Source organism: Sceloporus occidentalis, unplaced genomic scaffold (genome assembly GCF_023333645.1).
Source record: "Sceloporus occidentalis isolate IW3139 unplaced genomic scaffold, rSceOcc1.0.p SCAF_13, whole genome shotgun sequence".
Taxonomy (NCBI): domain Eukaryota; kingdom Metazoa; phylum Chordata; class Lepidosauria; order Squamata; family Phrynosomatidae; genus Sceloporus; species Sceloporus occidentalis.
The window spans coordinates 12,026,453-12,087,854 of NW_028316993.1; the positions used below are offsets into that span (position 1 = coordinate 12,026,453).

Here is a 61,402-nt window from a genome sequence, read left to right on the forward strand (position 1 = left end):
CCGGTGCATGGCCAGATGCTCAGTCCCTTCCAATGCAACCCCTTGAATGGTACACAGTGGCAGACTCCTTCCTTGCCAAAACGTACGCCTGCGTGCCAAAGCATGAAGGCTTATTTTTATTTTCCACCTGTGGCGGATTGACTCTTCCAGCTGGAAGCCGTTTCCTTGGCTCATGTACCCCGAGAAAGGCCATATTTTCCTTGGCGCAGAACCTAACACATAATCCATCCCGTTGAAAAACACAACCACCGCCCGCACAAAGGTGTAAGGATGGATGGAGGGCTGCATTTTTGGGGTGCATGTTTAGGAACGCAGTCCCTGTTTCCCTCAAGAATTTCATCTGGTTGCCAGAAGTGGACCCCTGTCCGCCATCCTTTCCTGTTTCCCAAAAGGCCCATCTTTTGTGAAGGTGCTGCTGCAGATCTGGACCCGGTCCAGCAGCCTCTGGGGACATTGGCTTTGCACGTCCGAAGGCTTTGCTTTGTTCTCTTTCTTTACAGAACGGGAGGCCTAGACCCAAATTGCTGACTGGGCAGAGAAAGAAATTCACGGATCTGAATTTCCTCTGGATCTGCAAGCAGAATGAATGGCTCAAACCAGAGCTTGAAAGAAGCGATCCCTTTTGGACTGAAAGTCCCAGAATAGCGGTGGAGTCTTCCCCTTCCCAGTAGATTCATGCAAAAGCAAACTGCTGCAGTCTCTGCTAACCAGTTTGTTCTTCCCTATTGATAACGTTTATCATCTTGACCATGCTCTATTATTGCTTGGCTGCACAACTTCCTTGCTGCTAGGTCCCATCACACACTGCAGAAACAATCCATCTTGAGACCATTTTAACTGCCCTGGCTCAATGCTAAGGAATTCTGGGGACTGTAGTTTCGTGATACATTTGGTGCCACAATAAACTACCAATTCCTAGACCTCCCCAACACTGAGCCAGGGGAGTTAAAGCAGGCTCAAACCGGGTTATATCTGCAGTGTGTTTTGGACCAAAGGTTTTGCCAATTTTGAACCTCAATTCTGCCTTGACCCACCCCGAAATAGCCCCAAAGATTAATATTAGGGCGGTTGGTACATCCCTATGGACCACACTTCCCCCAAACTGGTGACCTCCAAATGTTTTGGACTGCAACTCCCATCAGCTTTAGGTAACATGGTCAGTGATGAAGGGCCATGAGATATGAGGTGAGACTCATGCAGCCGTCCAGATGTTGCTGGTCTCCCAGCAACATCTGGAGGTGAAATTGCTGTTCACCAACATCTGTATGACTGTTAGACGCCATGCCTTTCCAGCGACTTCCATATAGAAACTGCATTTTTTTAGGAACGGGAAAGGATGCTAAAAGCCAGTTTGGACCCTTGGGATTAGGGAAGAAGATGCAACTCTAGAACTCGTGACCCACGTTGCAAAAGAGCCGTCATTGTACATTCTGACTTTCAGTTGTCAAAGAACAATGACTGCCACCTCCTTTCTTCTGTTCCCCTGTGACCATACACAAACACACGCACAATTTTTTTATTATCATAATTTCATTTTTTGGCTGACTTTGGAGCGCAGATCTCACTGTTTCCCATAGCAACACAAAAGGCCTGGTGGCTGCGCCTTCCTTCGCGCAAAACGCCAAGAGCTTGATAAGAGCAAACGTTTCTTAATCAAGCAGGAAATAACTTTGGCGTCTTGTGCCAAAGACACAACTAGAGCTTAAAAGTTAAATTTCTAGATGGAGATGGGCAGCTGTACTATATACTAATACTAATACTAATACTATATACTAGGCTAGTGGACCAAGGTCTAACAGGGACTGCATCTACCCTGCAGAATTAATGCATCTTGACACTGCTTTAACTGCCCTGGCTCAATGCTATGGAAATTTGGGATCTGTAGTTTTGGGAGACATTTAGCCTTCTCTGTCAGAGAGCTCTGGTGCCACAAGAAACTACAGTTCCCAGAATGCCGTAGCATTGAGCCATGGCAGTTAAAGTGGTGCCAAACTGGGAAACTGCCTTTCCTAGAAACCAAGGGAGGTACTTCACCTCTGAAAAGAGGTTCACTCAGTCTCCTCAATTTTTTTTGGCTGTAATTTGTCATCAAGTTCACTTGGATTTGTAGCAACCCTATGGATGAGGGACCAATGGTCAACGGTCAGGGATGCTGAGAGTTGAAACTACAAATCCCAGGATTCCATAGCCTGGAGCCACAGCACTTAAAGAAGTGTAGATGCATTCGTAGTCTCATGTCTGCTTCAGAGTATTTATTTCGTTTATCATTTAAGGTGTTTTGCATTGATTCTGCATATTCTCTATGTGTGCTTTTTTAACTGATAGGACTCAAGGCAGAAAGTCAAAATCCATATACTTTTAACTTTTACTGTTTCGGGGGATTGCAATTTGGGATCAGACCCAAAACTTCCAAAAGGTTAATAATGGCGGCTTCGGAGGAAGCCCTGGAGGATGCCCAGAAATAGTTCATATTTCTCCGAAAAGCAATAGGATGTTTTCGAAAGCCATGCAGTGACCTTCCACCAAAGAGAGGAAAAACCTTGCAACAGACTTGTTTCCTGATGGAAAATCCCCCGCTGCCATGCCTTGTTTCTCTTTCTGTACGCCTGCGTCACCTCATTGCCTCCAGCAAGGCCAGCCAGTTTCAATCTGTAACCCAATTAACGGGGATCTTTGTGGGGCTAATAAGGCTGCGATTCAGTCGGTAACCCAATTAAAACGTCCCCGGTTCATGCACGTCAGCCCAGGCATGCAAGGCCCCATTTCTGCATACTCTTCCATCTCCAAAGGAGATTTCTGTCTGACCCCAAAAGCTTGCATGCTTTTGAGCGTTCGGGGATGAAAATGGTTGCATTTCTAACCCCCAAAATAAGAGTCATATTTCTAGGTACCATAATTGGAGAAAGACATTTACAAGCTGAAGTGTGACCAAAATGGTGGAAGGTCTAAAAGCCATGCCCAAGGAAGAATTGGACTTGATGGCCCTTGAGGTCTCTTCCAACTTATTTATTATTATTAAATTAAAATTATTTATTTATTTTACCATTTATTTTTAATTTATTATTATTATTTAATTCAGGTAACTAATTAATTTATAATACATATTATTTAATTTCAATAATTTATTTTATTTGTATTAACTTAATTTATTATTATTTAATTTAAATAATTATTTTATTATTTTATTTAATTCTATATATTTGATTAATTATTAAATTTAAATTATTTATTTTGTTATTTATTTTATCAATTTAATTTATTATTATTTAATTGAAATAATTATTTTATTTTATTTAATTATATATATATATTATTTACTTATTTGCTTATTATTATTTTATTTAAATACTTTATTTTATTAATTTAATTTATTGTTATTATTTAATTGAAATAATTATTTTATTATTTTATTTAATTATATATATATAATTGCTTATTATTATTATTTAAATACTTTATTTTGTTATTTATTTTATCAATTTAATTTATTATTATCATTTAATTGAAATAATTATTTTATTATTTTATTTAATTATATATATATATTTACTTATTTGCTTATTATTTAATTTAAATACTTTATTTTATTATTCATTTTATTAATTTAATTTATTATTATTATTTAACTTAAATACTTTATTATTCATTTCATTAATTTAATTTATTATTATCATTTAATTGAACTAATTATTTTATTATTTTATTTAATTAATTATATATATATATATATATAATTTACTTATTTGCTTATTATTATTTTATTTAAATACTTTATTTTATTATTCATTTTATTAATTTAATTTATTATTATTATTTAACTTAAATACTTTATTATTCATTTCATTAATTTAAATTTATTATTATCATTTAATTGAACTAATTATTTTATTATTTTATTTACATATATATATATATATATATATATAATTTACTTATTTGTTTATTATTATTATTATTATTATTTAAATACTTTATTTTATTATTCATTTTATTCATTTAATTTATTATTTAAGTTAAACAATTTAACTATTTAATGCCATAATATATATTTTTTCTTTTTTTGGCAATTAAAAAAAAGTGCAAGAAAAAAAATCTCTTGCACGATGCGGGGAAAGTGCGAGTGAGTGTGAAACCAAAAAAACTACACGTGTCTTGTAGGTTGCAAGAAACTAACACAAGTGCAACAAAAAAAAGCCTTGTTTGACTGTTGCCCCGCGCATGCGCAGAGAGCAAGGCGTGGACAGCAGCGGAGTGGGCGGGAGAAAGGGAGGGGGAAAGAGTGGGCGTGGCTATTCCCCTCCGCGCACGCGCAGACGTCATCCGTTGGTTTCCCTCTGCAGCCAACCAGGAAGTCGGTTGGTCACGTGGCGTCGTCGGCGCATGTGCGGTGCCTTCTTTCCCCTGCTCAGATTCCTTTTCTCCCTCAGAAGCGGCGCAGCGCTGAGCGGAGACGGAGGTGTTTCTCCTTTCCTCCCGTCCTTAAGCGGCCTTCCTTTTTCCCTTTCCCCGGCGATGGGTTCGGAGAAGGAGTCCGAGTCTCCGCGGTCCTCTTCGGTCCCATCGGCCGCGCCTCCTCCGGCGGCAGCAGCGAAGTGCCCCAAAAGCCGGCGTCGGAGGCGCCTCCTCAGCTTCCAGAGCGTCTTCTCTGCCGCGGCTGCGTCGTCGGGGGTCCGTCGTCGGAGGAAGAAGGCCAAGGCGGAGGAGAAGGAGCCGGAGGAGGAGGAGGAGGCGGCGGCGGCGGAGGAGAAGGGCCCCGAGGAGCCCCCTCCGCTTCCTCCGCCCCCGCCGCCGCCTCCTCCTCCTCCTCCGCCCCCGGAGGCCTCCGACGCGGCCTCGTCGTCTTCCTCCTCCTCTTCGTCGTCGGAGGAGGACGGGGGCTCCTCGGCCTCGGAGCTGGAGTGCCCCTTGTGCCTGGTCCGGCAGCCGGCCTCCAACGCCCCGCGGCTGCTGCTCTCCTGCCCGCACCGCTCCTGCCGCGCCTGCCTCCGCCAGTACCTCCGCATCGAGATCACCGAGTCCCGCGTCAACATCTCCTGCCCCGAGTGCAGCGAGAGGCTGCACCCGGCAGACATCCGCAGGCTCCTCAGGGACTCCCCGCAGCTGGTCGCCAAGTACGAGGAGTTCATGCTCCGCAGGTGCCTGGCCGCAGACCCGGACTGCAGGTGGTGCCCCGCGCCCGACTGCGGGTAAGGAAGGCCTTGGAAGAAACCCGAGACCCTTCTGCCAGGCAGGAAGACATGGGGCCCCAGGGCTGGAAGGGGCCCCTCCAAGGGCCATGCGGAACAGCCCTCTGCTTCTGCCAGGCAGGAAGACATGGGGCCCCAGGGCTCCAAGGAAGACATAGGGTTGGAAGAGAGACCCCCCTCCAAGAGTCGCTGTATTCCTGGGGGGGGGGCTTCCAGGGCCGTCCAGACCAACCCCCTTCTTCTGCCATCCAGGGATACATACGATCTGAGAGTCAAGGGGCCCCTGAGGCTCATCCAGGACAAATGCCTTCTTCTGTCATGCAGGAAGAACCTTAGAGTTGGAGGAGACCCCAATTAGGGCCCTGATCCAGTCCAACCCCTTTATTCTGCCATGCAGGAACTCTCAATCAAAGCATCCCCATTGACGGATGGCCATCCAGCCTCTGCTTAAAGACCTCCAAGGAAGGAGACTCCACTATAATCTCAGAGGAAGAAGTGTGTTCCACTGTCAAACAGCCCATGAAGTCCCTCCTCATGTTGAGCTGGAATCTCTTTTCCTGGAGCTTGTATCCATTCTTTCAGCTCCTATTCTCTGGAGCAGCAGAAAACAAGCTTGCTCCATCCTCAACATGACATCCCTCCAAATACTTAAACAGGGCTATCATATCACCTCTTAACCTTCTCTTCTCCAGGCTAAACACCCCCAGCAATTCCCTAAGTGTCTCCTCATAGGGCTTCATGGTTTCCAGACCCTTCACCATTTTGAGTGCCCTCCTTTGGAGACGTTTGTTTTGTTTACATTTAGATGCCACCTTTTCTCCCTCCAAGGATGGAGCAGGGGAAAGGGGGCATAGGAAAGCCAGCAGCCCTAAAAGGTAGAGAGTGCTATGTTTTCAATAGTAAGATGGTTGGGATCTTTACGGTGGCTCTTGGAGGCAGGCCTCTGTGTGTGTGTTATGTGTGTGCAGTGACCTGAAAAGGTAGGCTGGGATCTTCTCTGTGACCCATAGCAACCAGTACATCTGTGGCTACTATGAAAGAGAGGCAGGTATCGTCTCTGTGACTCTAGAAGGTACAGCAGTACGACTCTGGTGGTCTTAAAGGCTAGGCTGGTATCTTCGCAGGGGCCCTAAAAGGCAGGCCAGTATGTTTCCTGCAGCTCTGAAAGGTAGGCTGGCATCGTCTCACTCAACTTGGAAGGAAGGAGAGTATCTTCACAGTGGTGCTTTAAGGCCAGCCAGTGTGTCGGTGGTGCCTCCATAAGCTAGGCTCCCAAGTTGATCCTAGAAGCTTGGTTGGTGTCTTCACAGCAGTGCTGCAAAGTAGCTCTGGGCTTCTCTTGGTCCTGGAAGGTAGGTTGGTGTCTTTATGACAGCCTTAGAAAGTAGGCTGATGCCTTCGTGGCAACACCAGAAGGCAGGTTGCGATCTTTATGGGGGGCCAGAAAGTAGGCTGGTACTTTTGTGACAACCTTAGAAGGTAAGCCGGCTTGTTCACTGCGACCGTAGAGGGAAGGTTGGCACTTTGCGGCCCCCCTAAAAGGTAGGCCAGTACCTTAGTGGCAGCCATGCAAGATGGGCTGCTATGTTTAGGGTCTCCCCAGAAGGGAGGGGGGCATTTTTGCACTGATCCTGAAAGCTAGGTAGGGAGGCCAGTGTCTTCGTGGTGACTTGGGCCCGTTACAGACCGCCCAAAAGGGGCGGTCTTGGGCCGCTGCCAGTTGCAGCGCAGGGCAGCCGCTGCAGCCAAACCGTGTGGCTCCCCCGCGCTGCAAAAAAGGCGTGCAGAAATCGCACTCCTTCCAGCAACCCGGAAGAGCCGCTGCAAGTGCGAAAGTGCGCACTCGCGACGGCTCTTCCGGGTTTAGATGTCCGGACGCTGTGCGTCCGTTATGTCAAGATGGCGGCGCTCGTCTGTATAGGGCGCCGCCATCTTGCCATACAGAATACGCAAGAGGGGCAAGGCGCGTCCGGAAGTGCCGCCCCTCGTGCGTATTCCTGGTGCAATGACGGTGCCGCTTAGGCCCGTCTGTAAGGCACCTTAGAGAGTATTATAGGGTGGCATAAGAGAGATGCCTTCGAGGACCAGGCTGTCTGCTTTCACAGGCTTTGAGGCTGCATGGTACCTATATTCAAGGAGATTTATATTCCAAGTAAGATGCAGTGAGATTGAAACCCTTGCGAGAAACCTCATGACGATATGGAAACAGGATATGGAAATGCCTGGGGGTGACCTTGGAAAGGGGTGTAGGGTGACCCATCGAGAAGGAAATCCCATAGGTGGGTGTGCCAAGTATCTGCTGATAGTCATCTAGTGGTTAGCTGAAATCCTTCCTTGACTGAGTTGGCTGGCACTGCTGGGCTTGTTCAGTTCACTGGGCCCAGCAGGGAGGCATGTACGCTACTTGGTAAGTAATACTGTCCGCTTAGTTACACGTAACCATTCCTACTCAGTTACTTACAGGTAGGCTGTACCTTGAATTCAGCTTTGTTAATAATAATAATAAAAATGATTGCCTTGAGACTCCTGTTTAAGCACCAATGGGTATTTCACAGTGTTGAGATGAGATTAGTAGACGTGGGAAGGAGGTCATCTTTGGAAGTTGACCACATATTTCAGGTGTAAAAGTGCGCCATCATTCCCCCCCCCCTTTTTTTTTTTTTAAAAAGGAGATCTTTGCACAGCTATTGCTGGCAACTCAAGCTATGGCAGTTTTTCTTTTTCTGAGAAGCTTAATTCTAAAAAGCAAAGGGATTGTTGTTTTTTCCCCAGCGTCTGCATCATGCTGAGAAGTTCAAAAGTTGCCCAATCATCTTTCACTTCTGCAGGAAAAGCTGTAAGTGTCGACTTCTTGGTAAGAGTCCGAAGCTTCACGAAATCCCTGGCAGACCACTTCTGTGTACCGAAACGAGGGGAAATGTTGAGTCACTGTGGTTCAGCCACTCATTTGGATAAATGGAGAAGGGCCTAGTTAGTTCTTGGCAGATGTTAAAAATACGTTTCTAGTTTAACGATTCTCTTTTCCTTTCATTTTTGTTTTCTTTTAAATAGTACTCCTTAAGGTTTATCCGAAACAGCCTACAGAACACAAGGGAAGGCCTCTGTAAGCTGTCCTAGGAGCCTTCAGCATTTCTATCCACAGTTTCCAATTTAAAACAAGGGCTATGGAAGTTGTGAAATAAGAATATTTAGGGTTATTCATCTGTTGTGACTGCTTCAGATTGTCTAGATTCTTAAGCATTCTTAAGGAGCATGGTTACTACTGAGCAGTCCAAAGTTTACACTGTGTTATGAAAAGCAATGTCTCTGGTTGTGGTGTTTACATGGCCCAAAGTGCTGGAGATTAGAACTCGAAAGCAGACAAGCATATGATGTCCTTGGAGCTAGGACCAGGTTACCACAAACTGTGCTTCCACTATTCGGCCGATACAAAATTTATCAGAACGAATGTGAAACAAAAGGGAAGCCAGTAGAACACCCTGCCCTTGGCACCTCCAGCTTGCCTTGCTTATGCTGCTGCTGCTGAGTTAACCTTCTGAAGGTTAGTGTGCAATTTAACTGTTTGTAGAACAAACACTATGGACCCATCTGGTTGCCCTGTGTTCTGGGCCAATAGCATGTACATTATGGTCCTGGAAGCCACCCAGACATGTCCAAAGGAAGCTAAAGTTTCATCAAGTTAAGACTTGTAGGTAGTGATGGGCTTTTTCTGTCAGCGAGAATTCTGGTGTTGCTTGTTATGTCATAATTACAGAAATTATCTTAGAACTGAAGTAGAGCACATAACCATATGATTTCATATACTTGCAGGTAGTGGATTCAGAATAGTATGGTACAGCAGGTTACACAAAATCAAGCTGTAGGTTTGCATATCTGGGTGTTCTTCATATCGAAAAAGAAACCCTGGAGGCATCCAAAGCATATTAGAGCGCCAGGGAATTCCAGCGCAGTCATGTTTGACTTTAGTAGAAAAAACTTGTCTAAAGTGAGGCATCACTGGTAAGAAGATGTTGGAAGGGCAAGTCATGTAGCACCTTCATAAAGGGAGGAACTACAGTCAAGCCCCCATGAGCCTGGCTAAAACTTGCTTCAGCTTGGCTGGTGTTCAGGCATGATGGGAATGGTAGTTCCTCAGAACCTGAAGGGCTATAGGTTGCCCAACCCTGTCCTAGATCTTACTGACAAGTTACAGACAAATAAATTGCTTGGTCCAGATGGTATCTCAAATTTGCTAACAAAAGTATACGTTTGGCCCTCCTTATCCGTGGATTTTTTAATCCATGGATTCCAGCATCCACAGCTTGAAATTATTTTTTTAAAAAGTATAAATTCTAAATAGCAAACCTTGATTTTCCATTTTATATAAGGGACACCATCTTCCTGTGCCATTGTATTTAATGGGGCTTGAGCATCCACAGATTTTGTTTTCCATGGAGGGTCCTGGAACCAAACCCCAGCGGATAGCAAGGGCCCTAAAGTATCCCTAAGGTCACTTTCTACCGTAGGATTGGGGAGTGGCTAGTATAATACCAATTTTCAAAAGGGGCGAGGCTAGGGAAGGATCCAGGAAATGGAAAGCCAGAAGGTTGAGGGTAAATAGGTAGAAGATCTTTATTAATAATGCAGTCTCTTGCACTCTTCCTCCAATAACATTGGCATCGTTCCTCTGTATATCAGTTACTGGGAATCCCAAGCGGGAGGACGCCTGCCTGCCTGCCTCTTGCCTGTGGACTTCCATAGGCGAGTGGTTGGACTCCTTGTGAACTGAACCTAGGCCTTGATGTGCCTGAGGTCTGGTCCAGCAGGGCTCTCCTCCTGTTCTTGTTAAACCCACTGTGGAATGGGGTAGGCCCCTCTGGCGAATAGCTGTCAGCTCTGTATGGAGGCTGGTTCAACCCATTGCCAAGAAAGGCATGTAGAATGGTATCTGAGGGGTTTGTAGATACCGAAAGACCATTTCATTCCCTGCCTCTTACATGTGTGGTGCAGAGGCTCTGGTCCGGTGGATTTAGTAGATTACTTTCTCCGCAGATTAGGGCAAAGGCGTGTTTCAGGAGACATAGCGTGTAGCATATTGATGGCTTCTGCGTCCCACCCGTGCTGTAAGCGGCTTCGTAAATTGGCAAGCTTAGCGATTCTGCCTGGAGAGGTGAACTGCAGACATAACACGAATGTGTGTTTCCATGGCAATGCTGCTCTTCTGGCGCACGGTTAGATCTGCATACAAATCTGGAACTACCTTTTTTCATTGTCAAAGCTCATGTTGCTGTCTGGCATTTGGATGGCTTTCTGTTTTTCTCAGGGGTGTTAGGGAAATTTCAGGGCATTAAAACAAAAGAGTCGCATTGTATTGGCAGAACCGAATGAGCAAAGCAGAGTATGCCTTAGGTGGGGGCCAGTGTTTTGTACAGCTGGCAGAAGTGGAAGGTAATAGGCAGCTTAGTAGCTGAAACCAGGGATAGGAGCAGCATCATATATACTCACAAGAAACTTGATTCTGACTCTGCATGCTGTTTAGCAAAGCAGCAGCGTCCACAAGAGAGGTACTGGCATGTTCAAGGGAGCCCCAGAGTTTGCAGGAGAACAAATATTTTGGAGAGCCTCCTCCCCCAAAGTGGATGTATGTGGGACTCAGAATAGCCAAGTAAGGACTGAACATGGTCAGTGGGTTTGGGATGTTGTGGAAGGAAAACTGAAAATGCTGGGAAATGGAGAATGGGATGGAGAGAAAGTCATGGCTGGCTGGGTGGAAGTTTAAATAAGTGTATTCCTGGATGCAAGATTTTGGGCCTTCTGATCTGAAGACAGACATCTGCAGCGGCAAAAAGACCAGAAGCTACTGTTCCAGTTGAACCTTTATCCAGAAGTGTCTTGAAACGTGGCGGGATTGGACAAATCTGTGCCAGCGTAGTCCAGCCAATGTAGGTATTTGGGTAGTGAAACCCTGTGGTGTAATGAGTAGTACGTTCAGAGGCAAGACGTGAAAGGATTAAAGCAGATTTGAGAATTCATTCTTGGTTTCAATTTCTAAAGACTAAAAGGTATGTTAATACTGGGTCAGTGGGCCTGCCGCTGCCAGCTGTCCTTTTAACTCAGGTTGTGAAACAGGACACTCGGGGAGCAGCAGTTGCCTTCCAGATATTAATGGGCCAAGATGGTTAGCAGAGCTTAATTCCCTGGAAGTGCTGCCTCTGTTTGTAAGAGTTGTGGTATCTGTGTACTGGATAGCTAAAGCCTGTCTCCCCACCTGTTAGGAGATTATCAGGCTTACAGAAGGGCAGCAGGCAATATGGGTTTTCCAGCAACTGCTGACAGAAGACTGAAAAGGGGGGGTTTCCCTTCTGAAAAAGGCATGGTTCATGGAGTAGCCCTGAAAAGAAAGGCATACTCTGCAATTTGAATAAGTTGTGCAACATAGGCAGGCTGTCATTAAGTTAAATGAACTTTGTTTTGGTGGCATTTCAAGGGTTCCTGTTTCTAGAGGACAAGAAATTACCTGAATGTTAACTTGTGTTGCAAGTGACAAGGAAGTATAACGAAAGGCAGCGAACTGTACTCCTTTGTCCTGGGGAGCCACTTCTGGCCATGATATTGAAAGAGAAAGAGGCCAAAATGCCATGAAAGAAAGATGTATAGTCTGGCATTTCTGTACCTATTGACAAATCAGGAAGGAGAGTGATGCCAGGAGTAGTCAGCATGGCGTCTGCAGTTAAAGTGAAGCCTAGGGGAAATGGGTGTGCTGCTGTGGAAGACATGGCAAGAGATTATAACTAGTGAATGTGTAAAAGAAATGTTAGACCTGTTTTATAAATCCTAATAACTATTTTTGTATTGCTTATATGATGACTGTGCATATGTAGAATTGGTCACACTGGCTAAGTTATTCCATACTGTTAGCACTGAAACCACGTTTTTAGATGTGGGCTGAGCTCTCTCCCCCATGGACCTGAGACAATAAATCAGAAAGATCTTTTTCTTGTCCCTTATAGCCAGTAAAAGTTTCCCTACAGGCATCATTTTGAAATATTTCTTCTGTTCTGTTCTGTTAGCCGCCTCAGTAACAGCATTTTAAAAGGATTTGAAAACTCGCCTGCTTTCAGTGACTTATTTGTTGTGTCCTAATGGACATGCTGCTTAGTGATGTTTGACTGCTGTTTGTCTCTGTGAATGTGTTCCATGTTGGTTGCATTACATTTTAATGTTAATTGGCTTTTAGTTGTTGTTTTTTGAATGCTCAGGATTTATACTTGAATATGGTTTGCTGCCTTGATTCAGTGGATTTCATTCGGAAAGCATTTGTACATATTTAAGTATTCTTAGATATCAGGGATTGCTCTGTAAAAATACAAGCTCTGGGAATAAAATACTTGTGGGAAGAGCTGTGGTGGTCAGTTTCTTGACTAGAAGTTGGGCTATTTATTTCTCCTCCTCCTATGCTCCTAGAAATGCTTTTGTCAAGTCCGTTTAGGTGATACATCTGTCTCCCAAGCTTGAAGTCCAAGCCATTAATGGAGGAGGGAAACCTGATTTACTCACAGGTCCTCTCACTTTCAGAGTACAAATGAATTTTCTTGCCAAGCCTTAACTATTACTGAAGCCTGGTTATGGAAAAATATGACAACAAAGAAGTTACCCACATTTCTGCTAAGATCTAGGTCAGAATGCAAATCTGGGAGAGAACTAGGCTAGTTCAATCTCAACTCAGATGAATGCGTCTTGTCAGGCTGCATGAGCTGTGCAGATATAATGTGTTTAAGAATGTCAGTGTGAGTCCAAAAGAAGAGTTTGTCTACCTCTTTGCTTTGCCTTGATAACTGTCATGCCATTTTCTCCTTCCCCCAGTTATGCTGTTATTGCCTATGGATGTGCCAGCTGCCCTAAATTGACGTGTGAGAGAGAAGGGTGTCAGACTGAGTTTTGCTATCACTGCAAACAAATATGGCACCCAAACCAAACGTGCGACATGGCCCGCCAACAAAGAGCACAAACGCTGCGGGTGCGGACAAAGCACACCTCAGGCCTCAGTTACGGACAAGAATCCGGCCCAGGTAAGCATTTGAAAGCTTATAAGATGGCTGCTACTGTACAGGCTGCTTGTACTTTTCTGGGCTCAGCTCTGTTGAGTCTAGTGAGCTTAGTTGCTGTCTTTTGAAAACCTGGGCCTAAGTACAGGCAGTGGGCAGGTGTATGGTCGAAATGGTCCAGATGCTTCCATATTGATGTAATTTTTGTCATGTTTTAAGATATTTTTTAATGGGCTGGATCTATTTAGGAGAGATGTGGGCTGCCAGATAATTATGATCCACAGCTCCCATCAGGGGTTGGTGAGGGATTATGGGAACTGCAGTCAAAAAAATCTGGAGGGCCGCACTTGTCCATGTAAATTTAAGATGCAAGAACAATACATGAAAAACCTGTGGAAATAGTGAACATTTTATATATTTAAAGCCCTTTATCCCAGATTAATCTGTGTCCACCTAGCCCACTAGCAGTGGCTTTTCTAGGTCTTAGGCAGATCTTTCCCCATCACTTTCTACCTGATCCTTTTATAAAGACGCCAGCCATCTGGCATGCAAAGCTTGTGCATAATTACTGAGTTCCATGTAGTACTTTCTCTTCTGCTTGCAAAGTGTGTAACTCTCAGAAATGAATGCTTTGTCAGGCACAGGATACCCATAACCTTTTTATGAGTAAGTGTATGATCCTAGACATACAGCCAGTTGGGTAGGAATTACTGGTATTTCCATGTCTTCAACTGCCAGATAATTTAAGCACTTTCTAAATTCAAAGGTTGATATAGGCTTGAGGGCAAAAACTTTCTGTTTTACAGTGAAAGGTCTTGATGAATTTCGGATCTTTCTTGGAAATTTATATGTGCAGAACCTGACCAGCTTCTCTACTTTACTCTTACAGCAGATGACATTAAGCCATGTCCACGTTGCAGTGCCTATATTATCAAAATGAATGACGGCAGCTGTAATCATATGACTTGTGCTGTGTGTGGCTGTGAGTTCTGCTGGCTGTGTATGAAGGAAATCTCCGATTTGCATTACCTCAGGTAATTTATGGGGAGCTGAATGCTCTAAGTTTCTTCTGCCTTGCTAGGCTGTATTTGTTCATGCATGCTTGATCACCAAACCCAAACAGACCACATACATGGTCTCCATTACGCTTTCTGTAAAAACAGAATAGCTAGAGTAATTTCTGTTCTCACACTGAGAAATTGAATCTTTGAGGGGTGGGTAACAAAATTGTAATAGGAAGCAACTCTTGCCTGCATGGTTTCCATAGATCAAGAATGGTTTATAACCTCTAGATGTTGTTGGATTAGCACTCCCAGCATTCCTCACCCTTGAATGTGCTGGCAACGGCTGCTGGAGCTTCCAGTCCAGAAACATCTGAGGACTGCATGGATTCTACCCAAGCTGCAGACATACTTAGCTATTTGTGAAAAGAGGTTTCCTAGGAGCTTTATAGGTTGACTTTCCAACTGTTTTGAATGCTGTCCTTCTAACGGCCAACTATAAAATCTCTTGCAGTCCTTCTGGTTGCACATTCTGGGGCAAGAAGCCATGGAGTCGTAAAAAGAAGATCCTCTGGCAGCTTGGAACATTGATTGGTGCCCCTGTGGGTATTTCCCTCATTGCTGGCATTGCTATTCCAGCCATGGTCATTGGCATTCCTGTTTATGTGGGTAGAAAGGTAAGTATAACAGCTGGGTATGCCAAAGATAACAAATTTGAAACTTTGAGGGGTGGGGGCTGCTGTACCATAACCTTGGTAGGTGAGAGGGAACTGGATGGTTATCTGTCATCATGGATATGATGACAACCTCTTGATAAAGAAAAGTATCAGATTACTGAATGTTAGTTATAGCTTGCCTATGTAATATCTGATGACTAGAAAAGGAACTTTGGATTTGTAGCATTAATCCTTGTTGTCCCAGCTCTGATTTTTGACACTTTCAGCAGTAGTGAGACCCCACTTTGTTAGCTCCCTTCTGTTTCCCCCTGCCCTTTTCTGGAGAAGGCATCTGTGCTGGGATCTGTTGAGAGATGCATAAGTAGACTTTCTGTAGGATGGTTTCCTTTCCTTTCCTAGTTGAATAGCCTGTTGTAGCCTTGATTCTTCTTCTGCCAGATTCACAGCAGATATGAGGGAAAGAAAACCTCCAAGCACAAGAGGAACCTGGCTATCACTGGAGGCGTAACCTTGTCTGTCATTGCATCGCCTGTTATTGCTGCGGTCAGTGTAGGTAAGCTGATGAGGCCTCTGTTAGGATGGTGTGCTTAAGTGGCATCACTGTGGACTTTGATTAGAGGGAACTGGTGTGGTGGGCTATAGCACCCCGTGCTCCTCAAAAACTGGCTCTGGAAAAGGCTTAGAGCACTTTTGGGGATCTGGAGCATAGATGGCTGGTGCAAGAAGGGACTGGGAAGAATTTCCTATTTTTCCTAATCCTAGACACCTTTACACTTTGAATGTAATGCCTAAAGTACCCCGTTAGTGACGTAACCCATAACGTTTGCAAATTTACCTTTGCCAGGTATTGGAGTCCCCATTATGTTGGCCTATGTCTATGGAGTTGTGCCAATTTCGTTATGCCGAGGTGGCGGTTGTGGAGTTAGCACAGCCAATGGGAAAGGAGTTAAAATTGAGTTTGATGAAGATGATGGGCCAATTACAGGTAAATAAGTAATGCCTCAGGAGCCTTCATTTTGGGAAGGAAAATGAGAAGGGTTGTGCTGGACAGCAGTCCCTAGGGTTATGCTAGGATGGGGCAGCTAATTTTGGAGTGAAGTTTTACTGCCAGGTTGAATAGTGTTCCCATTCAAACCACACATGAATCTCTAAACGTGCTTTGCAAGTAACATTTTTAATGTGCCTAGTTGCTCTACTCTGAAAAAAAGGAAATGCATTAAAGCCCCCCAGCTCCTTCCTGATTAACTGTTTTGCTTCAAAAGTAGCCTAAGTGGTTAGTTTAGTAGTGTGAGAATGTCCCTGTTAATCCCCTTTTGTCTTACATTCCGTAACTTGTTATTGGTCTAGTGGCAGATGCTTGGAGAGCACTGAAGAATCCCAGCATTGGTGAGAGCAGCATCGAAGGCCTTACTAGTGTCCTGAGCACCAGTGGGAGCCCTACGGACGGGCTCAGTGTCATGCAGGGCAACTACAGCGAGACAGCCAGCTTTGCAGCACTCTCAGGAGGCACTCTGAGCGGTGGAGTGCTTTTGGGTGGGAAAGGAAAGTACAGCAGGTAAAAGCACCCTCTGCCATAGAATCCATTCCAGGTGCATGGGTGCAGTACTGTGGGGTTTGGGATCTTGTCATAACCAAAACAAAGTTGCTTCTGTCCACAACTCCCAAGGGGTGTTTTGCTGTGTGCTAGAAGGGTTTCTGTTCAAGCATCGTGGTTACCTTACAGAAATCCAAATCAACCAAATGAACCTTTCTAAAGAGCCAAGTTATTTTCTTCATCCTCCTTCACATAGTGCTTTCTCATGTCCTGCTGGCACAATGATAAGAGAGCTTGCCATCTGAATCATAAAGTTTACACCACAATTGTTTGTTATGTAATCAGGCATCCCTCTCACAATGAATTTACAGCCCAGGAAGATACAACTCAGATAGGGGTTGCCGGCTTGATGGCACTTAGCAACAACTGCTCAGAAACATGTGCAACATGTTTGACTTATGGGTCTAGATGTGGCCCAAATGCTGTTCAAGAGAAAAAACAAGCAAAGCAAAAGTTCAGCCACAAGAAGACAGGAGTGGAGCAAAAAGTTGCTGTTTCAAACTAAGTCACTTGATACTTAACTCTTGTGGTACCTTAAATGAGTTTTTAATGCAGTAAGTGGGGTTGGGGAAAATGACATCAAGATAAACCTTTAAATTAAATCCTGTCTCCTGCCTAGATTGGAAGTGCAAGCTGATGTGCAGAAAGAAATCTTCCCAAAGGACTCTGTCAGCCTTGGAGCCATCAGTGACAATGCAAGCACACGAGCTATGGCAGGCTCCATCATTAGTTCCTACAACCCCCAGGACAGGTATGGCGGATCCAGCTAGTTGCGTAGTGGGTTAAAAGCAATGGTTTCTAGAGAAAGTCTGTCCCTTCAGCTTCTCTTCGTCTTAGCAGGTCTTATGCATAGGGACACATGACTTACTTTGAGCTGAGAACCCAAGTGCCCACATCGGCCAGTGCGCCCAAGAATAGGGCACTTGTGAATAGCACTTAAAACTGAACACGCATAGTGAACCCGTTCTTGTTACATTTATTTCCCACCCACCCACTCCCAACCCCCGTATTGAGGAGGAAGCTTACAGGATATTAAAATCAGACCAGCCTTGTTGAAGGTGGTTTCTAAGACATTGGGTTCAAACTTCCTGACAGTAAGCTGTTTGACATTGGAAGACACTGCCTTGGAGAGTGTGGAGTCTCTTTCATTGGAGGCTATTGTAAAACATTGGAGGTTGGATGTCCATATGTTAGGGGTGCTTTGATTCTGTGTTCTTGCATGGCAGGGGATTGGACTGGATGGGCCTTGAGGTCTCTTCCAACTTGATGATTCTGTGATCATTCTGTATTTCCAACTTGGTAGAATTTCATAAGTGAAGATTAGTTGCCTCTGTCTCAGTAGTTCTGGACCCTTTTGAGCATCATTAAAGCTCTGGGCCCACTCCCCAGAAAAATGCCTTGAGTGACATATGTATCCATTTCGCATCATTTATGAATGCTTGAAAAGACTGTATTTTACCTTGAAATGAACCATAGCATGAACAGAAGAGGAAGAAGAACCATTCTTTGAACCTATTTCACAGACTCCTTGAAGCACATCTATAAACCCCTGTTTAAGAACCTGTGTTCTATATCGATCTTTCCACTTCCAGGTGTCCAGTGGGTCATGACTCGGCGGTGGTCATGTCTTAATTGATCTTAGAAGTTTGCTTGTAGTGCTTGCCTCAGACATGGGCAAAGACAAACCTCCTCTGAACAAATCTTGCCAAGAAAACCCATGATAGGTTTGCCTTAGGGTCTCCGGGCACACAATTTTAACTTGCTAAAACCTTTAGGAGAGGAAGGCAAAAGTTGCAACCGAGAACTAATGTGGTGGTTTTCTCTTTGCAGAGAGTGTAACAATATGGAGATCCAAGTGGACATTGAGACCAAGCCAAGCCATTACCAGCTTGTGAGTGGAAGCAGCACGGAAGATTCGCTTCATGTTCATCCGCAGATGGCAGAGAATGAGGAAGAGGAAGAAGAGGAGGAGGAGGAGGAAGAGGATGCCGAGGAGGAGGAGCGAGAACCGCTGTGCCACCACCAAAGCTGTGAGCCGAAAGACTGTGTTGCCAGCAAAACCTGGGACATCACTCTGGCGCAGCCGGAGAGCATCCGGAGCGACCTGGAGAGCTCAGACAGCCAGTCGGACGATGTGCCCGACATTACCTCGGATGAATGTGACTCCCCCTGCCCCCAGGCTGCTTCCTGCCTGCATCCCCCCAACACCAGAGGTGCTGAGAGCCCAAGTGCCCACATTGGCCAGTGCGCCCAAACTGAGGGCCACCGGCCGGAGGAGATAGTCTCAAGGCTGGAATGCATTGAGGCCCGCGTATGAGGCTGCTGCCTCCTAAGAAGAAGAAGCACACTGATTGTTACTGCCTCCATGGTGGGGAGGACTGCCTGGGAAAGGGGTGAGATTGGCGGCAGCGGCGGCAGCTGTGTCCTTGTTGGCTTGTTGGCCTTGTTGGCTTTTGTTTCCAGTTCCCCCAAAATGCTGCTCTGACTGGACCGGGGGAGGGATACAACTTTTCTTACATGATGATAATGGGCCCTCTTACTTTTCTTTTTAATTTATTGGTTCAAGCGCTTGGTGATGCTCTGTGAGTTGTGTAAGAGTGTACATAAATGTGTGCGTGTACATCGTATGTCTGCCAAACATACGCCTAAGGAACGCCTTTAATAAAGATTTCCTGTTACCCTTCAAAATGGATCCTGTCCCCCTTTTCTCAGAACCAGTCAGTTTTTTTCTGCTGCGTTTTGCCTTGCAAAAGCCTGTCTCTTTTGTTACAACGGAAGGGGCGATGCCACGCGAGGAGGCGCCCACTGCGGTTCTGAGTCCTGGGTGTGGCGGCAGGGAGACCGTTTTAACGAGAGTTAGGTAAAAGCACATGCCTTTGCTGCCCTCCAGAGGCTCTTCTGCTCCCTGCAGTTGTAGTTTGGTTTTAGACAAAAGATGACTTGCTCATACTGTGCAGCCGGAGTTGGGTTTATGTGGCCCTCTCCCTGTTGTTGGGCTGCATTTCCCAGATGCTGAGAAGATTTGCAGTCCAACAGCATCCTGACAGCCGTGGTGCTACATTGTGTTAGGTATTCCAGGAGTTATGAAAGAACAAGAATCTTTGCAAAGTGAAGAAGACATGAAAAGCTTGTGCTGTTTAACTGCCCTTGGTAACTCCGAGCACCTTCCGAGTTCCACCCTCTTTGTTGCTTCTCATAGCTCAAGTCAGAAAAGCCTCAGGAAGTCATGAATTGCCCCTCTACTTCACTTCTACTGGGAGCCAAACATATTTCTGGCTATGTGCAAGGGCAGCATTTGTGTAGGAGGGCTGCCAGCAGCTGTCAGTTTGGCATTATTTACCCAAAATGGAGGGCCTTCTGTAATTTTGTGTTCCTGATTTCATACTTTGCAAGTTAGTTGGTTTGTGGAATTAATTCAGTGTGGCCTAGCCTCTTGTGTAAAAAGGGGTGGTGATAGAATCAAACATCACCTTTAAGCCTAAATGATGTTTTTAGCATGAGTTTTTGTGGGTTTCAATCCACTTCTTAATTAATATCAAACCACATCTGTCCAGCTGACCTGGAGTCCTGAATCATGAAAGCAATACATGTACTGAAATCCATGAATCTCATGCTAAAAGAAGCCTAAAGAAACCAATCTTAAAGATGCTGCTAGATCCTTCCTGTCCCTATTTCCCTTGTCTCTTTTTGTGCTGCAACAGACTAACATGGCTGTCAGCTTTGGAGATTTGCTTCTTGCGGCAATATAAGTCCTGGTACTATGCTGTATACTTTGAACTTGTTGTGAGCTGCTGATCAGTAGTAATTTAATGCTCACTAGCATAAGCCACACTCCGCTTCCCTCTTTCCAGCATCCTTACAATCTCTTGGCACCCAGTGTACAATTTTCCGTGTGTGTTGTGAGTCCTGGAAGCGCACCTGCAGTCCCTCCTCTTTGCTTTAGGGTTCAAGATCTGGCCATGTGGATACTGCCTTCATAATATAACATTCATGATCCAAGCCCTCTGCAGCGCAGTCCTCCTACGCATCTATTCTGGTAGCCTTACACAAGAAGCCCAACTGTTAAATTGCACTTTGAATGGTCTAAATATTTCAGCATTTTTCCCTTCGTAATGACTGTCAGAACAGAGCGGTTAGAACAAGTGCAATCAAGGAAAGGAAACAGCTGTCATTACTGTTTGGTGCTAAAATTGGAACGAGAAGAGAGGCAGCAGCGCCAAGCAGTGTACCCTTGATGCAGAATAGGGGCCGCCATTTATCTGACCGACCTCCCAGTTCAATGTTCTGCTGGTTGAAGCATCGTGGCAAAGTAAAATAGTTGGCGGTTCCTTTTCTTGACATAACAGTGAGGAAGATGTATGGAAGACGATGAAAATGCTGCAGGTATAAGAAGACATCAGTGTGCAGAGGTCATGTAGCACTTTTGAGACTAACTGTGAAAAGTTAGTCTCTAACTGTTAGAGCAAAAGCTTTCATAGACTTGGTCTTCTTCTTCAGATGCATGACGTGAAATGATGCCCAGGAAGGACCTAAGGCCCTTGCTGGGCACCAGTTCACTCCATGCATCTGAGGAAGTAGACCAAGTCTACCAAAGCTCATGCCCAGTTCACTCCATCTGTCTGAGGAAGTAGACCCTGGCCTCCAGGGTTACAGTCCAACACTCAAACCACGACACCATACTGGCTCATACCATAAATGTATATATGTGATTCAGAAGGCTATAACATAGGGCACACCTAAGACATTGTGCTGATTGAAGGAAGGTGTGAACCCCACGCTTCCTTTCAGAGTGTGCAAGCAAGCCTGTAGTCCGGAATCCGCAACTTGCGAGCTGTGTTGGCAACCCCTCCGAGTAGAAACGGTTGCTAGGGAGCCTGCAGGTTTCCAGGCAGAAATGCACATTCGCCTCCCCTTCTGTAAACATGCAGCTTGGCAAGGGCCTGTTTCTGCAGGATGGATGGCTTCCGTATGCTGTCTTTGAAACCTCTGGTCATGGGGATACAGACAACATGCCATAGTGACATCCTCCTTGAATTACCGTAATGCGGTCTGTGTGGGGTAGGTCTGGAAGAGTGTTCGGAAACCTTTCCTGGTGTGAAGAGAGCCACCACCCGATAGTTAGGTAGATCTGCTTAGAAAGAACACAAAACTCCCTTCTTGCAACAATAGGGAAGTGTTTCCTGCTGCAAATGCAAAGAGTTGGGTCTGATGTCCAAATGACCCTATCCTCCCATATGATCCTGTCTGATTTTTGAACCACAATAGTTAAAGTGGTCTCAAACTGGACTGTTTCTGCAGTGTGTTTTGGACCTTTGAGAAAGAAGTTGTAGCATAAGAAGTCTGTAGACATGCTTTAGTTACATCCTTTGTAGGCATGGCTTAGTTCCAAGGTGTGCCCCTGCCGGGGGTACCCATTTAATATAACCAGTAGCCAGGGGAAATGGGATTGCCAGTCAAGGATTAGGATCCCAATTCTGCCATTGAATGTAAGGAAATGCTGGAACCCAGCAGCGAAAGGGCTGGCACGTTCCTTCCCTGCTGCTTGATACCATCTGCAGTGTCATTTGCCATCAATAAAGCTTCCCTTATAGCACTGGTATGTGTCAGTGTTCAGTACTGAATGATGTCTTGGGGAGGATTGGAAGCACAGCCAGTTCCAGAACATTGCTCCCCGGCTGCCATGCTTCTCCCCTTCAACCCACCTCCTTCCTTGACTCTCTCTGGCAACAAGGGCTGCATCCACACTGGAGAGAGAACCTGGTTTGGCACCGCTTTAACTGCCCTGGCTCAAGGCTATGGAATTCTGGGAGTTGGGGTTTGTTGTGGGGCTCAGAGCTGAGCGGAGTCACAGATGACTCCTTGAAGGACCAGTTACAGGTAAGCAACTTGTTTTCACCATGGTTTCTGTGAATCACAGAAATAGGTGCAAATAACCATTTGTAAAGGACCACTGTTATAGATAAGCAACTTGTTTTTCATCATGGTTTCTGTGAATCACGCCGACAGGTGTTTGTGTGAATTTTGTAGACTGTGGTTTGAAGAACCACACTTCTAGTTAAGCAGCCTGCTGTTTCTGAGAATGAGATGGTTCCCTGTTCCATGCCTTGGATCTCCCTCTCAGAAAGGCCTTGCTGTTTCAAAGCAGCAGTTCTGGCTCTACAATTTTGTAACGGCCACAAAGCTTACACTATGCGCTCAGTGTGTTTCCAGTGCTTCACCTGGAAGAGATGCAAACAGGGAAGATGCCTCTTGCTGTGAATGCAACAAGCCTGAAAGCTTGAATGCAACAAGCTTGAATCCTGAAAACAGAGCTCCCCTGGGCATGTCAAGTCAAGCTGACATACCTGGGGAGCAAGCCGGGAAAGGCAGGAGCCAAGGGTGGGGCTTGGCAGGTGAATCAGTGGAGAAGAGAAGGTGGAGTTTGGCCCTTTTGTTCTCCAGAGCCTGGAGAGCTGGTCAGACAGGAAGAGCTCATTCCTAACAGCGGAGCAGGAGGAGGACGAAGAAGGAGCAGCGCAAAAGGGGTTGGATGGTTGTCAAAGTGTGCCCAGGCCACTGCTGGCTCCTGCATGCTCCCAGGCACCCAACAATGAGAGGGCCGCCAAGCGGGGAACATTGACCCCTACACTCTTGGAAGCTTGGATGGCCTGAACCCCAGATGCCTAGGATGTGTCGGTTGGGTGAGTTGCCACCTTTCCAAGGTCAGAGAGGAGGAATGGGGCAGGAAGGTTGCTGTGACACGAGCCAAGATGGCAACCCAGTAAGTCCTGCCCTGGTGGGAGGTTAGATCATTAGATGGACCCTGGAGGTGCTTTTCTTATTCTGGAAATTGGGAGGCTGTGAGCTGAGAGGATGCTGAAATAGTGCCTGCACAGTCAAGGGTTGGACTGGATCCTCTTTGGAGACCCTTCCAGTGCTTTGGTTCTAGCAGTCCCTGAAGCTTTGTGGAGGATAGTGCAACTGGGCACAACTGAAGCTATGTGCATCTCTGGCACCCAAAGGAATATGTCATTTCACTCTTGCCTGGCTTTGCTAGAGGCCCTAAACTCTGCATCTGTCCAGCAAAGCTGAAAGCAAAGCATGTTGTTGTTCTAGAACATGGCCACATAGCCCCAAAAATGCACAAAAAAACCATGAATGCTGTCCATGAAAGCCTTCGTCTTCACATGTTGTTGTTGTTGTTGTTGTTGTTGATACAGCGTCTTCCAGATGCATCATAGATAGCCTCTCCCTTTTCCCAGCAATTCAAACTTTCCAGTTAATAATTAAAACATATCTGTCCCAGCCAATATCAAAGGCTCTCTGTTGAAATTGGTTGGAGTACTGGAGTGTTGGAGTTTGTCTCTGGAGACCAGGGTTCAAATCTCTGCTCAGCCATGGAAGCCCACTGGTTGGCCTTAGGCAGGGCGCACACTCTCAGCTTCGGAAGGAAGCAAAGACAGGAATAAAGAAATAGAAATTAAAATTTAAATTAAAAGAAAGAAATAAACCTGCTCTGAAGAAATCTTGCCAAGCAAACTCTGTGTTGGTTTGCCTTAGGGTCACCATAAGTCAAAATTGACTAGAGGGCACACGACAACGACAAGAAGCCTAAGCAAAATAACCTCAAAACACATTAAACAATACAGCAGGTTTAAACAAGCTGAAACAGTTTGAAACCAAGCACATCCCCGAGCGTCTGTCAACATGTGCAATATTTCCTAAATTTAACGATTCCACCGCCAGGCTCACATTTCTTGGCAGAAAGAAACATACAGGTTAAAAACTGTGACCTTTCCAAGGTGCTGGTCCTTCTTCTCATGTTACGAAAGTGGCTCAATCGTAGCTTGGTTTGAGAATCAGGAAGGCTGCTCCACGTTGCATCACCTTTTTGATTCTCCAAGAGTCCAGAGCCCAGCGATTCTGTAGAAGAAGGGCTTTGATTTGCTCTGTTCGCACCCTTGGGAAAACCTCTTTCACTGTACATTATGCGTGTAAACGGTCACTTCTTCTGATTTTTGTGTGCGGGTCTCTGCCTTCGAGTCACGGTTGACTTATGGTGAACCCATGGATTTCAGAGAGTTCTCTTAGGCAATGCATCATCAGACGTGGTTTCGCCAGTTCCTTCCTCTGAAATATATCCCCTAGCACTGGTCTGGTATAAATTATTATTATTATTATTATTATTATTATTATTATTATTACCTAGGGCTGATCCTCCTTAGCTGGATCTGGCACCTTTAAGGTATTTATAACACTGTTTGCTTTCAAGCTGACTGTCAACTTATAGCATTCCCATGAATGTCACCTGTTTTTCTTAAGGAATATCCAGAGGTGGTTTTGCTAGTTCCTTCCTCTGAAATACAGCGCTTGGTCTATTTTGACCATCTCCCATCCAGACACTAATAAAAGTTGATCTTGCTTAGCTTCCAAAACCACACAGGATCTGGTGCCTTTAGGGTTTTTAGCAGTTATAACAGTGAGGAGTCCCAGTTGCATTGACATTTTTATAAACTTAGGTGGAGTTCTCTCTCTCATTCATACACACACTCCTACTAACAGTGTAGTAATTTCAACGTTGGACTAGGACTCTGGAGACCAGGGTTCGAATCCCAGCTTGGCCATGAAACCCACTGGGTGACCCTGGGCAAGTCATATTCTCTCAGCTTCAGAGGATGGCAATGGCAAACACCTTGTGAAGAAGCTTTCCAAGAAAGCCCTATGATAGGCTTGCCTTAGGGTCGCCATAAGTTAACAACGACTTAGAGGCACACAACAACAACAGCAACAATAACAACAGCTATAGCTATGTTCCTGCCCACACGTCCCAAACGCCTGGCAAGACTTGGGATGTTCTAGTTGGGAGAGGATGACCTCTGGTACGACTTGCCGTTTAACAAGCAGTTAATCTTTAAAGACACTGGCCTGTTTGGAAAGGAAATGCCACATTACCTGGGACTTCCTTATGGCTCCTCAGTCAACATGCCTGGGAGGGAGCATCCTCTGCTGGGAAAACAGATCGCTGACAAAGCCCAAGTCTGGGGCCCTGGAGCAGCGCAGGAATGCAGATACTGGTTCTCTGTCTCTGTGTGTTTGCAAAATGAAGGCATGGTCCTCCAGCTAAGAATTTTACTCCTCCCTTGAAATTTTCCTTCAGTCTTCAAAGGTAGCAAGCTTTCCTTCAATGGCAATTTTTAACTGAATGGTTAAAATGGTTATCGGAGAGCCAGTGTGACACAGTGGTTTGAGTCTTGGACTTGAGATTAGGGTTCAAATCCCTGCTCAGCCATCAAAACCCACCTTGGGCAAGCCACACTCTCAAAGGCAAAGGCAACCCCCTCTCTGAATAAACCTTGCCAAGGAAATTGTTGTTGTTGTTATTTATACCCTACCTTCCTCCCAATACAGGGACTCAAGGCGGCTTACAAATCTAAAACTGTCCTTGTGATAGGTTTGCCTTAAGTCAGACACTACTTGAAGGCATACAATAACATCACCTCTTAGGGAAGCTAAGATATCCTGCATAGGTAAAGGGTTGGATTGGATGAGGAGCATACAACCCTAAAGATCATGCAACCCTAAAGAGCTTGCAACCCTAAATAAAGATCTTGCAACCCTAAATAAGGACTGTGAAACCCTAAAGATCTTGCAACCCTAAATAAGGACCTTGAAACCCTAAAGATCTTGCAACCCTAATAAGGAACTTGTGATTGTACATTTTTCTCACAGCTATGCCTCTGTTTCCAATAGTCTCTGTCTCTGCAAGATTGCTCCTCTTATGAAACTGTACGAAACAGGAAGGTGTTAAACCAAACTCAGCACTGAAAGGAACACCTTTCTTTTCTCTTTTCCAGACAACCTTGACCCCAGTAGCACCCAGAAGCTCTTGATGAAGACAGGCCTGATCTTGATCGTCATCGGCCACCTGAACTTCATTGCTGGGGCTCTGGTCCATGGGACAGTGCTACGCCACATTGCCAACCCCCAGGACACCATTTCCCTCCAGTATGCCGTCTCCAACATTATTACAGTCATCTCCGCCATCTTGGTATGCGCCACCTTGCATGGCTTTTGCTGTCAGAGGGAGGCATGGGGAAAAGGCCATTGCATATATTCTGTGTCCCTTTGCAGCACTGCACCAAGAAGCCATACCTGGGTGCAAGGCATGTAGAGACTGGGAAGATGCAAGATAGAAACCTGACCCTTTACTCCCAGGGCAAATTAAAGCATACCGAAATAGTATCCCTGTTCTTCACTTTCTTCCATAGCATTGAATGGATTGCCCTAAGGTGTTGTGCTGCGTACTCCAAAATGCTTGCAAAGCACAGTCCCGTTCAATGCAACAGCTTTATGGCTTGCAAGGTTTGGTACTGTGCAGAACAGAGGTAAAAATGTGTTGTAGAGGAGCTTGAGAGATCTGGGTCTCAGCCTTACTTCATGTAATCGTTGTCATGATTGTAAAGCAGGCAAAAGAGAGCTATAAGCCACCTTGAATTCAGGAGAGCAAGTGGCATACAAATCAAATTGATATATAAATAGATAACAATCTTAAAGTACCATCTCGTGGTACTTTCCTTGCCAGGGAAAGAGGAAGACTTTAATACTTGGTTGGGAGACTGCCTACTAACACTCAGGTGCTCTAGGCTCTCTGTCAGAGGAAAGGAACTGGCAAAAGCACCTCTGAGTATTTCTTGCTTAAGAAAACCCTATGAAATTCATGGAGTTGTAGGCACAGATGTATATATATTACAGGTGGAGTGATTCAATGAAGGATGTCATGGCTCTGAGTTTGCAGAATCAGGCAGTTCATAAATCAGGTCTCTTGGAGGTCTCTTTATTTATAGGGTTGCCATAAGTTAAAACTAACTTGATGAGCAACAAACAAAGAAGGAGCTTATGGGTTACATTCACACACACTGTGGCCTGTTACAGACAGCCAAAATAAAGCTGCTTCGAGTCACAGTGGAGGTATGGTGTTTCAATGATGCATGTGTCCTAAGAGTCCAGAAGTCACACCAAAGCCACGCTCCAGCCCTAAGGACTGGAGCATGGCTTTGGTTTGGCTTCTGGACTCTTAGGACGCATGCATCATTGAAACACCATACCTACACTGTGACTTGAAGCAGCTTTATTTTGGCTGTCTGTAACAGGCCATAGACACACTTCTGGGGTTCCCCAACTATCTATCTATCTATCTATCTATCTATCTATCTATCTATCTATCTTGCAAAACCCATCGCTAGATCCCTTGACTATGCCTATAACAGATTGTCTGCAGAGCTCTCTCCAAGACCCCCCTTTTATCACGCCAGGAATTACGCTCACTGGAGTTTCTGCTTATTTTTAGCCCGATCCTTATTAATGTGCAAGACATAAGCATAGTTCAAAGGGGTGATTCCCATCCACCCCAATTTTTGGCAAAGACTATGCATTCTTTAGAGACGCAGCAACTCCTTTGGATCCTGAGATCAGCAACCGAAAGGTCTGCAAATGCATCATAACTCGCTTTCCCAATCTGCATCAGTTCTATCCTGAATACAGAAATGGTATTTTGGGGCTCAGGATGTGAATAGCCCTCCTTGCAGCAGCGTAGCATCGCTTGCAGTGTGCCGTTTCCTGACATCTGTGTTTTCTTGGCAGACCATCTCCTGCGGCATTGCAGCCATCGTCCTTTCGAGGTACATCTCCCAGAAACCTCTGGTAAGAAATTGCTTTTGTGCAGTACCTTGGGAACTGAGACATCCCTGTTAAGTGACTGGTCACGTTTCAGAGCAGGGAAAGTCCTTCAGTTTATTCATTTAAGCTCTTTCTATATCGTGAGAACCAATGTGATGTAGTCATTTGAGCACTGGACAAGGATACTGCCAGACCAGGGTTCGAATCCCCTTCTGAAACCATCTGGGTGACCCTTGTGGAAGTTGCACCCTCTCAGCCTCATGCAACTTGCATTTGAACCCAAAGCAGGGAATATTTTCTTTTATTCATCCTGGTCCAGATCTCACCTCCCAGGCATTAACTGGCACCTTGGCCAAATGCCTCACCCAGAATATGAGATAATGGCTTGGGAAGTTCAATAGCTCCAGAGGCTGTTAAAACTGCCGCCAGAAAAATACACAGAGAGCAAACAGCCTCACCCCAAAAGGGCTCCTTTCCATGTTAATTTATAATCTAGGTTCTCACCTTCCCTTTATTGCAGTCAGAATACATGGAGCTGCAGGCCTCAGATTTCAAAGTCCACATCATGGCAATATTTTTCAGTGGAGTTAGTGCATGCAAAAGCCATACCTTTCCCCTTCTGGGTTTCCAAAAGTCATAGAAAAGTCCTTATGGGGGGAAGATTCTTTAGCCCAGTTAAAATGCAAGAGCATGGCAAGACAAGGGCCAGGATCCTGTGGGTACACTACATTGGTATAGCTGCACCAGAGTAGACCATGGTGTCTAGAGGGAAAAGGGCTACAGACAATACATTAGAATGTTTATTAATGTTGTAAGCTGCCCTGGTAGAAGAGCATGATGATGATGATGATGATGATGATGATGACGACGATGACTGGCCATGAAGAAAGTCAGGCATGGGAGAAAAGGGTACTCAGAACTGACAGATTATGGCTTTTTAGTAACAGACATGCACATAACTTGAGGTTGCACACACAGATGTGTTGTTCTAGATGTAGGCTTTTGAGCTCCATCCAGAACATGACGTTGAATGCTTTCACAGCCGGCATCCATAGATTTTTGTGTTTTTTTCAGGCTATGTTTCTGTGTTCTGGAAGAACTTATTCCTGATGTCTCACCAGCATCTGCAGTGTGTGTCTATGAAGATGCCAGCCACAGAGGCTGGCGAAACCTCAGGAATAAACTCTTCCAGAACATGGGTTCATAGCACGAGACCCCCTCCAAAAAAAACCCTATCCATGCAAATCCTTTCCTCTTCCCAACATCTGGGAACTGCCCTGGCCATTAAAAGGCAGGAGAGAGGACCAGGCAATGGGCACTGCCTCCCGTCCCTGCTATATCTTCTCCAAGTTTGTGTGTTCTTCCTTCTTAATACCTTTGGCCATCTTGACTATACTCTTGGCCACACATGTCCTGGTTTCTATCTGTAAAATGTTGGAGGGTATGTATGATCATGGCCTATACCTGCCTTCCCTTGCCACTGCTGTTGCACCATCTTTGGGAGCAAAATGCACTGACATATTTCCGGCCTTTGCTTCTTCCTCTGTGACCCAAGGCAAGCTGTCTTTCTTTGCTTTTGACCAGCCCAGTTATGAATTTATTCTCTTTCCATTTCAGACATGGGCCGTATTCTCCCTCTGCATCAGCAGCACCCTCCTCTCCCTCTTCTGCTCGGTGGGTCTGGCGGTGGCCATTGTTGTGACCTTTGCCAACCGAGGGCGAACCCTCTTGGAGCTCTGCACCTTTGCCAACATGGACCTCATCCAGATCTCCCACGAATGCCCCTTCGATCCCACGCGGGTCTATGTAAGTCTGCAAAGGTGTTAGGGAAGAGGTACACACTTACACACCAAAATGTTCCCTTGATGTAGTTTGTAAGGGGCTCTAAGACAGTGGTTCTCAACCTTCTTAATGCCGCGACCCTTTAATAAAGTTCCTCTTGTTGTGGTGACCCCCAACTGATGGTCTTGGTTCCTAAGACCATAGAAATATGGTCTTAGGCGACCGTTGTGAAAGGGTCTCCAACAGTCTCCTGGAAACCTCTTTATTCCCACCCTTGGACTGCATTATCCATGTTCCCTATCCATCCCTGCTATTAAGTGTTGGGTTGGGTTGGTTTCTACAAAAGTCTTTTCTGTCCTCCATCCAGAGTTCTGCCCTTGCTCTCTGGAGTCTTTCCTTTTTCCTGGATGCCGTGGAGATCATCTTCAGTATCCGATGCTTTATCATCACACTGGGTCTCCTGAACCTGAAGCTCTGTTGCAGGGGGAAGCGGAAGAAAAAGGTAGGATGAAACATCCTTCACCTTTGGGGGAAGAACAAAATATCCTAGAGTTTGGAGAAACTCCTGGGATTTGTAGTTTGGGGAGTCGCAACAGCTGTCTGAATGATCTTAGTACATATCACGAAATTGTAGCATGTTGACATTGGTCTAATTTGCATTACAGAAATAATACAGTTTGACATAGCAAAAGTTGAAACAGCAAATGTGGAGGGCCAACTGTAATGCTAGATGTGTTCAGTCGATTTGGGATCAACCTAGTATTTTTATACTCTCTTGGGGGAAATGTGGAGGGGAAATCCTCAACATTGGGGGATAAAACTGAGTGCTTGCATGCTCCATTGATGTTACCCTTTGGACTTAAAAAGGTCTCGCTGGAGTTTGTCACAGTCAAGAAGACCGGCGAGAACAGAGATCTCCTGAGGACGGGTCAAGTGGAGACCGTGTGGCTGTAGAAGCCAATGGCGATGGAGACCCCTACGGAAAGACCCCGGACTCCTCTAGGACATAGTCGTCTTGCTTCATCTTTTATTTTGCATCGCTCCAAAAAGGACAGAAGGGAGGGATTCGGCTCATTCTCCATCATGGGTGAGCTCTGGAGCATGGAAAAACAGCCCATGCCACCATTTTCTCTTCAACTAGAGGAGGCCAAACCTTGTTCCACTACAATTGGACACTCTTGTGCTCTTGGAACTTTCCCCTCTTTTTAAACCCTTTATCCCCAACATTTTTTATTCTCCAAAACAGCCGTGCGCCTCTGCCATAACGCTGTGGACCAATGCACTGAGATAAAGCAACACTTCTTTTTTTGTTCAAATTTTATTTTGAAGGTATTAAAAAGAAACAAACGACCCCACGGTTGCCGCTGCCCACTCCTTCCAACATGCACTCTGGTGATAAGTGGATTGTAATATATTTCTATATATATGTATGTATTTAAGATTTTTGAGCAGCTCAGAGCTCCGATCTGCACAAGGTGGAGCTGTGCTTCGCTTCCGTCCGTCCGCCAGAGCGCATGGTTTGTGTGTGTGTGTTTATGCGGCCGTTACCCTCCACTGTTTTTGCTGTAGCAAAGTCACCACAAAGTGACTGGAGCACCTCAGTTGGCCAGGAGCCCACCAAGAGGGCCACTTGGATGAGAAAGATAGTGAGGAGGAGGAGGGCAATTCAATTCATTTTTTTTTACTTATTCGGGGAACGAGGAGTGATTTTTCGCTTTGAGGGCCTGTAACTCTTTCAGGTTTTGGCTCTTGGTCCTGTTACTCAAAGGAAGGGAGGGAAATCTAGGAGTCTGTTTATGGAGTTGTAGATTGCAAAACTCTCAATTAAAGCCACACGCTGCCTTTCCCCTTTTCAAAAGTCTCCAAATTTGTAGCATTGCAGAGACTGAAACTCTTGAAAATCATTCGCATCTAGAACTCTGGGTCACTTTGCCTGCTGCTTTCCTTTGCATGCTTAAATTCTATTTCCTCAATATTCAGCTGGAGGTTTAAGTTTCTGCAATGTTAGAAATGTGGGGACTGAAGGAACATTTCATTTTAGGGGAAGCATTCTTATTTAGGGAACATGATGCTCTCATTTTGAACCCCTGGGATTCCAGCCAACCCCATCTTTCCTCTTGTGTGGCCAAATTCCCTGTTTCTCTCCAAGGTTTCGGCATGTTGGCGTCTTCCGACACGCTTTCGCACCACGCAGGTCTCAGGCCTCCAAACTGCGAAGCTTGACACCTCCCAATTTCTCAATGTCTTCAGCATCTCCAGAGCCATATGTCGTCTTTTTTAAAATATATTTTGAGCTGACGGAGGGAGGATCTTGGAGGCAAAGCGAGCTTTCTGCACTCCAAGCAAATACGGGATGTGAACACCAATACTGCAATGCTAGAAATTTCAGGACTGAAGGAAAAATTCCTCACTGAAAGAGGCAGAATTCTTATTTGCAGAAGCAATACTTTCGTGTTGCCCCTCCTAGCTTTACTCCAAATTTCTTTCATTATGGAACTGGTCTTACCATAAGGATGTTTTTCCTAAATGATATTCAGAAGCTCCTCCTTTGTAACCCAACTAATATCCTCTCACAGCCCTGAGATTCCTATCTAAGATTTAAAAGACCAGCCTAGTGGTGACAGCAGAGGATGAGTGCATATGTATTAAACATGCTTCAGAGAGTCAAAGGTGAAGTATAAATGTTCACAGCTAATCCATGGCTGGTTTGCACTAAAGGGAACAAGGGGGAAAGGCTTCAGAGAAGGAAACTGCAGCACAGTTCCTAGGTCTCCAGCTCTTTCTTCTTCGGTCCTTCAGGCATAGAGAATCATGCCATGAAGCAACATCAGAGTATGGTCATTTGTAGCAAAAGCTATCAATGAGGAAGGTCACACAAGCTGGGAAAGGCTGCCACAGTTTGCTTTTGCCTGAGCCAACTGGGAAGTGCAAGATTCAATCCATTCCTGAGTCAACTGAGTGCAAACTACATTTGCATTTTGAACTCAGTTTGCAGCAATTGAAGTCAGCTGAGGACATATTGATGTCGTTGTGTAAGAAAGGAGGGAATAATAGGATTTATTTTATTGTTGTAAGCCGCCTCGATCCTATCGGAGAGGCGGGATAGAAATAAAATTGTATTATTATTATATTTTATTAAAAGGAGGAGGAGGAGAGAGAAGCTGGGACACTTTAAAAGCGGATGAAAAGGTGGGATGGCAGAGGATTGATCAGGACTGTCCCTGCCAAAATCAGGACCGTTGGACTGTATGCAAAGGAGTGGGTTCTCCCCTAGACATTAAAGGCCTAGGAAAGGCTGTTTCCAATCCACAAAGCCTTCTCCTGCATGTTGTAGACTATGAATTCAACTGTCCATTTATCCCCCAATCCTGGCTTTCTTGCTGCATCCAAAGACCATTTAGTCCAGCCTGTTTTCAATGAGACAGGACAGCGTCCGTTCCACTGGGCCAAACCAGAACTAATGTTTGACTCTACCAAGAACGTTTGACTCTAAACAATGCAAATTTGTACATTTTTGTGCTTATTTTACAGAATATATTCCACTAGCCAACAGGGAAGGACCAATGCTGAGCCTGTGCCCACAGCAAGGTCTTCTCCATCACACATACCGACACATGCACACAAACACACCCTACCTCACCCCCCTCAATGCTTGTGGCTTCCAGCATTTCAACCACACATTTTTCAAGGGTTCTCTCTTGCAACCCTTCCAACGTGGCCTCGAAAGGTGTTATTTTTTTGGACCAAGATTCTTAGGAGATTGACTATCTCACTTTTCTCTCGTGTTCAAAGACACATGCAGACACAGCATGCATGCAGTCGCCACGGTCATAAAAGTGTGCTACCCACATACACATACACGCACAACATGCAACCACACCCCAGAGAGGCTGGCGGGTGAGGAGGAGACATTTTTGCAAAACCTGAATGCTTGGCAGCTTACTGAGAAGGAACGTGTCTGCCATCTTGGGGCTACCACCACTGCTACCACCCCAAAACCTGTCTACACACCCTTCCCCAATGGTGTAAGCATTCACACACAACTACAGTGTTCAGGGACGGGGAACTGGGGCAGTAGACCTGTGAGTTGAAAGAAATCGGTACGCTGGCAGTGCTGTTGGCTTGGCAGTGGGAACATGTCCGGTTTTCCCACAGGGGGATAACTGGAAGCCGGTCACCGCCCTGCGAGCCACATGAGGTGGTTGGTGGTAGTAGTGGTGATGGTGGTGGTAGTGCCAAGGGGTGGTGGTGGTCCCCCCTCGGGGGCTGCTGCCTCCTGGTTGTCGGCTGCATGGGCGAAGGGAGCTCAGAACTGGGAGGCACTGCTGGGGTCACACTGCAGCAGCCTCACGATGGACGGGTCACTCTTGGCTCCTTTGATGAACTCCTCCAAGGACAGTTTACCTACCGAGGAAAGAGAAGAGGGGTCAGTAGCTGAGTGCCAGTTCAGGATCATCCCAGACCATGAGTATTTTGGGTGGGAGGAGGAGGAGAAGGAGATGATGGAGATGGTGGGGATGGAGATGGACATGGACATGGAGAGGTGGAGATGGTGGAAGATGGAGATGAAGATGATAAAGTTGGAGAAGGAGATGAGGATGAGGATGATGGAGAAGATGGAGATGAAGATGGAGAGGATGGAGATGAAGATGATAAAGATGGAGGAGATGGAGATGAAAAAGATGGAGATGACAGAGATGGAAATGGAAATGGAAATGATGATGATGGAGATGAAGATGATAAAGATGGAGAGGGAGGTGAAGATTATTTATACAGTATTCTGCTTTCCCCTAGAAATTGGGACCCAGAGCGGCTTACAATCAGTGATTCCCAAACTCTGATCCTCCAGGTGTTTTGGACCTCAACTCCCAGAAGCCTTAGCAAGCTTAGCCAGTAATCAGGAATTCTGGGAGCTGAAGTCTAAAATATGTGGAGGACCACCATTTGGGAACCATTGAAGGCTGCATAGCACAAAGTGCAATTCCACATGTGGAGATTCCTACTACACAACCCTGATGTAGAATACTGGCTTGAGCATAAATAGCAATACACACACAGAAGCACAGACTGTGTGCAAACGAAGATTGTGTACGTGTTAAAAGACAGGGCAGCATCTGGCTACCTTTTAGGACAAAGAGTAGATGGAAACTTTTGAGCAACTGGACAGGAATGGATGATGGTATCGCGGCCTCAGGCAGCCAGGGATGCCTCTGAGATCATTTTCGGAAACCGGTTCTTCTTGCTGTGTCACATTTTATTTCATAACTCCATGTCGCTTGTTCCAGACTGGCAGTGGACATAGAAGTAGCCTTGTCCAGAGCGCAGGGGAAACACTGGGCTCCTTCTTCTTTCAGGCAAAGGTATGTTCAGGTATAAGAAGTAATTGAGCTGCTTGTGCCTGATGCAAAAGCATGTGCAACTTTCAGCATGAAAGCTACTTTGCAAGGAGGGAGTGATGCTTTTCTCAGGCACTGGAAGGCCAAAGACAGCCTTTGACTTTGATAGAATAACTCTTAACCCTCATTTTCATGTACAAAAAGGGTGGGCAAAGTATGGTCCTGAATATTTTTTTTGGTGGGGGGGGGGTGTATATGACCATCCTGCTCCCTAGATGATACTTTAAAAATAAAAAAAATCTACATAACACCTACTTTTAATTCTTGATTTAAAAAGGCAGCTTTCTGGACCAAAACAGCCTGGGAGGATGGCAAAATCAACCTACAACCCTAATGGTTATGGATGGTGGATACAGGGATATATTTTGAATGAACTGAAAGGATGTGGGTTGATTCAAAGAAGGCCAACCCAAACTCCGACAATTTCTGACTCCTGGGAAATTTATGTCCAAACTGGGTTCATCTCCTTTCAGGGATGCTACACTTTCTCTGGACAGTCTCAGCCTGCATTTTGCAAAACCGGACGATCTTGAAAAGTGACCTTCAAGGTCATTTCTGAGTGTGGCTCTTAATCACACTTTCTTTGCCACCCTTTTGTACTATTGATCTGATGCGGACGCTTCCTCTTCACACCCCGAGACCCGCAATTCATTCCCTGTGGGACTTTCTGGTTCATTTGCAGGGTCAGCCGCAGCCTTCCATCTGGGATCCAAGGTGCTGAACCTGTTTAAGGCTCAACCTTAAAGTCAAAAACTGGAGCAGATGCACTCCCCTGCCCCAGAAAACCCCTCCTTGATGGCTGGAATCCTGCTGTTTTTCTTTAAGGTCATTTTCCAAGGTGGTTTTCCATCCACATTTGCTCTGAAATCCTGCTTTTAGCACACTGAAGCTGATGCAAGCACCCAATTCATACCAAGCCACCCCCAACAAGACAAAGTATACAAAATATCCCTACAGTGAAATGACCGCTCATTTCTTCTGCTCTGTTCCTCCTCGCTCCACTTTTGTCCCCAAATCTGCCCCCTCGGCTGCATTGGCCACCCCTCCGTTGCTCCTCTGACCCAATTCCCCTCCTCAAAAACCTGATGGATTTAATCAGCCGCCTGCCTCTCCCTGTCTAAGCGCTCGCTGGATTTAGCAATGAGGTTTGTGTCTTAATCCCTTCCTCGCTCCCCGTTTACCGTCATTATTGGTGTCCATCTGTCGGAAGATTTTTTCCGTCCGTTTCTCGGGGGTCGACTCATCCTCGGGCATCTTCATCACCGACGAGACCATTTTGTAGATGGCCTGGGAGAGAAGGGACAGGAGAGAAGTGGTTGGAGACACACAATCCTCCCAAATTCTGGCCCATTAGAAATTACATTAAAATTTGCCAAGCTGAATTTGCCAAGTTGAAAAAGGGCTCCATGAATCAAAAAGGTTGGAAACTCTTGCTTTAGTCAATATATGAAGTGATCTTTTCGCGCCTTTGAGACTCACTGAAAGAAATTGGCACAGCATGAGCTTTCATCGACTTAAGCCTACTTCCTCAGATGCATTTGGTGCCGATGTCTTTTCTTCACTTAGTCCCAAAGGTGCTACAAGATCTCTTCACATACTGGTTTTACAGTCTAACATGGCTATATTTTTTCATTCCTCCAAGGAATGGCAGCTAGTGGTTCCCATGTCAATGTGGCGGTGAATCCACTCAAGGTTTTAATGGAGTATATGCAGGAGTTTCAAACTCTATGCAATGTATTCAACTACACATCATGCTAAACTTTTCATCCCCAAAACCTTGTGCCTGAGCTTTTGCCTTCTCGTTCTCCATCCCCTTTTGTCATGTCTTTTAGACGGCAAACCTATAGACATGTGCTGCCTCATTTCTGATACTCCTAACCCACTTCATTTGGTAAAGATTGGTAAAATGAAGAAACGTGTTGGCTTTTCTCCAGCGATGTTAACATTCAGTTGATAAAAATTATGGCTCTGTCCCATATCTAAACTGTATCCGTATCTAAACTTTCCATCAAGGTCCCTTATTCAGAGGGGTTTTCCCTTCTCATTTTAAGGTCCAGAAGTTCAGAGAAACAACGCTCCATCTGCCAGAGTCTCCAGGCGTTCAGAAAGTGAACCGAAACAGAGGAGAAATGACTTGATTAAACAAAAAGCAGCATTTGGAGAGAGAGAAAAATACCCAGTGTGCTTTTTCCCCTGAAGACAGCATGCATTTCCTGCTTAAAGAAACGGGTAATTAACATTCAATATGTTCAGGACAGGCTTCTCTGGGGGAAAAACAGAGATTGTGACAGCGCCTGGGAAATGGCTTCCATCTCCTTTTCTTTCTTTCTTTCTCGCTCGCTCAGCATCCTTTGGAAATATCTGCCTCTCTTCCATCCCACATTCGGGATGCTTTGGACACCTGAAGAAGTCCAAGGCTACTGGCATTCGGATGGATGCGCACGCAACACCAGTAAGGAGGGGAGAAACGGCAGCAAGCCTTTGGCCCCAGTGCCAGCGAGAATGAAATTTCAGAAAAATTGGTATTCTGATAGACATCAGAAGAAAGCTAGGACTTGGAAGGGTAACTACAAAGGAACTAGACAAGATCTTGAAATGCAAAGATATATCACTGAATGCTAAAGTTAGGATGGTCCATGCCATTGTATTGCCAGTTTCTATTTATAGTTGTGAAAACTAGACCCTGAAGAAAGCTAATAGGAAGAGAATAAACTCTTATGAGATGTGGTGCTGGAGGACAGTTTTGCAGAGATCGTGGTCTGCTACCAAGGCAAATAAAATGGGCCCTGGAGCAAATCAAGGCTGAACTGTCCTTAGAAGCCATCACTGAGTCTGTTGCACTTTGGCCATGCCATACGAAGAAAGGGTTCACTAGAAAAGACAATAATGCTTGGTAAAAAGTTGAAGGTAATAGGAAAAGAGGAAGACTGAATACCAAATGCGTACGTAGATTCAATAGGAGAAGCCATGACCATGAGTCTGCAAGACCTGAGCAGGGCAAGTGAGGACAGGGTGACTTGGAGGTCTCTCATTCATAGGATCACTATAAGTCAAAGTCAGCTTTGTCAAAGTCAACAATCCTGATAGTTGGTTGTTGTGCTCCTTCAAGTCATTTCCGACTTATGGTGACCCTAAGGAAACCCTATCATGAGGCTTTCCTGGCAAGATCTGTTCAGGGGAGGTTTGCCATAGTCATCCCCTGAAGCTGAGAGTATGTGGCTTGCCCAAGTGACCACGTCCGAGCGGGGATTCGAACCCTGGCCTCCAAGGTCAAAGTCCAGCACTCAAACCACTACGCCACACGCTGTACATTAACATACAAGGCATGCAATGCCATATCACTACCAGCAGAGTGTGCTCCCAAGCCAGACAGGAAACACAGGAAGACCATGGCCATTATTTTGCTATACTGATTTGTCACTGTTGTGTGCCTTCGAGTCATTTCCAACTTATGGCGAACCCAAGACAAACCTATCATGGGGTTTTCTTGGAAAGATTTGTTCAGAAGAGGTTTGCCATTGCCTTTCCCTTGAGGCTGAGAGGATGTGACTTGCTCAATGTCAGCCAATAAGTTTCTATGTCTGAGTGGGGATTCGAACCCTGGTCTCCAAGGTCCAAGGTTCAAACCACAGTTGACCCCTTGCTATACTAAACAACTACCTAAATCGAGCATTCCAGTGGTGGTCAACCAGATATCATTGAGAAGCTGAGAAAGGTTTGGCTTCCCTCCTCTGTCCATTATTATTAGCATCTGATGTACGACATTTCATCTATGGCCTGTTACAGACTGCCAAAATAAAGCTGCTTCGGGTCTCTTTGGAGGTATGCTGTTTAAATGATGCATGGATCCTAAGAGTCTGGAGGTTGCGCCAAAGCCACACTCCATTCCTAAGCACTGGAGTGCAGCTTTGGTGCAGCTTCCGGATCCTTAGGATGCATGCATCATTTAAATAGCATACCAGAGACCCGAAGCAGCTTTATTTTGGCAGTCTGTAACAGGCCTATTTTTCCTGGCCAATAGCTGTTGATGGAAAAACTGTGTCCCATGCATTTGCCTAACCCTTTTTAAAAGCCAAGGAACATCATCTCCATCTTGTGGCCATGATTCCATAAGCGATATGTTGTGCAAAGTTCTTATATACCGTACTTAGTACCTTTCCTTGCACTGACCCTAAATCCTAGTATAGTATGACAGGAGGGAAATATCTAAAATGCCTTTATGCACTCTGCTCTGTCCTTCCACATACCTTTACCCTGTTCCACCTAAGAGCATTTTCCTGTAAGTGGAACAGTTTGCATTTTCTCCCCAGAGATCTTTGGGAAATCACAGCTGAGATAAAGGAGATTTACCAGGACTATATTACCAGCAATCCCTTACCTGGTTAATCTCATAATAGGCTTTCTGAGGAAATATCTCTCACGATCTCCCTTTCCCCCCACTTTCATCAGACTGCATCATTGCAGTCATGGAAAAACCAGAAAGGCAGGAGAGAAACGCCTTCTAATATACTTCTTGCAGTGTCTGAACCACATTCAATAATCATCTCCCCAAATGTGTCATTTTTGCAAAAACACATTTGCAGAGATGATTACTGAATGCGGTTCAGACACTGCAAAACCATAATTGTCACTGTTGTTATGTGCCTTCGACCTCATCTGCAGGGTTTTCATGGCAAGATTTGTTCCGACCAAGGAGGTTTTGCCATTGCCTTTCCTTTGTGGCTGAGAGAGCGTAACTTGCCCAAGGCCACTCAGTGGGTTTTCATGGTTCAGCTGGGATTTGAACTCAGGTCTCCAAGTCCAACATCATGCTGGCGTTATAAAGATTTATTCAGAGGTTTGCCACCATGGCTTTCCCCTGAGAGAGTATGACTTGCCCAAGTACCATAATATATGATATAGGAACAAGTGTGGCTTGATATTTGGCTCTGTCTTCCACATATTCAGGCAAGAGATGAGGTTGCAAATTCTTTATTTTGGGGGGCTTAGCTCTTAGCAAGAAGAAAGGACTGTTTGCAAATCTCCAGCTCAGCTTCCTACAATTTGCAAGGCTTAATCGATTCATTGCTACAACTTGCAAAGACTCTCCAAGCATGGGGCTCTATGTATTTACTTAGCTAGATTTAGATTTAGGTAGCTAAGGCTTCTATTTTAATTTCCAAAAAGGAAAATATGTTCTCTGTGTGTGTGTGTTTGGATGACAAACTGTGAGCAAGCATGGTTGATATTTAACGCAATACTCTTAATGATATCCCCAGGGGCCATCTCTATCATTTGGCCCCGAAATGTCAGGATCAGGGACAATCCTAAATTGGTGCCAGCCTCACCCTAAGGCCAACCACTGAGTCCTTCCAAAATCTGGGTGCTCAACCTGAAAGGGGTGTTGTTGCTTCTTTTGTTCCGGTTTGTCGTTCGCAGATTGGCGTCAGGGAAAACCCAAAGGGGCTTTGGGACACTCTCAACTTTGTTCTTAAAAACACAAATCCGCTTCCCACCCCTCCAGGTGTTCCCGTTTCTCTTTGCCAAGGGCACATCAGAGCATCAGTTTATAAATATCTTAGACCCAGTTAGGAGCTATGTCCCCCCCCCCCCCAGCAATCTGGAAAATGATTCACATTTGCAATCTTTGCAGTCTGTGCTACTTTTTGGCGCTCCATGGGGACTCCACCTGTTCTCTGCCTTGAGCTGTAGGCCACCCAAATCAAGCACAAAAGCATCCAGGTGTCACAGATCCCATCCCCAGAGTAGGTCTCCCCCATCCCCAGATAAGCATCCAACATAAACAGTCATTTAAATTGCAAAAATATAATATTTCATGCATAAAACATGATATTGCAATACTGGCTCTCTTTCCTAAGCCTTTCCTCCTCATTTCACACCTTCACCATCAACTCAGTTTCCTCTTCCTGCTGGCATTGGATATGATAGAAAGCCTGCGATAACCAGCATGGTTTAGGTATTGGATTAAGAACTCTGGGAGACCAGGGTTCGAATCCCTTGCTCAGCCATGAAAACCCACTGGGTGAACTTGGGTAAGTCACACTCTCTCAGCCTCAGAGGAAAGCCATGGTGGCCAACCTCTTCTGAATAAATAGGGCCAGCATGGTGTAGTGGTTTGAGTGCAGGACTTGGAGAGATCACAGTTCAAATTCCTTCTTGGGCATGGAAGCAATATTGTTGCATGCTTAAAGTATTACCTACCTACCCATCATGAAGGACTTCCATAATTATTATCATTCTCTGTTTCACAATCCATCAGTTGAACTTCTGGATCATCAATGATTCAGCAATATTTTATATAAGGGATACCATAGAATCATAGAATCGTAGAGTTGGAAGAGACCGCAAGGGCCATCCAATCCAACCCCATTCTGCCATGCAGGAACTCACAATGAAAGCATCCTTGACAGATGGCCATCCAGTGTCTGTTTAAACACCTCAAAGACACCATTTTACTAGCCACTGTATATTCTGGCACTTGAACATCCGTGGATTTTGGTATCCGTTGCAGATCCTCGAGCCAAACCGCAACAGATAACAAGAGCCTATTGTATTCCTGTATGGCAGAGGTTAGATAGATGGTCTTGTCATTTCTTCCAGAACTATGACTCTACGAACTGTGGTTCCCATGGTGATGCACAATTGCAAATGGACCAACAAAACATCTCAGCAAAATTGCCTCGTAAATAGGATCATATCAGCACGGCTACAAAAAGTGACCCTACTCATAACCTGGCATGTTACTGGGCAACAACTCACTGATTCTGAGATTCTTGGACAGAACCTGAAGCACCGATGAGTCTAGACATCATCACACTACTAATGTCTTTCTCAAAGGTGCTACAACATCCCATTTTTCCATACTGAATTATGTGTTAGGATTCCTACTGTGGCAATGGACACACCTTCGGAGAGGTGTTGCAAGAGAAAACTCACATAGCCTCTGAAAATATCAAGAGCGCTTGGCTCGATGTTGCAAAGGGCTCCATTGGACTTGCAGACTCCGGACGGGATTAAAGGTTCGTGCCTTGTTGCAGGAAAGCACTGGAACAGCTGCTGAGCATCTGTTTCCTCCCCACTTTTGCATCCTGACCCCTTGAATAGAGCACAAGGGGTTGGCAAAGGTCCACAACCCACTGGAACCAGATTGTGTTCAAGAGAGAGCCATAAACAACATTCACCTCATATGGTTCTGTGCACCTTTGCTAATCTACTGCGATTACATCTAGCTTCTCAGTCTGGATGCCTCATCCTTCAAATCTGCAACACTTTTGCTTAGGGACAAAGAGATAAACACAAGAATTGCCTTTCCAACACACAGTGAGCAAAAGAAGCAGACAGAGAAGGAGGAGGCTTTCAGGCAGGGCTTTTGATTTTTGTCTGTGGTCCTCATCCAAAATGCTTCTAAACATCCTGCACTTTTCCACCACTTCTTCCATATTTTTTCCTTACTGGATCCGCTCAGGAGAAAGAAAGAGGGGAGAGCTCCATATTGCTTTTAGCCAGCAGCCACAGGCAGCCTCTGTGTTGCAGGCGCTGTGTATCCACTCCAGGATCTAGCCTGATCTTCATAAAGGAGGTGCCTACTGTGTTAAGTATCTCCTTTTGGGGATGGAGTTCACCACCTTGGACACATTTGTTGACTTGTTTATTTAATATTTATATCATGGCTGTCAGGATAAAAATGTTAGAGGGAACTTTGGCTTCCTTTGGCTGACCCATGAGAGCCCAAAGTGTCTTGCTCTTGATCCTTCGGTGCTGACCGTAAACACGGCATGCGCACACGTTCGCAAAGCCCCTAGCTTTAATCAATTTAAATGGTCGATTAAATTGTTGCTGCTAATGGCACACACTTCGGATGAGTTACCCTTTGCCGAGTGGGGTTTTTCTCCGCTCTGTAATTAGTGCCGCAAGCTTTAATCGGTTTAATCGGTGCATTCGCCAGCGAAGGCTTCCCTTGATTAAACGGTGGGGACTGGCTTTAATTGGCAGTGGAGCCACTTTAATAGCCAAGACCCACCCGCTTTATTAAAAAGTAAATAACATCTGAGCTGTGTTGAGTTCTTGCTTGTTACACACATCAGAGGGCGAAAGGGGGAAATGTTGAAAACAGCCCTTTCCCTATAGCTACGAGTGATAGGTAATATATATCATGAAAAGCAAGTGCCAAGACATCCTAGGAGCTCTCATGGGGATCTCTCTTGTGGGACCAAATTTCTACTCCAGAACCCACCTTGGGCCACATCTCCCAAGAAAATGAATGGGAGGAAGGAACGGTCAAACTCCAACAGGACCAGATGTCCATCTCTGCTTTGTTTTGGGGGACATTTGGGGAACCCAGTGGCAATCATGTCGGGGGCAATGATTCCATGCCAGGTTTTAAGGCGCTGAACTCTATGAGGTCTAGCACTTTGGATAGCTCCTGTCAAGCTATCCAAAACTCATAGTGGATTCACTGACCCACTGAAATGGAAGTCATGGAAGTCATCAGGCACCACTGTGGGGACAGTCTCTGCCTAGATTTAACGCAGAACATAAATTGGGTCTATCTTTTTTTGGCAATGCGCGCGCGCACACACACACACACACACAGAGGCAGTGGTGGGGCTCAGAAGGTGGACAAGAGCGTTGCTCCAGTCTACAGCTAAGTTGGAATGAGGAATGTGCCATGCTAATCCAGGCTTACTGGAGTCGCTGGCATAATGCCATTGTACATCTTTCCCAGGTGTTTGGTGCTTTTCCCAATGCCAAGTGACTGAGTTGGAGTTGGGTGGTTGGGGAGGAGGAAGAAGGCATGCAATTTAAATGGAGATTCTCTAGCATGAAGAGATGACGCTCCTGGTGCATAAGTTGACTTCCAGTGAAACACCAATAAGCTGTTCTTTGGCAGTAGTGGTGATATGCATGTCTGTGTGTGTGCGTGCCTGTTGTGAACCCATGAATTTTCAGGGTTTTCTTAGGCCAGGAATCCTCAGAGATAGTTTTGCTGATTTCTTCCTCTAAAATAGAGCCAACAATACCTGGTCTTCCATCCAAGGATTCACCAGGGCTGACCTTGCATGGTTTCCAAGATCAGACAGGATCGGGTGCCTTTAGGGGATTCAGGGTCTGAGATATATATATATTGTGTGTATGTGCCTCCAAGTCACCTCCTCAGGAATTCCACGGGGTTTTCATAAGCAAGGAATCCTCAGAGGTGGTTTTGCCAATTCCTTCCTCTGAAACAGAACCTGGTATTCTTTGGTGGTGTCCCATCTAGTGACTGAGAAGAATTGATGTTGCTTAGCTTCCAAGATCACAGGGGAGATGGTCCTTAGGGGTATTTAGGCCATCTCCTACCTTCTTCTCATTATAGCACAGAAGGATGGGGAAAATAAAGGGCATGACTTTTCTAATCCAATGCCGCTACTATTATTATCACTATTTTCATTTATATCTCCCCTTTCTCCTGACAATGAGACTTAACAGTGGCTAACAATATATCTAAAACAACACAAATTAAAAAACAATACAAAAAGCATTAACTGGAGTATCAACATAAGATTTCAAAAGCAATGAAACCATTTACAAAGTGAGGACATTAAAAATATTAAAAGTCTACAGTGGGCCCTTGGTATCCGCTGGGGTTTGGTTTTGGGACAGCCCCATCACCACTATGGATACCAAAATGGATGTTCAAGTCCCATTAAATACAATGGCATAGGCAAATGGTGTCCCTGGTATAAAATTGCAAAATCATAGTTTGCTTTTTGGAATACACACACACCGTGGATGGTTGAATCTGTGGATATGGAGGGCTGATTGTATATGCAAACATTAAACTCTACTTGCTGTAACTGCAGCCCAATCCAGCCTTGCCACTTTTATGCCCTGTGAAGGATAAACATATGATGCTTGGCTCTGATTCCAAGCCCAGGAAACTTGGCTACCGGGGTGTTTCTTTACCTGCACAATCTCCAGCATCTCCTCCCGGCTGATGTATCCGTTCCCGTCGAGGTCGTACATGCTGAAGGCCCACATCAGCTTCTGCTCCAGCTTCCCCCGTGAGGTGACGCTCAGGGCGATGATGAACTCTCGGAAGTCAATGGTGCCGTCGCCGTTGGTGTCGAAGGTACGGAAGACGTGCTCGGCGAACTTGGAGGCATCGCCGTAAGGGAAGAAGTTGGCGTAGATCTTCTTGAACTCCTCCACATTGAGGATGCCGGTGGGACAGTCCTTGAGGAAGCCCTTGTACCACTCCTGCAGCTCCAGGTCCGAGAACTCAGTGTTCTCCCGCAAATCTTGGAGCATCTCTGGGCGCAGCTTGCTGTTCTGCTTCCCCATGGTCAGATCGGGGCCTTAAACTGGAAAGTAGGAAGCAAAAAAGACAGTCAGAATGGGGAAGCCAACATTGGGGCGGATGGTTGACCCCAAGTTTGTAGGGTGGTGATGGACCCATTCCAGGCCTTTGCTGGCACTTTAATGGAACTGTCCAAGGAGATGGACCTATTTAGGCAACAGGGTTTGGCCCTTTAAAGTGTACGCTAAAACAAAAAGCATGGAAGCCACCAACCATTCCTGGATGGCACCAATTCATAGTCTGCTTCTCAAGAAACTTTTGTAGGCAACGCAGACACAGTAATCTGGGTTGATCAGGGCTCTATTTTGGGGCATTTGTCATTGCCCCACAAAAGCATGTGACAGTTTTAACATTATTCATGAGTACTAGAAACATGCTTATGGTAAAAACAAACCACTAAAACCAAGATCCTAAACCTAAACAAGTTGATGTCTAGATCATTATTATTATTATTATTATTATTATTATTATTATTTCTGGGCATGGCACATCAGTCACTCTAATGTTGTGCAATGGATGCCCTTATGTTATAATGTCATGGCAGCCCCTAGATAAATATGGACATTGTGAAACTTCACAGTTCAGATCTGTGCACATGTAAGGCCCAATTGGTTTAGTAGTTTTGATATTGGACTAGGACTCTGGGAGACCAGGATTCGAATCCCCACTTGGCCATGGAAATCCACTAGGGCATCTTGGATGAGTCACGCTGTCTCCGTCTCCGAAGAAGGCAAGAGCAAACCCTCTCTGAACAAATCTTGCCATGAAAATCCCACAATTGGATCACCTTAAGGTGGCCATAAGACATAAATGGTTAGAAGGCACACACCAACGGCAATAACAAATGGCTTAAATACCCTAAAAGTCACCAGATCCCACCTGATCTTGGAAGCTAAGCAGGGTCAGCCCTGGTACTGTTGGCTCTTTTTCAAAGGAAGGAACTGGCAAAACCAACTCTGAGGATACCTTGCCTGAGAAAACCCTATGAAAATGAATTCACGAGGTTGCCATAAGTCAACAGGTGACTTAAAGGCACACGCATGCAAAGACACATACAAGGCCATTCACAAAGATGTACATCCCAAGAAGACTGCTTGCCAATGCTTATGTCAAGATTTTGTGATGTATTCAGCTTACACAGAACATAGACAGTTCTGAAAATAACTTAGCATTCTGGTACCAACAGATGCAAGCACCACTGGATTCATTATTAAATATTATTTGCAAGAATCATCCATGCTGTGAAAAATTTAAGATCCTTTCATATTGCGCACACACACAGAGACGGCATGAGCATCTATGCCTCTAACAACTTGTCAAAGGATTCTCTGGTGAACGAGAAAAGAAGAACAGAAGAGAAAAGAGGCCAGCAGGACTGATATCCTCGGTAGTCTTTAAGTCAGACTTAGGTCCATCTGTTGTCAGTTAAGCAAAGGCACTTCAATGCTGTCCATTCAGCCACTCCACTGCGCTTGTGCCAAGATGTAAGGGATACATTACTCCCTTAATGATTTAGGTGGGTTGTTTGTGTGACTGAGGAAGGCAGGTTACAGAACTCCTACAGGGAGTAGCACACTTTCGGAATAATAACAGGAACGTTTTGCAAGATTTGGGCTTGCTGTGAGGCTGAAGGCACTCCTCTCCTGTCAAAGAAAGACTCCCAAGGAGTCCCAATTGTGGGAGAAAGGCAAGATTTCCACACAACCGCCAGGGTCTGACTCAATATAAGGCAGCTTCCTAGGTCTCTAGGGGTCGGAGCTCACTTTCAGAGTGTGGGCTCAATCCTATTGATAATCCCAATTGAAGTAAACCCATTGAACCAGTTGCTGAACTGACCCTTACATAGATTCCACTGGGCAGCATCCCTTTAGAGCAGTGGTCCCCAAACTGTGCTTTTAAAGAGATTTTGGACTTCAGCTCCCAGCAGCCTCAGCCATGTTGGCCAATAGTCTGGGATTCTGGGAGCTGAAGTCCAAATCCCTTAAAGAGCACAAATTGGGGACCACACATTTCTGCAAGTGTGGCTTACAGACATGTGCATCTATTTTTGCATGAGGCTCAGGGAGCTATCCTCTAGCCCAATGATTCCCAAACGTTGGTTCTCACAACGTTTTGGTTTGCATAGCTCCCAGAAATCCTGACTGTTGGCCAAGATGGCTGGGGATTCTGGGAGATGAAGTCCAAAACACCTGGAGGACAAATCATTCAAAAAATGGAGATGCAGCTGGTCTAGGTTCCAAGGGGAAGGAAAAGGAGGATGCACTTCTTGCTCTCTCTGAGCCAAAACCAGCAGCTTCTTCATTGTCCAAATGGAAATGCATATGATTGTTACCCTGCTTGGCCACTGACTTAATGAGACTAATATCACCCAAACCAGAAATAACAAAAGCAGTGCCTCTGATCATGTGTAAAGTCCATAGTGGTCAATCCAAAAAGCTGCCACACATCAAATGGAGGCATTTGGAGCAGAGTGTTCTGCTCAATGTTAAGCCTCCTCTTTCCCAAAAATAATTGTTACCTGTTCTTCTCATTTGTCCAGAGTTTAGGGGAGGAAAGAAAGACATTTCGCCTTATCATGGGTAAGCGTTAATGTTCTCTCTTTTTGGAACAACACTTGCTCTCTCCTGTCCAGGCATATCAACAAGGAGATGATAAGAAAGAGAAAAGGGAGGGAAAGGCCTGCAGAAGGGCGACTTTGATTTCCGCTCTGCTCAGACCGATCTGCGATATGGAACTAGCAGGCAAATCTGTTAGGAAAGGTGAAGAGATGAAAAGAGGAGGAAGAAGAAGGATGCTTTTCATGAGCAGATTCATTTCCTCTCCATTTATTCCTCGCCACAGCTGCTGCACCACTTTCCATATCAGCTCAGCAGCAGCACAAGGAGGATGAAAACACGGAGTCAATGAAGCCTGAGCCACATTTCTGATCTTCCTTTAAGTCACCAGCCAGAAGGCCAGTGTGCGCTCCGTATAATTTTATATTGTTATTAATTGCTGTCAAGTCATCTTCGACTTATGGCAACCCTATGAGCGAGAGACCTCCAAGTCACCCACTTATCAATAGCCCTCTAGTCTTGCAAATCCAGGGATGTGGCTTCTTCAACTGAGTCTATTCACCCGTAATGCAGTGTAATTCCCTGCTGCCTTTTTCTACCTTACCAAGCATCCATCTCTTTCCCAATGAGTCCCAAATTTTCTTGTGACATTTTCAAAGTCTGACATCTCAGCTTAGTCATAGTCCTCTGGACTTCAAGGGAGAGGTCAGCCTTGGTTTTAGCCTCTTGAACCCATGGATTTGGCTTTTTGGCAATCCATGGTATCCACAGAATCGAACCATAAAACCACTGTCAATCTTTTTAGCTTTTGTAATTTTTTAAAAATATAATTCTATACTGTTCAAATGAAATGATTTACATTGTTTTTTAAACTGTATAGCTAAGTTTTTAACCAATCATAAGCAACCGTGAATCCCATTCTGGAGAAAAGGCAGTATATATAAGCCAGAGATGCCTGTTATTGCATTTCAGAGAATACATTTCCACAGCCGCATGTGCAACTAGATCTTTTCTTCTTATGTCCATTTACTCAGAGCACCTGAAGTTGCATTTGTCTCATGTTGACAGTAATTTGGTATAGACAGGATATTTCTGTAATTTGCAAAAAATGAAATAAAATAAAAAATGGCAATGTATCTGGTATTTCGAAGCTTGCAAGAGCATCTGGCTCGAACAGTTTGGTAGCACAATGCCTGCCTTGCAGATACTTGCAAAATGTCATTTCCGAAAGGCCAAATTGATTTCTTAAGATGATTTGATAGGATTATGTTGTCAATTAATCCTCTCTGTGTTACAGTGAGGGAGCCAGCATGGCGTAGTGGTTTGAATGTGGCTCCATGACTCTGGAGACCAGGGTTCGAATCCTGGCTCGGCCATGGTAACCCACTGGGTGCCCTTGGCTGAATCATACTCCTTTATCTTCTTAGGAAGGCAATGCCAAAACTCCCTCGAAGAAATCTTGCCAATAAAACCCCTGGAGAGGGTCATCATGACAATGAACTTGAAAGCATAACAATTATTTCAATGCCAGATGAAACATACCTCTACCCATTGAATAATTTATTCCCAGTTTTAATACAGTGGGGTTTGGTTCAAGGTGGAAGCCTGTGGATACCAAAATCTGTGGATGCTCAAGTCCTGTTACATATACTGGGGTAGTAAAATGGAGTCTCTTATATAAAATGGCAAAATCAAATTTTGCTTATTGGATCCCCCTCCAAAGCCATGGATGGTTGAATCCTTGGGTGCAGAATCCATGGATATGGAGGACTAATGGTATTTGGGGTTTTTCCACCTTGTAAAATATGTTATTTTCTTCTAGGCAAAAGTGAACTCTTTCTGAACAAGTCTTGCCAAGAAAACCCTGCGGTGGCTTCACCATAAATCAGAAATGACTTCAAGACACACAACAAAGAAAAGGAAACAACTGCGATAATAAGTTGCTCTGGGAGCAATTCCAAAACCGACTGCCAAAACATCTGGATGAAATTGCCATAGGTGGGATGCCAAGAGCACAATGACAAAAAGCGACACTGCGTTATCTTTCGATTCCTCGAATCTGAACCAATGGAGTTAGTAAACTCCGGACGGACTGTGAAACCGAGATAACAGCATTGAGAGCAACAACGACAACAGCATTATCTCAGCCAGACCTGACCAGATGTCCTAACCACAAAGGAGGACAAGTCACTGCAAAATGTTGGACGTTCAAGAAAAATGTAGGACGTGACCAAACAAAAGCTAACAGCACTCATCTAAAGATAAATTCATGCTTCTTAGTCATGCTCAAACTGGAAGGTGTTTTGGAACTCCTCCTGGACAGGAGACTGAAACATGTCCTGGATAAGGAAGACACCTGGTCACAGGGTTGTTGGGAGAATAAAGTGGATGGCAGGAGAGTTGCATAGCCCTGCTAGAGTTCACTGGAGCCAGTAGGCAAGAAAGCAGTGCGATAGGGACGTCTTTATTTCCAGCTTCTCTTCAACTGGTCCCTAACATGCATTTTTTCATTTTCTATTAGCAACAGATGCCCATGGGAATGATGTTTCCACTCAGCCAGAAACACACACAAAACCCAGATCCTTCTCCTGACCGGTCACCAGCAACTCATCCCCTGGGACCCTTATATACAGAAATTGAGATTTGTCTCTCCCAAGGGGCATCCCTTTGCACTCAGGGCTGCGCTCTCCAGGTGAAATCCTTTAGGAGCTCTGGAGGAAAACTCAGATCGTGCTCTTCGTCACGCAGCCAGCATCGGCTGAACCTCTCTCTTCCGTGCAGCCGATAAAAGCATAGGAGCCCTTTCCTCTATTTTACCTGGCAACCTTACTTGCAGCTGAAGTAAATAGATAAAAATAATAATTGTGTTCCTTCCTAGCAATGGAAGGACTCCAGACAAGGCTTGGCTTGGTGGGTCTGGAGATATTTTTATGCCCCCCGATCTAGGATTGCCAAATTTAAAGGCAGCCCAGGTCCTCGGATTGCAGGACTAGAGTCGCCAGAGGGAAAAGTGGAGTGGACTCCTATTAAGGGTTGCATAGAAGAGAAAATTTCAGGAGACCTGGATTGTCAGACAACAAGGTAAGATGCCACAACAGCTGAAATTCCCCCTCTTACATAACATTTGAGGGTACAAGGATCCTCTCCAGATTTCATTCTGGTGACCCTATTCATGACCCAGTGCTAGATCTAAATGTGACCCTTTACAATGTCACTGGATGTACCCTTGAGAGATGGGTCTCCAAACTCATTTTAACACCTCTCTTGAAAGGCTTCTAAATAGCAATATATAGCAATAGCAAGTACATTATCAGTGCACTTAAGCACTCCCTAAGCAGTTTACAATGTGGAAGCTAATTGCACCCAACAAGCTGACTATTCATTTTAGCATCCTTGGAAGGATGCAAGGCTGAGTCGACCCTACAGCAATGCCTGGGATCAAACTCACAACCTTGTGGCTGTGAATGGCTGCAATACCAGCATTTAACTAACCTGGGCTCCTAAAGATTTCTGCATGGACAAAAGTCTAGATGGCCTTTAAGTGTCTCTTCCAACTCCTGGCATCTTCGATTCTGTGATGTCTTTAAGCATGTGGCATGTGCCACAGCTGCATAGAGAACACCAACCAAAGCACAACTACAAGGGTTACATATGAGAGAAATTTATACACACTGTAACACACATGCTTTTCAAGATCATACTCTTGCCCTGAGATCTCTCTGTACTGCTAAAAACAGCCCCCAAATGGGGAACAAGAGGAATGAAAACTGGCAGCAACTTGTCTAAATTTGCATCAATTCACCTTTCCTTTTTTTAGGTTCAGCCTTGCAGGGTTGTTGTTCCAGCGCACAAAGATCTAGCCATCCTGGCCATGGAGGATTCTGGGAATGCTAATCCCAAAATGGATCTCCTCCAGTCTCAGTTGACTTCAGCCTTTCACCATCTAGCTTTGTGAGGGCACAGCCCTTGGAGAATGGATGAAGATGCTTTAAATAAATGTAGTGATGCGCACCACGCGACACGCACATAGACATACGCACAGCCCCATGAATCGATTGCAAAGGCAGCCCCTTGTCCCAGTTTCAAAGTGGCACGATCAATCTTTGGAAGAAAAATGTAAGTTTCCCATCCAAGTCCTGGGAGAATCCCAGTCCTCTGTTGCTAAATCAGAACAAGAACGAAAAAACGAGGAAAATACTTCTTCTCATGTAATAAAAGCAGGATCCAGGTACCTTTTAAACAGTGTGGAAGGTGACTTTACCTATGGTGATTTTACCTATGGTGACTTGTACCCTGAAATGACTGGAAAAAATGCTAAGTGAGATCCCTGAGTGAGCTGTCTTTTGGTGCTCGCCTGGGGGAAAAAAGAAAAGCAAAGCTCATTTTGCCACCATAACCGCCCCCACATCAGCTCAGAATATATTCCAAGAAGAAGACATATGGCTCTGGAGAAGCTGAGGACATTCAGAAATGAGGAGGTGTTCAGCTTCGCAGTTCGGAGGCCTGAGACCTGCGTGGTGGAAAAGTGTCGTGGAAGACGCCAACGCTCCGAAATTTTTGGAAAGAAACAGGGAGTTTGGCCATGCAAAGACAGGAAAGAGAGGGTTGGCTGGAATCTCAGGGGTTCAAAATGAGAGCATTGTGCTTCCCAAACAACAATATTGTACTCCAAAATGAAACCCAAATTTCTAGCATTGCAGAGTTTTAAAAGTCCTGTTGAGCATTTAGAAACAAGAGCTTACAAAGGTTGAGCCTCCCTTATCTGGAATTCCAGAATCTGAAATACTCAAAATCCCAAATTGAATGGCTGAGAAGATTGCACCTTTGCTTTTTGGTGGTTCAGTATGTCCAAACTTGGTTTCATGCACAAAATTGTTTTTAAAATATTGTATATACATTCGGGCTCTGTGTGCAAAGTATATTGTTGTTGCTGTTGTTGAGTGCCTTCAAGTCATTTCCGATTTATGGTGACCATATCCTGGTTTTTTTCTTGATCAGATTTGTTCAGAGGAGGTTTGCCATTGCCTTCCTCTGAGGCCAAGAGAGTGTGACTTTTCAAAGGTCACCCTGTGGCTTTCATGGCTGACCAGGAATTCAAACCCTGGTCTCCAGAGCCCAACATTCAAATCACTATGCCATGCTGGCTCTCACGGTATAAGCTAGATGTGCAACATAAATTAATTTCATGTTTAGACTCGAGTCCCATCTCCAAGATAACTCCTTATATGTATGCAAATATATTCCCAAACCCCAGAATATTCCAAAATCCAAAACACTTCTGGTCACAAACATTTCGGATAAAAGGAGACTCAAGCAAAGAGGCAGACATAGTGAACAAGGGAGTGTGAACGCAGCAAATGGAAGTGTTCTAGGCATGAAATATTTTCAACATCTCACTTTCTGAAATGCTAGGAATTTGGGGACTGAATGGAAGGGGAATTCTCCTCCGTATAGCTATGCTTCTCTTTGATGCATCTCCTTGAGGGATCAGAAGGCCTTCCTCTTTTGCACCCAAGAACCCTGAGGGTCTCCTATGGAGAAGGGCTTGTTCTTCCATACGATTATTGGGGAGAAAACCCCTTTGCGGAGCTTCCCACTCAGGAAAAGTGCATGGAGAACAGAGTGTTCGTGTTGGAAGAAGCTTTTGCAGAAATGGGTCAGCTCCCTTTTGAGAAGAGGTTTATTTTCAGCAAAGCGAAGGACCAGATCTCACAGAGAGAGAAAGAGGGAGAGAGAGAGAGAGAGACAGAAATAAAGAGAGATTTGCCTGGTTCATTAATATTTCACCATCCCTTTCCGGCAGCCGAGGCCTCTAACTCCGACGACAAGGACTTTGAAACACACCCACACAGGCAAGGAAGTATGCAATGATTCTGAATGGACTTGGCATGATATTACAGACTTAATGAAGCTCCTGCCTCCTTCGCCGTCTCCGCAGCAGAATCAAGGGATGCCTGCTATTCCGCTTGCCCTTCGCCTAAGGACGCGCAAGGCATTGGGGATCTCCCCTTCTGCTAAATCTTAAATAATTGCCCCAATTTTCTTGGTTACTTCAAACCAAAGAATTCAATAGACTAGAAAATACCATTGAACGAATGATTGTTGTTATATGCCTTCAAGTTGACTAATGTGTGACGACCCTTTCACACGTAGGCTTTTCTCAACAAGCTTGCCCTTGCCTTCCTCTGGGACCGAGAGTGTGTGACTTGCCCAAGGACTGCCAATGGGTTTCCATGGCTGAGCGAGGATTCGAACCCCGGTCTCCAGAGTCACAGTCTGATTCTCAAACCACTCTGCCACCCTGGCTCTCTCCTGCCATAATGCAACTTAACGGCCATGGTTTTTGGCTGGCATGTAATGCCCGCTCAGCTATCTTTCTTCATCCTTTCCAACCAATCTGATCAAAATAACCAAACGACAAAGTGCCAAGTGTGCACTCCAGTCGGTAGTGCCTTGACTGTGGAGGCTCAGGTGGGCTTTGGGTCATTTGGCACAGTCAATGCATTTGAATGAAAGAGAGCATGGTCCACAATCATGTTCTTCTGGCCACATCTTGCATTAATCAGTGCTGCATGAGCATTACCCTTAGCCAAGGTAGACAACTACTTTGCTGGGATGCTTTAGCTGGATTTCCTGCACTGAATGGCAAGGGCTTGGACTTGGTGGCCTGGCCTCTGGACCATCTCTGCTTAATGAAGGTTCTTCAATAAGCAGAGATGGTCCAGAAATCCATCCGCTAAACCAGCGGCTAGGATTCGGCAATGCTCTGGATTCTTCTGCCTCACCAGCTTTCACTCACCAGACTGGCTCCCAAACTGTTTCCAAGCACAATTGTTGAAATATTTCCTTTTTAAGAATGGTCCTTTTAGACTTCTTGAAGTTGGAATTTTATCCAGTCCATGGCTACATTGGTTCATATATATATACACTCTGTTCTTCTACTGCCAGGTTTTATTGCATAACTGGGGTTTTTAATCTTCTTTCTGTCAACCAACAAGCATGATAACTGGTTTTGAATAATTGAAATTCTCTCTCTTGCTTTCTCCAGACAAGAATTCTGTTTTATCAGGCTGTATCCCTTGGCATCTTCTATACACATCAGGCCCAAAGAAGCCATTCATTCCTTTTCATTTTATAGTTTCAATACCTCATAGTTGCAAAGCTCAAAAGTTGAATGTCCAAATATATAGTGGGCCTTCTACATTTGCTGGGGTTTGAGGATGGGACTATAACCCTTGGGACCAGGGTTCGATTCCCAGCTCGACCATGAAACTCATTGGGTTACCTTGGCCAAGTCACACTCTCTCAGCCTCAGAGGAAAGTAATGGCAAACCTCCTCTGAACCAATCTTGCAAAGAAAACTCCATGACAGGTTCATCTTAGGGGCATCTTAAGTCAGAAATGACTTGAAGACACACAACAACAAAAGTGTGTCAGGAAAGATCATTTTTAAAGGCTACCAACTTGTGTCAATGATGAAACAAAAAACCCACAATCCATAGATGAAGAAAACTGACACATCGTATCAGAAAGGGTCATCTGAGATGCTGGCTGTTTCCATGCAGAATGTTTCAGGGAACATTAAAATAATCCTCCTTTTAGACACGGTCTAAAGCCACATTACAGAATATTATCAAACAACCCTTTCTGCCCAATATGTCAGCCAGGTCTCAGTTATCCCAACAGGCAAAAATATTCAGTGGTCTTTGCTTTTCTCAAACTGCCCCAAGGCAAGGCTGCAGGAGGAAGAAATTCATTCATTTCTGATTTTTAGGTGCAGTGCTAATTTTTTAGGGGCTGATCTTTCTCCTAAGTCGACCCAAAAGTAAATGCACTTGAAATCATAACAAAAAATAATAACCAACAAAAATAGGTCCCTGCTCCAAGGAGCCTCCATTTTGCATTTGCTACTCTGAAAACTGGGATGTGGCGGCTTAGAACATTTCACCGAAAATGTTTTGAAAACAAATCCAAAAACCACAAGGTATGGAGCAAAAACCCTCTCGGTAACATTTGAAATGTTTAACAGAACCAAACAATAAACTCTTGAGCAATGGCTTTGCAGAGGTTTTTCCAAGTGTGCACTCTTCCTATTCACAATCCTCAGAGCAAAGGATGCCAGATCAAGGTTCACCTTGGAAAGAGAAACTCTTGTCTCTTTCTTTCTTTGCATCCTTACTCTCTCAGTAAACCCAGTGAGACTTAACTTCTCATAGATTTGGACTGTGGGTCTCCCCTTTAAAAAAAATAAAATTGCAATGGATAGAAATGGGACACCCACACATAAGCAGACGCAGCTACGGCTTGCTCAGAATTAATCTACCCAAGAGATTATAGGAAACCCTGAGCAGAGCAGCTGCAGGGGACAGAGAGACAGTGTCTCCCTATCTCTCAAAGATGCTCAGCATTGGGTCCCTGGGATACTCCTCTCTCCACATCCCTTTGGGAAGGAGGGCATTCATTTTAGGCTGAATTCACACCATCTCAGTGCATGGAACATGGGGACCGGATTCCTGGCCAGCTGGGCCAGACCAAAATGTAGCATCGCTTCTCCCATGATGGAGCCAAGCGCTTTTAGGAAGATCAGAAGCCGAGAGTGTCAGATCATAATTAAAAGCTACGTTGGGTCAGATCAACAGACCATCTGGTTCAGTGTCCTGCTTCTTGGAGGGGAGAATAAAATGTCCCCGGGAAGCCCCCCAAAAGGCCAAGGAGGGACTGGACCTCTCCCTTTTCATCTAGGAAGCCACTGCTGCTGGAGATAAGATACCACTGATGACTTATAGCCATCATGACTAGTAGCCCCTGATCCACACATTCTCCTCTTCCATCACCATCGGCACCACAGATGTGTCTTTTAAATTCAATGACCACCACAGCACATCTTGTGGCAGGCAGTTCCGCAAATCCATTTATGCACATATTTATTTTGCAATGGGCAAAGACCTGCTCTGAATTTGGGTCCATTTCTTCTATTTCCCCAAATGACCCTGAGCAATTGTATTGTGAGGAGGTAGAGAAAAGGGGTCTCTCTTTCTACAAGTTTCTTTTCTCTGTACATCAACCCATAAGCCATCATGTTGCTGTCCACATGCCCTTAAGTCAATGGTTTTGTAAACCAAAAAGTCCCCAAATATTGTAATGATAATGATTATTATTACAGGCAAAATTGTTCCATGCCCCCAGATAATTTGGCATTTCCTTTTCCAGACCAACAGTGTTCTGCATTCAGGTCCAGTGTCCAGAAATATCAACAGGATCCCAACTGTGGTCACTCCATTAGATTTATATATAAGGGGCAATAGTGTTTGTCCTGTTTCTGATCCCCTTCCAAGCCAGCCCTGATATGCCATTTTCACAGCTGCTGCGCACTTCACTGAGCGTACAGATGATGGCTTTCCCCTTCTGTTTTCCAGGGTTTAGCCCTTGGATAGAAGAATACCATCTCTGTTCCTCTAGATATAATGGCAAATAATAGCATTAAGAGGTCCGGTCTGATCTGGAGGCACAGGAGAACAGCAAAGACACTATAGAAGTCCAGGTCTAATGGGTCCCTAGATGGGAAAACCAGTTTGGGATGACCAAGTAGTGCCACCCCTTTGGGTCCCACAGAGGAAGAAAAGCAAGATGCAAAGGCAGTAAATGAAAGGGAAACAAATAATTCATTTCTGTGTTCCTTTTCAAAAAGCCATCAGAGCTAAAAAGCCTCTGCAACCTCTTCTGGGAATGAAGGCAGTTAAAAGCCCCTTGTAAATGTTTCGTATGGCATAGTAAGTGCTTTATATTGTAGGTGCATTGGGGCAGGGACCTCGCTTTTTGGTTGGTGCGTTGTGTTGCTTGATTTTTGCTTGCACCATGAAGCACATAAATAGATATTCCTTGCAAAGGCTAAAGCTGCAGTCAAAATCCCAGGAGATTTAAGATGAAAATCCCACCAGGTCCCAAGCGCCGTTGCTTTTCTTGTCTGGGAATCTCCTTCCAGTCTAGAGAATGGGGTTATTTGAAGGAAAGATGGTTGCACAAAAGTCCAGATTCAGAAAAGGCACATAGCGAGGAGGGTTAGATTTTGTTTTCCCTCCCAGATACTTTGGTCCCTCTATCATTTGGAAGAAGAAATGGAAGAAGGAAAAGAATGGCAGATGGAAATGGTTGGCTGGCCTGCAGGTCCCAATCCCTCCATCTAGAGCAATGGTTGTGGAAGGGCTCCCAGGTTAGTGGAGCAAAGAATACACTCCAGGTTTTAATCCAAGCTTGTTCCAGCACCTTGGAGATTTCCCATGAAACTAGCTAAAACCTGGAGTAGATCCACCGCCCCACCGCCCCGGGGGCTGCTCTTGTGAGGCCAAGGATATCCATTAAGGACCTTGTTTTTGGAAAGCAGTTGGAGCGAAAAGCAGGGAAGGAGGAGAATTTTGCACCAGTGGGGGACATCGAAAATTGAGAGGGGTTTTCTCCTCTCCCTATTCTTCTCCTCCAATCCTGGAGGATCTGCAAGTTCTCCAACTTGTTATGGGGTATCCCTCGGCTTTCCACCACCCCAAGCCTGCTCCTGCCCCACTCTTCCATGGGTTGCAACTATTCCGTCCTACCTACTACACCCTCTGCTTCCAGGTTACACACCCAGCACTTGGCAATTGCAAAGAAGAAGATACCAAGGCATCTTCTTACACAACTCATGGGAGGGGATGGGTTACCTGTGAAATATGAAAGGACACCTTCCTCCCTTCTCTGTTACACCCCCTCCCCAAAACCCAACCTCCCATCCATCACAGCTGCCAAGAAGCCCTGACCTGGAAATAAGTGCAGAGGAGTGGCGGATCCTCAGGTTTGTGTGTATGTGTGTATGTGTTTGTGGGGAGGGGGGGGGTCTTGACTCCTGGTAAGGGATGATGGAGACCCCCATCTTCCCCACCCCTCCCACTTTCCCAATCAGATGCAATTACAAATGATAAGATGCCAAGGAATAAAGTGGGTGGAGAGGGAGAGAAAGGAAAAGATTCCCCATCCCTCCTTCTTATCCCCCACCAACAATTCCTCCCTTACAGAGGATACTGAAATCCTAAGAAGGGGATTTGGGGTGGGGGTTTGGGGGTAGGGGCTTACCTTCTCCCCCTCCCCTCTTTGCAAAAGGGGTTCCCCAGTCACCTGGCAAGGCTTCCATGCAGCTGGAAGCAAAGGTCTTCCTCAGCCAACTGGACAGAAAGAGGGGGCTCCTATCCACCTGGATCAACCCTTCTTTAAAATTGGCATCATTTTGCAATTTGCAAAAAATGCCATTCGGACTATTTTGCATTCCCCCTTCCCCTTCCAATTTTGCAAGATTTGCAACCGGGACCATTGAGCATCACCAGCCCAAATTGCATTCTCCTCCCTCCCTTAAAAAAAAAATTCAATTTATTGAGAATATTTTGCCAGAGGGCAACATATGCAAGTGGCGGGTGGCAAGGGTGGCCAAAGGTTGCCAGGGCGAGCATCCTCAGCCCGATCCCTCCTCACGCCTGCCTTTGGTCCCTTTGGGTTGGGTGGCTTTGGGGATGCCCTGGTCCCTCCTGAGAGCATCCTCAGATGATGCTCCATCTTCAGTCCCTTTGCAGAAGCATCTCAGTCAGTCCAGACCCCCCTCCCCTCAAGAGAAAGACCCCCACCCTCCTCTCCTGCATCTCTCAGCATCCTTGGGTACCACCAGGTGAGCATCCCTGGGCATCCTACCTGGCCTGGGGCTGGCAGGCGAGGCTGGGCTCAGCGGGAGGGGGACAGGCTCCCTTCTTCCAGCCAGGAGGGGGTCTCCTCTGGAGCCAAGTCCAGCTACTTCTCCTCCTGCCTCTGCTCTTGCATCCCTCCTTCTCCTCCGCCTCCCAAGCGCTCCATCCAGCTCCAGCAAAGGATGCCCGCCTCTATCCATCCCTTCCCTCCTCCCTCCCTCCCTTCCCTCCCAGGGCTTAGCAAAAAGTCCCCTCTTGGAAATGCAAAGCAGGAGGGGCTGCCTAGGATCCTCTGCTTTTGGGCATTCGGAAGCTCCCCCAGGGACATCCCCCTCCCCAGCATCTGGGGCTTGCCTTCTCTGGTGGGGAGGGATTTGGGAAGGATCTGCACCCCCTTCCCCCCAAAGCAAAGGGGGGTTTACATGGAAGGATGGAGAAGAGGTCCTGGGGTCCTTCTGCAAACCTTGGGAGAGGGGGGTCCCTCCTTTGCAAGGACTCCATTGATGGGAATTATTGAAGATGAGAGAGAGATAGAGAGAGGATGGGAACAAGAGGGAAGAAATGCATTAGAGGGATTGGACTGGAAAGACTGAGAAGAAAGAGTTTGGAGTCTTTTTCCCTTCCTGGGGGGGCTTCAGGGAGGTATTTGGATTTTTAAGAGGGACAGCTAAATGGGTTGCAAGGCAATGATAACAGCTTCCTTGATGGACTTATCTCCACCTGTCATGAACTCTTCCCTCTTTTCCTTCTGCTTTCCATTTCATGGAGCAGTAGTGGTCTTTTCTCGTGCCATTTCATGATGTGCCCAAGTTAGGACATCCTCAGCTATTTTGTCTCCATGGCCCATTTGTTGGTCTTTTGGGCCATCCACAGTAACTCCAGGCTGGTGGATCCAATACCAGTTGGGCACTGGATCTGTTCCAGGTTTTACTTTCAGCTTTAAAAGAACTAACCAAGGCACTGGGCATATTTTAGATGGAGATCAGAGGGAAAACCATACTTGGAGGAACCAACGCTTCCCAAACCAGTGACCGATGGCGGGCCACTTTCTCTCAGGCCCTGCATAGATGGCCTCTGTCAAAGGCCAGCGTCGTTTGAGAGTGACGACAGGAGCAGATGGCCAGGACAGATGGGAGGAAGCTGCGTCCTTCCTCTAAATTACACAAATAAACACTGATTGAGTGATTAAAATTACAGCCCCATTTTGCAGTTTGGGCGAAAGTGCAAAAACGTTAAAGACAGATAGGGAATCTATTCCAGATTTTACTGCATGCGTCAAAGGTGTTTTCAGAGGTTGCAGGTCCTATTTGGGTGAGAGGCTTCAGCGCCACATTCCTTCGAAGCTCAGGTTGAAATCCAGGTATTGATCCCTAACTCCCAGATAGGTTCAGCGCCTTGGATAGCTCCATCAAACTTAGGACCAAAACCCGGAGTGGACTCACTGCCCTACTGACATGGAATTCAGGAGCCATTGCTGGCTCATTGCAACAG

The 61,402-nt window shown here is 45.3% G+C and overlaps 3 protein-coding genes across 4 annotated transcripts; 2 read left to right on the forward strand and 1 right to left on the reverse strand.

Moving 5' to 3' along the window:
* Window positions 1–4,421: 4,421 nt before the first annotated feature.
* RNF19B (ring finger protein 19B) lies at window positions 4,422–19,170 on the forward strand. The gene is made up of 9 exons (XM_089478222.1): window positions 4,422–5,186; window positions 13,029–13,234; window positions 14,100–14,244; window positions 14,726–14,888; window positions 15,327–15,441; window positions 15,733–15,873; window positions 16,236–16,443; window positions 17,102–17,233; window positions 18,313–19,170. Exons 1-9 carry the CDS (start codon window positions 4,513–4,515, stop codon window positions 18,797–18,799), a joined length of 2,271 nt encoding a protein of 756 aa, XP_089334348.1. The 5' UTR covers window positions 4,422–4,512; the 3' UTR covers window positions 18,800–19,170.
* Window positions 19,171–21,462: 2,292 nt separating this feature from the next.
* TMEM54 (transmembrane protein 54) lies at window positions 21,463–31,737 on the forward strand. Of its 2 annotated transcripts, none has more exons than XM_089478579.1 (6): window positions 21,463–21,540; window positions 26,316–26,509; window positions 28,102–28,161; window positions 29,755–29,943; window positions 30,287–30,421; window positions 30,787–31,737. In XM_089478579.1, the coding sequence occupies exons 1-6, from the start codon at window positions 21,525–21,527 to the stop codon at window positions 30,871–30,873; spliced, it is 681 nt and encodes a 226-aa protein (XP_089334705.1). In that variant the 5' UTR covers window positions 21,463–21,524; the 3' UTR covers window positions 30,874–31,737. The 2 variants fall into 2 exon arrangements, with proteins under 2 accessions (XP_089334705.1, XP_089334704.1); XM_089478578.1 differs by lacking the exon at window positions 21,463–21,540 and adding an exon at window positions 22,838–23,162.
* Window positions 31,738–32,977: 1,240 nt separating this feature from the next.
* Window positions 32,978–60,091, reverse strand: HPCA (hippocalcin). Its single transcript, XM_089479559.1, has 4 exons — window positions 59,919–60,091; window positions 45,261–45,658; window positions 36,497–36,602; window positions 32,978–34,323 (listed from the first exon to the last, which is right to left on the reverse strand). Exons 2-4 carry the CDS (start codon window positions 45,636–45,638, stop codon window positions 34,226–34,228), a joined length of 582 nt encoding a protein of 193 aa, XP_089335685.1. The 5' UTR covers window positions 45,639–45,658; window positions 59,919–60,091; the 3' UTR covers window positions 32,978–34,225.
* Window positions 60,092–61,402: the final 1,311 nt, after the last annotated feature.

Excerpts from the sequence above, each read along its gene's own strand:
- RNF19B (XM_089478222.1), top strand. The coding sequence starts at position 4,513 with ATGGGTTCGGAGAAGGAGTCCGAGTCTCCGCGGTCCTCTTCGGTCCCA. Across the intron at positions 14,245-14,725 it reads TCCGATTTGCATTACCTCAG|TCCTTCTGGTTGCACATTCT; the intron begins GTAATTTATGGG and ends AATCTCTTGCAG. Across the intron at positions 15,442-15,732 it reads TATTGCTGCGGTCAGTGTAG|GTATTGGAGTCCCCATTATG; the intron begins GTAAGCTGATGA and ends TACCTTTGCCAG.
- HPCA (XM_089479559.1), bottom strand. The coding sequence starts at position 45,638 with ATGGGGAAGCAGAACAGCAAGCTGCGCCCAGAGATGCTCCAAGATTTG. Across the intron at positions 36,603-45,260 it reads AGATGCTGGAGATTGTGCAG|GCCATCTACAAAATGGTCTC; the intron begins GTAAAGAAACAC and ends CTTCTCTCCCAG. Across the intron at positions 34,324-36,496 it reads GATGGACACCAATAATGACG|GTAAACTGTCCTTGGAGGAG; the intron begins GTAAACGGGGAG and ends TTTCCTCGGTAG.
- TMEM54 (XM_089478578.1), top strand. The coding sequence starts at position 23,141 with ATGCCTAGGATGTGTCGGTTGG. Across the intron at positions 29,944-30,286 it reads TCGATCCCACGCGGGTCTAT|AGTTCTGCCCTTGCTCTCTG; the intron begins GTAAGTCTGCAA and ends TCCTCCATCCAG. Across the intron at positions 30,422-30,786 it reads GGGGGAAGCGGAAGAAAAAG|GTCTCGCTGGAGTTTGTCAC; the intron begins GTAGGATGAAAC and ends GGACTTAAAAAG.